This window comes from Camellia sinensis, chromosome 14, assembly GCF_055761805.1.
Source record: "Camellia sinensis isolate YWXY chromosome 14, ASM5576180v1, whole genome shotgun sequence".
Taxonomy (NCBI): domain Eukaryota; kingdom Viridiplantae; phylum Streptophyta; class Magnoliopsida; order Ericales; family Theaceae; genus Camellia; species Camellia sinensis.
In genome coordinates, this window is record NC_138974.1 from 23,596,751 (window position 1) to 23,668,839 (window position 72,089).

General features: G+C 37.0%; 1 protein-coding gene and 3 long non-coding RNA genes across 11 annotated transcripts in view; 1 reads left to right on the top strand and 3 right to left on the bottom strand.

The window, feature by feature from the left end:
* Positions 1-24,435: 24,435 nt before the first annotated feature.
* Positions 24,436-31,239, bottom strand: LOC145807417 (protein MOR1-like). 7 transcript variants are annotated; one of them, XR_014350481.1, is made up of 8 exons: positions 31,173-31,239; positions 30,957-31,049; positions 29,878-29,994; positions 29,053-29,125; positions 28,615-28,694; positions 28,422-28,471; positions 25,165-26,476; positions 24,436-24,613 (listed from the first exon to the last, which is right to left on the bottom strand). XR_014350481.1 is itself a non-coding variant. In XM_082905579.1 (7 exons), exons 5-7 carry the CDS (start codon positions 29,063-29,065, stop codon positions 24,443-24,445), a joined length of 234 nt encoding a protein of 77 aa, XP_082761705.1. In that variant the 5' UTR covers positions 29,066-29,125; positions 29,878-29,994; positions 30,166-30,218; positions 30,957-31,049; positions 31,173-31,239; the 3' UTR covers positions 24,436-24,442. The 7 variants fall into 7 exon arrangements, 2 of the variants coding, with proteins under 2 accessions (XP_082761705.1, XP_082761704.1); XR_014350484.1 differs by lacking the exon at positions 28,615-28,694; XR_014350482.1 differs by lacking the exon at positions 25,165-26,476.
* Positions 24,621-26,733, top strand: LOC145807418 (uncharacterized). The gene is made up of 2 exons (XR_014350485.1): positions 24,621-24,934; positions 25,673-26,733. It is a non-coding gene; the product is annotated as an uncharacterized LOC145807418 (long non-coding RNA).
* A 118-nt stretch (positions 31,240-31,357) lies between the features above and the next one.
* LOC114263626 (uncharacterized) lies at positions 31,358-34,607 on the bottom strand. 2 transcript variants are annotated; one of them, XR_014350487.1, is made up of 4 exons: positions 34,370-34,607; positions 33,713-33,787; positions 33,532-33,627; positions 31,358-31,489 (listed from the first exon to the last, which is right to left on the bottom strand). It is a non-coding gene; the product is annotated as an uncharacterized LOC114263626 (long non-coding RNA). The 2 variants fall into 2 exon arrangements; XR_014350486.1 differs by lacking the exon at positions 31,358-31,489 and adding an exon at positions 32,162-32,784.
* A 37,286-nt stretch (positions 34,608-71,893) lies between these two features.
* Positions 71,894-72,089, bottom strand: part of LOC114320866 (uncharacterized) — a 9,176-nt gene continuing 8,980 nt past the window's right edge. The window contains exon 8 of the long non-coding RNA XR_014350690.1: positions 71,894-72,089. This exon is cut by the window's right edge and continues 5 nt beyond it. This is a non-coding gene — a long non-coding RNA (uncharacterized LOC114320866).

Genomic DNA, 72,089 nt, shown 5'->3' on the forward strand with positions numbered 1-72,089 from the left:
ATGTGGCCCAAAAACCAAGGAGACCAACTTCCTATCAAGAAAATCGGCCGGCGAAAAGAAAGGTGGTCTCCAAGGAGAAAAGGTGGTCTCCCCTTGTACCACCTTCCAAACAATGAAAATCGGGCCCATGCCAAAAATGAACCAAGACGGATGCAAAATGAGGGTTTGGGGGCCAAAACGCGCAGCCGGGTGCCCCGAAAACTGACTGTTAAGCATCAAAAGTAGTGTGCGACCACGAAGGTGGTCTCTCGGGCCACAGTGTCCCTCTAGAGAGAGGAAACAAGGTGTGTGCCAAAAACGATGCCAAACGGAGAAAGTTAAGCGGTCCTGAGCTGAGGCGCACAGCCGACGGCTCTAAAAATTAGAAACTGGTCTCGAAACGGGAAAAGTGGCCTACGATCACGAAAAGTAGCCCACGACCACTGAGAGATGGTCTACGAGACCTCTCCCTCCCTTCGGAAAGAGAAAACAAGACCTGGTTCGCAAATCGAGACAAAGCATAAAAAGGTCACGAGGTTCGAAGGTAAGGCTCTCAACCGAATCTCCAAAACCTCAGAACGAGCACAACATGCACCATCACCGAGCGCTCAATCGATGACGTCTGAGTCTTAAGGTCGGTCAAAATTGGGGTGTCTACACCTGGCTCCTGACAAAATAGGACAGGGAAACCCTACCCCAACATAGGGGTGTTTTGGCTCTCTCTTGCTTGTTATGTGCTTTTAGAGTTGGCCTCTACAGAAATGCACGTATCAGTTTGCAAGTCTGGGTATCAGGCCTGAAAGCATCGGTATTTGGGAATCAGTTTTACCTGAGGGTATCAGTTTACAAGCAGAATTTTGGGCAGAATTCAGTAGAGAGTGCAGTCATTCAGCTATGCTCCTATCTATTCCGGTGAAATCAAGCTGAGATGCTGTCTGTTTTCTTCTTTTGCAAGGTAGTCGTGGAACTATAGCTTAAGAAGGCTCCAATATCCCCCAGGTGCATTGAACCTCTGTTGATAGACTTTGTTAGGTCAGTGATTCAGTTTAGAGCAGCTAGTGTTTTCCTTCGCTGAGGCAAGGCAGAGAAAGGCCAGTCAGGGCTCACCGGTTCATCTGATCCATCAGCCACCAGTCACATCACCTCTGTTTAATTCAGCAGACTCATGATGATGCAGAGTTTCGAAGAAATTATGGCCATGACAGCGACATTAAACCAAGGAATCCCCAGGCAGGGTCAGACCAATGCTAAAATGCAACGCCCATCTGGGGCATCTACCACACATCCAGCCTCGGGATCCCTAACGGACTTTGACCCACTCTCGCTAGCTGAAGATTCACATGGCCCGGATCCCCGAGAAGGGTTGGCTCAAGCCCGAGTTTTCAGACCCTCGGCGCAGCCTACTGAGAGGCTTTATTCCCTTGATACTACTGCTCTTGATCCAAGCTCGAAGAAAATTGTGAACTTTGAGGAGTAGGTCGAAATGGCACAGAGCTTTAACTCCATTCATGACATTGAGGATGGGTATACCGAGGTTGCCGTAAGGCTCCCAGATAGATTTAGAATGCCACATATTGACTGTTTCGACGGGTCTGGGGATCCTATGGTACATGTTCAGCTTTTTGTGGATATCTTGAAACTGATGGGTCTGACTAAGCCGCAGAAACTCTCTCTATATGCCAGAACCCTGTCGGGTGCAGCCGCCACTTGGTATGCCGAGTTGGGGGATACAGTTAAGCAGAACTGGGAGAAATTGGCTGAGGCCTTTGTTGATCAATATTCTTACAACACCTAGGTTGAAATGACCTTGCAAGAGCTTGAAGCAACCTGCCAGAACCCAACAGAGCCTTTTGTGGAATTTGTTGCAAGGTGGAGAGCAAAGGCAGCACAGATGACAGATCGCCCTTCTGAAAGGGATCGAGTGTAGATAGTGGTGCAAAATCTTGAGCCTGATATGCTGCAAAAGTTGATAGTCGTTCCACTATCAACTTTCAAGAGTTTACATGAACTGGGGATTCAGATCGAGAATGCGTTCAACAGAGGGATTATTCCCAGAACAAGTGAACCGGTACGGAGGGTGTTTTCCGGGAGTACCCATGGCGGTAGCACTATTCCCAAACCTGCTAAAATCAATACAGTCGTCATAGCCGACCCTTTTGCCAAGGCCAGTCTACAAACAGCCAGCCCGGCCCGAGCTCAGGGTAGAACTTTCACCCCCCTCTATATGAGCCTAACTAGCGCACTGAAAGTCCTGATAGAGAGAGGGTATCTCAAATCCCTTGATCCTCAACCTTTGCCTAACCCACTCCCTGCCGGGCATAACTCCACGAAATACTGCGTGTATCATCAGCAGTGCGGCCTTGGCATCGATGGTTGCTACCGTCTTCGTTATGAGATCCAGAATCTCATTGACAACCGGACAATAGTTCCACCTCAAAACCCCAAGGACCAAGTACCTCATCCACATCTCAACCTCGACCATACACTGCCACCCACCTAACACCCCAGTATATACACCCCGACCCATATACTCAAGCCCGAGGTGTTTGCCCCGGAAAGTATGGGCTTAAGCACGATGGATGCACTTGAACCTTGTAACAAGCCCGCGGGGGACCTCGCTACAGCTCGGACTCGATTTGTGTCACAGTTCTAAATCTTGAACCAAAGAGTCCAAATCCGGCAAATCGTTTTGAGAAAACAGATTTTGAAAGAAGTGCCAAACATGGACTGCTTTGCCAGATACAGAGTCGCCACCTAAATATTTTATTTTGGGAAATTTAGGAAACCCTGACTCGTTGCCTAAGGCCACGTGTCCGTCATCACCAAAGTTGCCTCGGCTCGGGAACTTGGGTACGATTGGGGAAGGTCACTTCGTGAGCACCCCCGCTCGCCCGGTCAGAGACCGGCCTCTACTAACCATGATATCTATTTTTGAAAACATTGTATGTTCTTACTCCGGTTATTAGCCTAGGTTACTATGTGATGCGCACAGCATACAAGTATAGACTGGATCGCCTGAATTGGAACAAAACATTTCATGTTTGTTTGTTTGAAAATGGTTTGATGGTGCTACTCGCAAGTAGGCTAAGACGTGGATTTGCCACCCTCAGGTGGGCTTAGAAAACATGATTTTGCCACTATCTAGTGGGCTTAAAAACACACATTTGATGATTTGTTCCAATCCAAATAACCCAACCTTCACCCACAGGCATTCAGGCAGTTATATCACATAAGCAAATAGCCTCATGGTAAGCATGCTATTCATGGCAGTCACTCACACGCATGCAAGGATGCTAAAGCATAAAACTTACCGAGTACTCCAAGCCAAAATAGAATTTACATTAGAAATCATGCATGATCCTAAGTATACAGAAATGCCTAATGCAACACATGCAAAATGCAACTATAGCAGGCTCGGCTATTCTAAACGTGGCATATGAAATGCTACAACTAACATGTATTCAATTTGAAATTGAAAATACAATGCAGTTAGTATGGTGCGCCGAGCCCGGTGCATGCAAAACAGATGAATGATGCAAACATGCTGTCATACTGTATGCTAATCGAAATATGCCCTAATCTAACCATCATAAGCGGATAAGTAAAAGGGAGAAAGACGTGGGGTTGGAAGACATACAACACACGCACACACACTTATTACAATTATGCCCTCGTGCAAAGGGTCTGAATAAATATACAGTCCCGAATAAAAGAATATTACAGTCCAAATATTATAGTCCGAATAATATACAAATTCCTAATTAATTAACAAATTAACTAAGAAAACTGTAAAACTAGCGTGCAAGCCAAGGACTGCCTTGCTTCTGATGAATGATGTATGTTTGGGCTGCCTTGCGCGGAAATCCACTGGGATGCCCCAATCAGCCTCTGTTTACACCTTTTCTTGAAATGCACGCCAAACTCCAAAAAGTTGCTGATTCTTCATTTTGCTGCAACAGAGAGCAGGAAAGGGGCATGGCAATGTATTTTCACGGATATATGCATGCCTCGATCCTCGTGCCACCAATCACGCATATCGATGTAGGATGGCAGAGGAGTCGAAATGTGCAACTTAATATAGAATGAATGCACGTGAAAACACAACAAGACCTAACTCCATCATGGATGATTCGGAGTGTCGGTGATTGGGAATTGAGACATGTTCCGTCACTCGGAGTACGAAACACACCTCGTTTCCTGTGCCCGGGCTAACTTCTATCCCAAACACGATGCACTATGCATGATATGCATGAATGCAGCTAAGATACAACCTAGTATGCACAATGCTATGAAAATGAGATGTCTCGAAATGCGTGCACACAGGCATGCAAACCGAAAAAATGATAGAATGCGATCTAAGATACAACCTAGTATGCACTATGCTGTAAAAAAGAGATGCCTTGAAATGCGTGCACACGGGCACGCAAACCGAGAAAATGACATACGCAATGCAAATGACATGGAAATGTGATATGGGCTTACACTAACATGAGAGAGCCTCAGCCACGCTCATATAAGAGGCCGATGGATGAAAATGAAGTGCCTCGAAATGCGTGCACACGGACACGCAAATCGAGGCAATGGCATATGCAATGCAATATGGCTAATATGGCATATAGAATGCAACATGGACTTATACTAACATGAGAGAGCCTCAGCCACACTCACATAAGAGGTCGATAGATGAAAATGAAGTGCCTCGAAACGCGTGCACACGGGCACGCAAACCGAAGCAATGGCATACGCAATGCAATATGGCTAAAATGGCATATAGAATGCAACATGGACTTATACTAACATAAGAGAGCCTCAGCCACACTCACATAAGAGGCCGATGGATGAAAATGAAGTGCCTCGAAACGCGTGCACACGGGCACGTAAATCGAGGCAATGCATATGCAATGCAATAATGGACTTACACCAACATGAGAGAGCCTCAGCCACACTCACATAGGAGGCCGTCAGATGGAAACAAGACAACTCGAAATACGTGCACGCGTGCATGCAAACCGAGGACCGACCCTCAGGCACCGAAATGCCACTCTAATGAGACATGGCAAAGACATAGAATATGATATGCAAACATGCAATTTTCAGTAGCAAAATGAGGGGAAAAACAGCCCCGAAACAAGGCGAAAGCATACCCGATGCAAGGAATAGTCCCGAAACATGGATTTTGGCACCTGAAATGGCCTATAGCTATACCAAACATGCACAATATGGACATGCAATGAATAGAAAGTAGCAAGGCAGCCCCAAAATAAGCATTTTTCCTGTTCAAAGCATGGCCAACCAGCAAACATAAATAGGGCAAAACTAGTATGCAAAAATGGCCCTAAATATGAGGTTATGAAGCAACTCACAGCTGCTGACCCAAAACAGGTTAGGGCCCTTCAACAACATTGAAGAGGGGCCCAAAATATTACATTTTACAGAACTATAAAAACCCCAAAAACAAACATAGGTATGGCTAAGCTCTTATACAAGAATTGGACCGAAAAATGGACAAAGAAGCAAGTGGTAGATGCAAAGCCCAAACTGAAAAATTCCCTTCTACAACACTGAATAGGGACCAAAAATATGCATGTTTACAGTTTATGGCAGCCCCGAAATCAGTATGCAAACATGCTAGAAATGCAATGCAAAATGAGACTCAAAAGTGGCTATAACATGAGGTATACAAAGTATTCACCAAACAAGCAAAGACCCTTAATAAAACATGTTAAGAAGGTCAAAATAAGGCCACTTTCAGTTCTGATCATGGTCCAAAAATAGAAAAATGATAGGCTAGTGAAGCATGCAAGAATATTGACATACAAAGAGATATTGAAACAAGTGTGAGATAGGGTTCTCAAAGAGGGTTGAGCCCTTCAACAAACATGTAGAAAGGCTCAAAATAGGCCTAGTTTCAGTTAGGGTCAGAGCCTAAAACTATAAGAAAGATGGCTAGAGGAATGGTGCAAAAATGAGCTAGAAAAGAGGGAAAGTGGACTTACCCTTGAAGGCCAATGCTTTTGTTGCTTCTTGGGCCAACTTTGATGACTCTAAGCTGCTGGAATTCCTCCCCTTGCTACTGGAATGGAGTGGTGGTGGTAGAGCTTGATGATGATGAAGAAATGGAGCCAAAACTTAGGAGTTTTCAAGGAAAATGAGAGAGATGGATGGAGATATGCATGTATATGCTTGAAGCAATTTTTCTAACCCCTAAAACCAATGTTGGCAGCTGGTTATATGGACCAAGGAGAGGGGGAGCATGGAGGGAAAGGGTAGGGGAAAAGGACCAAGTCCTCTCTCCAAAAGGTGTCCCCCGGATGTAGATATTTCTGAGGGACAACAGCTATACAGCTGTAAAGTGCAAATTGTGAGGAACATGACCGGCCACCTTCTGGAGCTGCAGGTGGCCGGCCGGCCACCCCCCCTAGCCGGCCGGCTAGGGGTCAAAAAGGTCAAGTTGATTTTTTGGCCGGCCACCACAAAAAGGTGTCCTCCCAGGTCCCCTCATCACAACCCTGTGGTTCGAATTTGGAAACTGTAAAACAGGAGAGAGAACAAGCCATTTTTAAGAGGGGTTCAAAAGGGTCAAATGGAATTTCTGGCCGGCCATATCATATTAGGATCCTCCCATGTGTGTACAACACAAATATGTGGTTTGGGGTTGAAGAAAGTGGCTCCAAGGTGTTCAACATTGGCTCGGAAGTGAGAAAAACAGGTGCCGGAGGGCGAAAATGGAATATAACTGGTTGCTAAGATAATTGCTGGCCTCCCACCCTCCAGTGACCTTCCTGGTGATAAAATAGAGGTACCTGCCAGAAATGAACGAAAACCGATGCAAAACGAATGCTCGGGGGCCAAAACACGCAGTTCGGGGTCCCGAAAACTACCTGTTAAGCACCGAAAATGGCATTCGACCCCAAAGTGGGTCTCTCAGACCTCAGTGTCCCTCAAAAGGGAGAAAATAAGATGTATGCCAAAATTCAGAGCGAATGGAGATGGTTAAGCGGTCCCGAACCGAGGCACACGGCCTGACGGCTCCGAAAATCGGAAACCGGGCTCCGAAATGGGCAAAATGGCCTACAGCCACAAAATGTAGCCCACAGCCACCGAGAGATGGTCTACGGGACCTCTCCCTCCCCTCAGGAAAAGAAACAGAGAAAACTGAGTCTGGTTCGCAAACCGAGGCAAGGCACATAAGAGGGTTCAGAAATCCGGAGGCAGGGCTCACGGCCGAGACTCTGAGACTTCTGAACGAGCGCGATATGCAACATCACCAAGCGCTCAATTGGTGACGTCTGAGTCTTAAGGTCGGTCAAAAATGGGGTGTCTACAAACCCCAATCATCTCAAACCCATGAACCCACTACTTCTGAGCTGGGAAGCATGATTGAAGATCTTCAGAGAACTATGGCAGATTTAGCCTTTGGAATTTTGGCTCCATTGTCGACTACATCACAGGCTAGAAGTTTCAATCCAAAAGGCTCCTTGATCTTGGGACAAGCTACAACTAAAAAGGGCCAACCTGAAGCCATCTCAAATCTGGGGGTTGGCGTGTCAACAACAACCAGGCTTCGCTCTGATATAGCGACCCAATCCTTTGGCCAAGCTGAGGCAAGTGGTAAGAACAAGGTAGGGGCAGACATTGATCCCCATGAACCCCTTCTGTGGGCCGTGGAGGCTTTAAAAGCGGAAGGGCTAAACAAACGGCAAGTTCTCGCAGTTGTTGAAAAGACTGTGGATGACACTTTCGCCACTCAAGTTGGGGACAGTTTGAATCAAAGGGCAAACCAGGAGAAGGGTCGTTGTACCAGAAACATTCCTTTCAGCTCTAATCCTGCACTCATAAGAGATCAGCAAACCCAGTCAGCGCCTATCAATCCCTTTGCTAGGGCATCTAGTAAAAATTCACAAACCTCGAAGTACCCACCCCGAGGCCAGAGGGTCTTCCATGCCCTCTATAAGCCTTTGTCCAAGGCTTTTCAAATCCTTGTTGAACAAGGCCATCTCAAACCCCTTGAGCCTCGGCCTCTTCCTGAACGTCTTCCAGCCAGTCATGATGCTGCCCAGTACTGTGCTTACCATCAACAAACCGGTCATGGCACTGGCCTTTGTTTTCGTCTTCGTCTTCGTCACGAAATACAAGATCTGATTGATAATAAGGTCATCATCCCGCCGGGTCCTGCAAAGTCTATCAGCATTGGATCAGTGAACTTAGGGAATAGTACGAGTATGTGATCAGGGGATGAACCACCTGCGGATGGCGCTTGATTTACTCCAAATGTGGGGATGACACACACTGTTTCAAGCATTTTGTGAATGCTGGTTATTTTACTTTCTGACTTGGGTATTGAGTCAGTTTTGTTTTGTTGTTTTGAGTCTGTCTCATTGTTTAGAGTCAGTCTTTTTGTACTAAGTCAGTCAGGTCTGTCTTGTTGTATCGAGTCAGTCCTGTTGCGTTGGAGTCGGGTGATTCTGGGGTGTTACCTCGGACATCACTATTTTTGTTTTGTGTTTTTATTTTCTTTTGAGTCTGTTTCTGCCTTGGAGCCAGTTACACCAGAAGATCTGAATAAAACAGCAGTGGTTTTCATATTTTTGTGCTTATTTCTGCTTTGAGCCTGTTATGCCAACAAGTTTGAATGAAACGGCAGTTCTTTCCACCTACTCTTCTGTGCCTTGAAATCATTGCATTGACCTAAGTTTTTCAAAACTTTTTGAACAATGTGTTGAAAACAAAGAGGAATGGATTCCTCGGGTTTTGCAAAAAATTGATCAACTGAGAGAAAGAGAGGCATGCTAAGCCCTTAATGAATGAAATCATGTTTGTTAATGTGAGTACTGAGAAGGATCCTAGCTTGATCCAGATTGGTTCTACATTGTCTTCAGCGCGAGTGACTAGTCGCTTTCTTAAAAGATTTCAAAAAATGTTTTGCACAGTCCTGCGAAGACCTGTGTGGAATTGCTCTTGAGATTGTGCAGCTCAGGATCGCTCTCAGCCTCAAGACTCAACCCCTTTCACACCTTGAACTTGGATTCAAAATGTTCAACGGTCAACCACAATGTGAGGCTTGCATGGCCAGATTTAAAGCAGCCCTCGCACTAGGGGCAAGAAAGGTCAGATCAAGAAGATCAAATGTTATCAAAAGAAAGCTTGCAAAGCTGGATGAGAAGCAACCCTTGAACTAGGGGCATAAAATGTCAGATGTGCTCGAAGAGTCAAAAAATTGGGGCATTGCTCAAGCTAGCGAAGATCAGCAAGAAGGCCAAATCCTAGAAGAGGGGAAAGAAGAAAGTATTGTTGAAGGACGATCGAGTTCTTATCCACAACACTAGGGGCAAATTCGCCCCCCCATTGGATGGACTTTTACATCATCAGCAAGTAGCAACCATTCTCTTGGATTCAGATGGATTCGAGATCCTACGACCATTCAACATGGACTCGTTACACTTTTTACCCTTGAGAGGGTCGCTGGGCCGAAAACCCGAAAGGGCGACCCAGGCAAAAGTTAGAGCAAGAACAAGAAGAAAAAATGTAAAGAATAAAGAAAAGATGAAAAAAAAAAAGGAAATGAAAAGAAAACAAATGAAAAGATGAAAAGAAATGAAAGGAAAAGAAAAACAAAGCTCGCAAGGTTGAAAACCCGGAAGGGCGGCCTTGGAAAAAGTTAGAGCGCAAAAGGAGAGGTTAATACATGAGTGTACCTTAACCCGGAACTACGTAAGGCTTGATTCCCATATTTGGGATACGTAGGCAACTTCATTCTGAAGTCCAGCAATAAACATTTCCAAATTGACTGTGTCCATGTAATGGTTCTGATCATCTTTGACTTCTCTGTATCCAAGAGTTCGGTTGTGATCTTCACTATGAGAACTGGTTACAGTGCGCTATGGTGCTATTCAAACAAGGCACAACTTTTCGTTGCCATACAGTGCGCTGTGGTGCTATTCAAACAAGGGGCAACTTTCCGTTGCCATACAGTGCGCTATGGTGCTATTCAAACAAGGGGCAACTTTCCGTTGCCATACAGTGCGCTGTGGTGCCATTCAAACAAGGGGCAACTTTTCGTCGCCATGCAGCGTCCTTCAGATAAGGGGCAGTTTTCCATTGTTATGAATCTGAGGTTGTGTATCTCAAGAGTAGGTTCCGTTCTTGTTATGTAGTGGACATTTTCAAAAATAGTTTTGAGAATTTTTACTAAGGTTGATTGATTTTCTCGAAAATTATTCCATTTTTCCAAAACTGGACCATTTCTTGGACCCAAAAAAGGAAAATTTTCAATACTCATAACCTAACTTGCATGATTTTAAATTAGAAAATTGAACAAGTATGTTAATCTAACTCTCATATTGGTCAAAATTATTTTAGTAGAAGCCAAAACAAAAAATGGTCAAAATGATGAACTAGGGGCACAGTTGAGTCAGGTGTTCTATCTTTCCCCCATTGTCAACATACTTGCCAGAAATGGCACTTTACTTGCCAGAAAGGGCACTCTACCTGCCAGAAAAGGGCACCACCGAAGCTGTCAGCAAATGGCCAAGAGCTCTCCCGTCTTCCAAGCAACGAGGTATCAAGCCAAGTGCGAAGCACGAAAAGGAATGGATCTAGATATCCCACTCCCTCATCTGGACAGATCTAATCACGTCCAAACTCCCCAGCAAAGCATCATCAACTGATGTCCGCTGCAGTTTTGCTACACACCCAGTTGTAACGCAACCCCTCTGTGGAAAAATTCGCTAGCTGTGTGCAGAAGAATGAGAATCTAGCAGAATGCTAGGGGGAAAAGCCCATAACTTCCTGTTTATCCATCAACCACCCAAGGGAGGGATAAAAAAGAAGAGAGATTGAAGAATAGAGAGATGCGCGCTGAGAGAAAAAGTGAGAAAAGGGCTTTTTTAGAAAAACAGAGCCTAAGGGCCGAGTGATATGAGAATCACAAATGAGGAAGGGTAGGAAACAATACCTGGAGAAACAGGCTCCCTGTGCACGTCTGAGTGTCGTGTCTTTTCCTTTGTCTCGATTCTTGTTTTGAGTTGTTTCGAGTGTTTCTCGATGTGTTTAGGTTGTTTACCTTTTGTCTTTCTTTATTGAGTCATTTTGTGCTGTGTTCAGTCGTAGGCTCAATACTCGGTTAAGAACTCATTTCTTAATTTCAAAAATAAAATCGTTTTGTGCTTAGAGTGCTGCGCCATTCTCCACATTTGCGCAAAACAGAATTTGTTCTTTCATAAAACTGTAGGGTTCAACCCAGGTCATGTGAGAATAGGAAAACTAGGACCTATCTGAAGCTATCTAGGTTCCAGACTGCAAAGCAAAAGAAAAGAGGGAAAATTTGGAGCATCTGAGCTTGTTTCACCTTCAAAAAGTCCCGAGATTGCATTCCGGGTGTACATCTTCAGGCCTGGTCAATGATCCGAAGTATGAGTGTGCCTCTATCTCAAGCCCAAGACCAAGTTTGCTTCAAGCCAAAATGGTGATCAGAAGTGCTCTCCCTGAGTACCTTTCCCTGCCAGAGGCATCTTGGCTGTGTTTGTAATGAGTTCCTAGAAGACCAACTGCGACGGTGGAAACTAGAGTTTGAATGGCTGATGCCTAGAACGCAAAGGTTCGGGATTTTCGAGACTAAAGTCTGGTTTAAATACCCAGGGGCGTGTCCCCGGCTTGAAATCTGTATGGAAGCCCCATAGGTTGAGATATCATGTATGCACCTCAATTCTGGATACTGAACCAACCTAGTCTGTCACCCCGTTGGAGAATAGGGAAAGTTGTGAATATGATCAGGAAGGAAAACGGCATCCGTGGCTTCTACATGCAGAGGTTACTCCTTGTCAGTATTTCCGAACCTTTGTACTGCGAGTTGAAGATAAGTGTTCGAGGAACACAAGGGGAGATCCCCATCAGAGTAGAGCGGTTCATCGCCACTCACCCCAGGAGGTGCTTTCTAAAGCGCCGCTTTGTTGGTTTATTGCATTCACTAGACATCATGCTCTATATTGCTTGTAACATGTATCATATCATCACACATATTGCATAAATGCATCTTGTACTATACTTATTCTTGTTGTCGCATAGAATATACACGTTACATTGGATGTACGTCATTGATCCTTTCGCATAAAGTATGTACATTGCATGGAGCACATTTTAACCTTGCTTGCATAGAATGTGCACTTGTCACCCTGGCACAAAATGTGCATCTTAATGTTGCATGGAGCATACATTTCTTGCACTTGCCTTGCTATGCATGTCTTACGTGCATTGCTATGCACACTCCACCTGCATTGTTATGCACCGTTCCACTTGCATTGCTATACACTCTCTTCATTCGCATTGTTATGCACACTTTACTTGCGTTGTCACGTACTTTACTTGCATTGTTATGCACACTTTACTTGCGTTGTCACGCACCTTCATTTGCATTGTTATGCACGTTTCAGTTGCATTGTTATACACACTCTAGTTGCATTGCTATGCACCGTTCTCTTTGCATTGTTATGCACCGTTCTCTTTGCATTATTATGCACACTTATGCACCCTCTCCACTTGCATTGTTATGCATCATTCTCTTTGCATTGTTATGCACACTCTGCTTGCATTGTTATGCACCCTTTCAGTAGCATTGTTATGCATACTCCACCTGCATTATTATTGCACGTTCCAGTTGCATTGTTATGCACCTTTTCACTTGCATTGTTATGCACTATTCCCTTGCATTGTTATGCACCGTCCCACCTGCATTATTATGCACCGTTTCACTTGCATTGTTATGCATATCTCCCATGCATTGTTATGCACCTTTCCATTAGCATCACATGTGCACGCGTTTATCTTGTATTGAAATTGTATCTTGATATAGCGCTGATCATGTGTTCCTATTATATTGTACTTGTCAAAATCTCTCTTTTGTGCAGGCACGATATTGTATGTACGGTTCATTCAAGAGGAGTTCTGGTTTAGTTTGACTATTATCTATCATACTCATTTACTTTGTGCATCTAGCGTACAATTTCGTTACAATTGTGTATTTGTGGTACAGTCTCGTACTTATTTGTTGTATCTCAGGATGCGTGAAGCGCGGCCCTAGGCAGGTTTTATCTCAGGACGCGTGAAGCGCGGCCCTGGGCTGGTCGTATCTCAAGACGCGTGAAGTGCGGCCCTGGGCGGGTTTTATCTCAGGACGCATGAAGCGCGGCCCTGGGCAGGTTTTATCTCAGAACGCGTGAAGCGCAGCAACGCGTGCATTGCGACCCTGGGCAGGGTTTATCTCAGGACGCGTGAAGCGTGGCCCTATGCGAGTTTTATCTCAGGGCGTGTGAAGCGCAACCTTGGGCGGGTTTTATCTCAGGATGCGTGAAATGCGACCCTAGGCGAGTTTTATCTCGGGATGTGTGAAGCGCAAGCTCGAGCGATTTTTGGACCTCTTCTCACGATTTCAGCGTGGTTAGATTGTCTCCTTCCTCACACGATTTCAGCGTGTTTGGAATTTATCTCAAGTTGCGTGGGACGCGCTCATGATTGGTTTTCTTTGTTCTTCCTCCTCTCATAATTCCAGCGTAGTCGGAGTGTGTTCCCCTTTTTGCAGCTACTGCTCTATCTTCTACATCGCATCTATTATCTATTGCATCACATTTGTTATGTCTATTGCATTACACATAGAATATATCGCATGCATCCATTGCATCATATCTGTTTTATCGCCTGGTCTAGGAGGAGTTAAATCCTCTAAAGGTGCAATTCCTTTGGTGTTTGTCATGCCCAAACGATTTCTGGTGGTCTGGTATAGCCACCTGCCTATGTTTGCGGTGAGTTCCTAAGAGATTAACTGAGACGGAAGAAACTAGAGTTCGAATGGCTCATGCCTAGAATGCAAAGGTTCAAGATTTCCGAGACTAAATTCTGGTTTAAATACCCAGGGGTGTACCCCCGGCTTGACATCTGTATGGAAGCCCCATAGGTTGAGATAGCATGTGTGCGCCTTAATTCTGGATACTGAACCAACCTAGTCTGTCACCCTGTTGGAGAATAGGGAAAGCTGTGACCATAGCTAGGGAGGAAAGTAGTACCTGTGGTTCAACCAAGAAGAAGCGAAAGATCCCCAGCAGCATGAGGTGAGTCATTGCGAATTACCCCTGTAAGGTACTTTCACTTCCCAACTACATTGCATTTTGTTATCTATTACATCTGTTGCATTGTATATAGCATCTATCGCATGCATCTATTGCATCTATCGCACGCATCCTTTCTATGTTAAGCTTAGTCTAGCTTGTACCCATCTATTTCCTTCATTGAAGCATGGTCCTGTGATTATGTGCACGCGCCTATTCCACTAAGAGAATTGTGGTCCGAGGATGTCGTCACCATTTCTGTGTTAGACGTGGTCTGTTTTGTGTTCATGCCTTTTCTAGGCAAGATATGGTTTGGCTGCACGCCTTATCCATTGCATCCATTGCATTGTAGTTTGTTGCATTCAGCATGTAGGATCATGATCTTTCCTCAGCAGATCATTCCTCACTTATATCATGCCACCCAATTACTTGTATTCTTTCTGCTAAACACATAGTTTTGTCTGTGCATGCACCTATTCCACTAAGAGAATTGTGGTTAGAGCACTCCGGCACCTTTTCTATGTTACACGTAGTTTGATTTTGCATCTCCATCCCTTTATGATATTTGTGTGGTTTTGCACTGCTTGTGGTTTGATTATCTCAATTACATTGTATATCATTTGTAGTTTCATTACATTGCATTGCATAAATCCTGAATTTTCAAACCGGCTTCGCGTAGCGTATAAGTCCAATTATCAAACTGGCTTCGCGTAGCATATAAGTCCAATTATCAAACCGGCTTCGCGCAGCGTATAAGTTCAATTTTCAAACCGGCTTCGCGCAGCGTATAAGTCCAATTTTCAAACCGACTTTGCACAGTGTATAAGTCCAATTATCAAAATCGGTTAACAACAGCGAGTGCGCCTGTCTGTTCACACCACCCAAATTGGCTTCGCGTAGCGTATAAGTCCAATTTTCAAACCGACTTCGCGCAGCGTATAAGTCCAATTATCAAACTAGCTTCGCGCAGCGTATAAGTCCAATTTTCAAATCGGCTTCACGTAGCGTATAAGTCCAATTATCAAACTGGCTTCGCGTAGCATATAAGTTCAATTTTCAAACCGGCTTTGCGTAGCGTATAAGTCCAATTAAAATCTTCCTGCATATCATTTGCATCTTGCCCCTGAACTACGCTGGCTTGATTTCTTGCAAAGGGATACGTAGGCAGCCTGCGGGCGCAACCATTTATGTATCTGTATTTTGTTTGTTTGTCCAAGTCTTCGGCCTTGTAAAAAATAGGTCGTTTCTGGGCTTTGACATTCACTCACGTCATGTCATGACTTACGAGCTCTGTCAAAGAGGGGCAACTGTAGACACCCCATTTTTTACCGACCTTTAGACTTGGGCGCTACTGATGGTTTACTTGGTGGTGAAAGATGTGCTGTGCAAAAGTTTGATTTCTTCGGCAAGAGGAGAGTCAAATCTAAACCTCACAAGCCATTTTGGACCAAAGCTATTTTGAATGGTTTTTAGACCTTAAAATCCTCTCTTTCAAAATATTTTTGAAATAACGTTTCTACAATGCTCTGAGGCTCGCATTTTGTTAAACGTTGCACTTTTTGGTAAACCGAGTGAGGGCAAAGTGGAAATGAATGAAAGGGAGCTGAAATCTTTGAAAAAAATCTTTCAAAACACCTTGTTTAGGGGTTTGAAGTTGAAGAAAAGAGGATAAGAGGGAAAAAATCTAGTTGAGGAAACAGTTGGGCATGAATCGCTAAGAGAGAGTCGAGCAGTCCTCACTAAATCAAGCCTACCCATTTGTACAATTGAATTTAAGCTATGAGGCCACCACCGTTGGAAATCTTACTTCCGGGGCTTCATTTTTCACTTAAGAATCTCCTAAAGCTGCGTCCGGATGGGGAAGATATGATTGGTTGAAGTTGGACATCATTCTGGATGGACCGTGTAACAACCCTCGTCACTGTTTACCGAATAACCACTGATTACCGTTAAACTGAAACTGATTATGACTGATAAGTGAACTGAATAAACTACTGAACTGACTAACTGAAATTGAAACTGAATTGACTGAGTATGCCTGTTTTATTGTAATTCTATCTGTTTGGTTATTTGATTACCTGTTCGTGTCTTTGTGTTTAAACTGCTAATTGAAGGCCTTATCGGCGGCCGAACCGGGAGTCGATTAGTGTTTTATGATCATCGTGATTTATGTGAATTTATAGCATATTTACCTGAAAACTGATTTGGTATGATTAAATTAGGTTAATTATTGGTAAATTGCACAGCTTAGACTTAATTACAACCTTGCCCTATTAGTGGCCACTACTTGGACTATTATTGAGCCTTATTACATTGAATCAACACAATTCATCAGCCTTCTCCTTGTTATTGCCGACCATAGAGAGAGAGAAACTAGAAGAGTTGATTTCAACTTGTTTCATTGTGAATTGGCTTGAATCTTAGTAGAATTGAAGGTTGATAGCAACATTGACCCATAATCCAAGACCTAAGGTAGATCATTAACCTTCCTTATTGTGTATTTGAACTTATTCTTGCATAATTCTTGGGTCTTTAGTGAGTTAAGTCAAGAATTGGTTCATTAATGTTGAATTGGAGCTCATTCCATGCATGCATGTTTGTATTGTTGAATTTTGAGTTGATTCCATGAAAAATTGTCACATGCATGCTCATGGTTATGTTAAGTCCATGTTTTCATCTTGTTTTTGTAAGAGTTAGCTCATTTGAGCTTGTATTTAAAGCTTTGAAATGGTTTAAATCCATGCATGTCATGTTTCTTGCATGTTCATGAAAATTGGTTTCAAATTGAGTTTGTTTGAAACACCCTTGGGCTTTGATTTTACAAATTGAGCTTTGAATCATGTTAAAGTATAAGTTTTGATGTGTTTTCTGGAAAATTGGCCCAAAAGGATCGAAATTTATGGTTTAAAACTTGGTTTTGAGCTTGAGGTTCAAATTTGGAATTTCCAGAATTTGGATTCACGCTCGAGCAGGGTGACTGGCGCTCGAGCGTGGAAATCGTGCTCCCAGCATTCTTGTTCTGTTTTGAAGTCCGCTCGAGCGGAATAATTGACGCTCGAGCGGGAGATTGTGTCTCATGCTCAAGCGGGTGTTAAGCGCCTAATCGAGCGTGATTTTCGCCTATCCAGCACTTTTAACTGTTTTGCAGAACGCTCGAGCGGGTAATTATACGCTCGAGCGGAAACCTTTGTCTGCATGTCCGCTCGAGCAGAGTAACCTACGCTCGAGCATGACCCCTGTTTTCTGTAAAGTCTGAAAATGCTTTTAAAGTGCATCTTTGCATCCTCATCTCATTCTAGGCATTCTCAGGCCTAGTTTAAGACATCTTAATAAGGATATAGATGTAGAACCACACCGAGGCAAATTAGGGATTAAGTTGTTATCTTTACCAACTGTGTAGCTTAGTGTGTGTTCAATCTGTAACTGTGTAGGGTTGGCGACTGGGGACGCGCTCTAGCTTTACTGTAGCCCAGAACTCTGTGAGTAACAACTGTGTAAAGATATGTTCAAAATGATTATCTTCTGAACAATTGAACTGTACTGCTTTCTGAACCGATACTGTTAATTGAATGAATGTATGTCCTATATTCTGAACTGTATTGTGTCATCCTTAGCACCTACTGTTTACTGTTACTGTTACAGAGATCTCTGTCGGTTCCCTTGTTGGAACCACTACTGTTTACTGATAGATGGCCATCATTTACTACTCAGTCTTTTAAGACCTACTGTTTACTGTACTGTTACGCTAATGGATGTACCACATATGACTGTATCGACTGAGCGACTGAAACACTGATTTAATGAACTGTTTTCATTACTGTAACAACATTCATTCTTAACCCCTTTACGCATTGTGTTATTCACTGGGCTTTAGCTCACTGCTCATATATATATGTAGGTGTTCAGGCACCAGACCGCAGCTAGAAGCGTCGGGGTAAACTCCAGTTTTGTCAAGCCAACCTATGTGCCTCAAAGCGAGGTTCCGAGCCTGTCAAGTTATGGCTTAGGGGTGTTTTAGTTCCCCCTTCTGTCTCTGTAATCGTTTTGTAGACTGTTACAGTACTGTTTATTAGGGATTAGGTCCCAGAACTGAATGATTGTATATACGTACATACTGTTTCTGTTCGACTGTATATATTTGAATGAAAAGTCTTTTTGCATATAGATTATCACAGCTCATTGGACATTGTTTATTTACTGTATTGGCTTCCACCAGCCCCTGTACTCTGTATTACTGTATTACTGTTAAGCAGGCCTTCGGTAATCTTGGATTACTGGCCAGTTACGGTGCTAAACCCATAGGGGCGGGTTTGGGTCGTGACAAACCGAAACTAAGCAGCCTTCACTAAAAGAGAGATATCTCTTAGCACACATGGAATTTTGACATGAGGCTTCCGAATTTGGAAAGAAGACTTCTGGGGCTACAGTTTAGGTTTAAGAATGACCAGAAAAGGCATCCAGATGAGGAGTTAGGCTTGCTTCAAGTCATGGACCAGGACTGATTTTTCCCATCGGCCTCTATGGCACTTCATCGGCCACAATTTGACCTCAACAGCTATATGTCGGCCAAAAGTGAACCTTATCGGCCACAAACGGTGGCTGGTCGGCACCAAAGATGGCCGGTCAGCCAAAAGTATCCAGAAAGCCCAGAATTGATAGATATTTATCCTCCAGCTGTTATACACTGCATTAGATATTTCCAATTGAGATATTTTGACCAAAAACTCTTGGATTGCTATATAATGAAGCTTATATCTCATTTTCAAAGGGTTAGAACTTCTTGAGCAAGTTTTGAGAGCCCCTCTCACTAAAACTCCCTCTCTCTCTAAAGCCTCTCCCTCTTGCCTTTTGTGCATGCAAGAAGAGAAATACCCCTCTTTTGGCTAGACATCCTTGGTGAAAGTGGTCCATCTTTGGGAGGAGGCTGCTTGAAGCTTACTTGGGACTTTGTTAGAGCTCCAAAAGGTGTTTTGGCTCAGATTTTGGGCTGGTTTTGCAGCTGTGCATCAAGGGTAACATCTCTCTCCCTTTAAGCTTGTTTTACACATTTGCTTGGCCATCTTTTCACACTACTTTGGGGCTGCTTTGGGGGTGGTGTTGAACTAAAAAAAAACCTCTATTTTTCCCTCTGTTTTTCAGTCTTAAAAGTGTTGCTTTGTGCCTTGTTTGGAAAGGGGGTGCTTCCTCCATTTTGCTCTTTGGCTTGTATGGCCTTTTGAGCTAACTTTCAAGCCTTTCAAACAACATCTTTTGGCCTTAAAACCACTGAATTTTAGAGGAATTTCAGTGGTAGAAAACTTGTTTTGAGGCTCAAAATAGGAGGCGGTTGTCGCCCCTCCTCTTCTCTTGTTTGCTTATATTGATGGCCTTCCAAAAGAGCATGTGTTTATACTTCTTGGAGGCTTTTTTTAGGCTCATTTTTGTGACTTTCCACACCTGCCATAACTCTATCCATGTCTTGTTTGATCACCTTATGCATGCTTTATACACTTGTAGTGTAATTCTTGCAAACTAGCCTTATATGCCTCATGAAGTAGCATGTTTGTTAAGCATGTATGGGCACCATTTCAGCTTGTTTTTGGACATTATTTAGCATGTCATGACTCTGTTTTAAGTTGGTTTGATAGCCTCTTGCATGCTTTATACACTTGTAGTGTAAACTTGCACACTAGCCCAACATGGATCATGCTTTAGACCATCATTCTAGTGTAATTTTGGCTTAACTCCAAGAAGCTTTTGGCCATGTTTTAGCATTCTTAAGGTCTAATTTATGTTGTTTTGGTCATGCATGCCATGCTTTGAATAGTCATAGTGCATTTTAGCTCACTAGCCTTGAGTTTCCAAGCCACTAGCATGCATTGCTTGGGCTATTTGCATGATTTAGCATTATTTGGAACGATATTTCAGAGCATATTTCATTGCCATGCCCTCATATTTGTCACTCTTTCAATGCTTTGAAGGGTTTGTTATTTATGCCTTCAGAATGAGCATATGTGTATGCCATCTTGCCTAGGCTTTTGGGTCACCATTTCAGTGTGTATTTGGTCCTATTTTGCCATGATCTAGCTCTATTTTTACTTGGTTAGAGCATCCCTCATTTGCTTCTTACACTTGTAGTGTAAGCCCTCTTTACTAGTCTTGCATGCCTAATGAGTGAGCTTATTATTCTAGCATGTGTTGACTTGGTATTAGCCCATTTTTGGTGTTAGTTTGACATGCCATAACTGTGATTTTTGTTGGTTAAGTCATGCCATGCTTGGTCTTGGTAGGTGTAGTGTAACCCTCCTTATTGGCCTTACATGCATCTTGTCTTATGCCCTTCATGTTGGTTTGTTTTAGCCTTAGTCCATGCATGTTTTAGACTCATTTTGGCATGATCTAGGGCTATTTTGGTTGTCCTTGGCCCTTTGGGGTTTGATTCATGTAGCCTTAGTACAAGCTCTACGGCTAGCCTTAAGCTTTGAACATCCTAACATGCTATGCTTGCATTGTTTGGTTGATTTGGCATCGATTCATATTAGATTTCAGAGCTTACTTCATTGCCATATTCTCATGATTGTCACCCCTCGCTCATGTTTGGGTGTTGTGACCTTATGCCTTAGCTCTTGGACCATTGCATGTGCATGCTCATTGTGCATTTCATTATATCACTTCATCATTTTGGCCACTGTTTTTGGTGTGGCTGAGGCCTATCCATTTTCAATGTAAGTCCATGGATCATGTGGTTTGTGTGTCGTTGCATGCTTATCGCATTGCATGTTGTCACATCCTTGTTATTGGTATTGTTGTCGCATGGCTATTACATTGCATGTTTGTACGTTTAGGTTGCATTTTGCATGCTTGCTAGTTTGCATTTTGTCACATGCTTGATTAGGTTGCATTGCATTTGGCTTGCTTGTTACCTTCGCCTTGTGCATGCTTAGGTTGCATAGCATTACATTTCCATGTTGCATTGTATTTGGCATACTCGCTTGCATTACATTGTGTTTGGTTTGGGGTGTCAAACCAAACACGAGGAGCGAGGAACGTTTGTACTCTAAGTGACGAAATGTGCCTCAATCCTTAGTCACCAATGCTCTTGATCCAATATGATAGAGTGTGAGGCCTTCATGTGTTTTGTGCATTCATTCCATATTCATTTGCACACTTGGCTCCTTCGGCCATCATGCGTTGAAATGCATGATTGATGGCCCGAGGGTCTAGAACCATACTCCTTTGAGTCCGTGACATGATAGGAAGGGTGGTTGTGCACAGATTGCTTTGAAAATGCATTGTCATGCTCTGTTTGTCCTCTGCTGCAGCAAAATAGCATTCTGCAAGAAGAGATGGCCGGTCGGCCATCTTCAGTGCCGGTCGGCTACAAATTTATGGCCCAGGGCTCCATTATTGGTCGATGACTAGTTCCCCTTGGTCGATGGCCTTTCCACTTGGTCGATGGCCTCTCACAACACCTAGAAGGTGATTCAGAAGCATCCTTGAGGCTTGCACAGTTTTCAGAGGTGCAGAGCAGTGTAAACAGAGGCAGCATGCGCATGGCGATAGATTTCCGAGCGGAGCCAAGCATGCATGCATTTGTCCCTCTTTCCGAGGCCTCTTTACCGCTTTAGTAGCTTAATTAATTTGTTTCATTAGTTGAGTGTTGTGAAATAATTAATTAGCTAGTTAGTTAGTTAATTAGTCAATTTGTGTTATTCATTCGGACCCTCCGTCGAGAGAGCGATTTTGTAATAAGTGTACGTGAGTGTGTGAATGTATTCCAACCCCACGTCTTTCTCCCTTTTACTTACCTGCTTTTGATGGTTAGTTTTAGGTCATGTTTCAATTAGCATCTTTATGCTCACATGTTTGCATCCATTTATTTGTATTGCATACACCGGGCTCAGCGCATCATACAAACCGCATTGTATTTCAGTACATTTACTTGGATACGTGTTCAAAAGCATGTTGTCAAGTTGCATTTCATATGCCATCTTAGAAGAGCAGAGCCTATTTTAGTTGCATTTTGCATGTGTTGCATTAGCCATCTTAACATAGCTAGGATCATGCATTGATTTCTAACTAGCTATTGTTTTGGTTCGGAGTACGAGGTAAGTGTTTATGCTTTAGCATCTTGCATGAGTGTAATTGTTGCCATGATAGCATGCTTGCCATGAGGCTAACTGCTTATGTGTATAACTGCCTGAATGCCTGTAGGTGAAGGTTAGATTACTTGAATTGGAACAATTCATTGAAATGCGAGTTTTAAGCCCACTTGATTGTGGCAAAATCATATTTTCTTAAGCCCACTTGAGGGTGGCAAATCCACGTCTTAGCCTACTTGTGAGTAGCACCTTCAAACCATTTTCAAACAGACACGAGATGTTTTGTTCCAACTTAGGCGATCTAGTCTATATTTGTGTGTTGTGCACATCACATAATAAATTCTAGCTAATAACCGGAATAAGAACACATTTGTTTTCAAAAACAAGATATCATGTTTAGTAGTGGCCGATCTTTGATCGGGCGAGCGGGGGTGCTCATAGATGACCTTCCCCAATCGTACTTATGTTCCCGAGCCGAGCTAACTTTGGTGATGACGGACAGGTGACCTTAGGCAACAAGTCAGGGTTTCCTAAATTCTTCCAAAATAAAATATTTAGGTGGCGACTCTGTATCTGGCAAAGCAGTCCATGTTTGACACTTCTTTCTCAAAAATCAGTTTTCCAAAACGATTTGCCCGATTGGACTTTTTGGTAATTTATCGGTCTCGCATTGCACTTTGCGGGATTAGATTCAGAACCGTGATATATGAGTCCGAACTGTAACAGCATGAAGCCCTCGGGGCGCGTCTACACTTATTTTCCGTATTTTTTTGTTTTTATTGAATTTTTTTAATATTTTAAGCAATTTTTTTACTTTTTAGACACACCTAACATAAATACACCTAAAAAGTAAAACAATTGTAAAAAAAATCTTTTAAAAATTCAATAAATACCAAAAATACAAAAAAGATACATGAATTCAGTACATTTTTTGTATTTTTATGTATTTATTAATTTTTTAAAATATTTTTTCACAAATTTTTTACTTTTTAGATACATCTAAGTAAGGTGCATTTAAAAAAGTAAAAAAAAATGTTTAAAATTTAAAAAATATTCACTAAAAATAAAAAAAACATGAAAACCAAAAAAGTCAATTTTCAAAAACTTAATCCAGAAAACTTAAACCAAACACACTGATCTGCTATTGAAATTGTTAACTAGAGTTGACATCTTATCAGAAAATAACTTATTTAAAAAACTGAAATTCTCTAATGAGATTCTACTTGAATAAGGCCATAAGGGCATGTTTGATTGGGTGGATTAGAGTATGGGATTGAGATTATTAATCCTTAGGCCCAATTATCTTATATTTGTTTTAATATTTTGATTTAGGATTATTAATCCAATGGATAATTAATTCAACAAATTTGTAGGATTATTAGTAATGGGGTAGGGGTGAGATTATTAATCCAATGGATATTAATCCAACTAGATAGTGAATACTACACTAATTTAATAGAATTATTAATATTTCACTATTAATCTTATAAATCAAGCATAACCTAAAAGTCTCTTTCCTCTTTTCTTTTTTCTTCATATCAAAAGTAGACTCGTGCAATCTTGCAAGTAATCACTACAAGAATTACCACTTTTGGCAACAAAAAAATTGGTCGCTAAAAGTCAATTTTTGGTCGGCAAAAGTAATTCGCGACGAAAATTGTGGTTGGTCGGCAAAAGTTGGATTTCGCGACTAAATTTTTGGTCGCTAAATATTTAATTACCGCGACTAATTTATTTTGTCGCCAAAACACTTTGGTCGCGAAAAGTGATATTTTCCCGACCAAAAAGTTTGGTCGCCAATTATCACATTCAACGACCAAAAAGTTTGGTCGCCAATTGTGACATTCCACGACCAAAAATTTTGGTCGCCAATCGTGACATTCCGCGACCAAAAAATTTTGGTCGCCAATCGTGACATTCCGCGACCAAAAAGTTTAGTCGTCAATTGTGACATTCCACGACCAAAAAAGGTTTTGGTCGCCATTTGTTACTTTTCGCGACCAAAACTTTTGGTCGGCAAAAGTGAGTTTCCACGACCAAGAGCTATTTTGGTCGGCAATAGATGTATTTTTTGCGACCAAAACTCTTGGTCGGCAATTGTCATTTTTTGCGAAAAAAAATAATTTATTTGTCGCGACTAATAAATTGGTCGCCAAAGCAGGAAAACAATACACCTGTAATTCCTAATAATTCATTCAATCCATAATAAACCTATGATTTTAAAGCATCATTCAAGTTAACTGAATCATTAACATTCGACACAATACAACTATTCTAAGTTTTCATTCACAAGTCACATCCATCTAGCATAACAAATTGAAACAATACATAATTCAGATTTACAGCATCAGGAAAATTGCTTAATCCACTAAGTTGCCTTGATAGCCAATCAAAAAGATCCTTGCGCCCTTCCGTGCCAAGCTTCGCATCCATCAAAGCAGTAGTGATATAATGCACCTAATAAAGAAATAGAATTGAAAAATTTATCAAAGAAGCATGATAGTGGCAGCAACACTGGATTGCAAACCCGTATCTTTGCAAAAATCAATGGCAAAACAGAAATATAACTTCACATTGAAAACATGTAGATATTATGATTTAAATAAATTAATAAATCTTATAAATATAAACTGCATCAAAAGCATCAGTGCCACAAAGCAAATTTTTAACCATTAAATATTAAAACATTTTAAATGGCTCCCATTCAAGGAATTCAAATCTAAATGTTGTGCCAAATCAAGTATAGCCCCTTCATGGCCTTAATCATGTTGCAAGCAAGTTAATTATATAAAGTCCATCTCCCTATGAAATTCCTTTAGAAATGGAAATAGCATGGCAAAGCAACTTTATTGGCCTACAATGAAAGTGGAAATATTATGATAACTGAAGCATCCACCATCCAAAAAACAAAGAAAAGAACAGAAAAAAGAAGAGGTGTGCAAGAATGAACAATCAAGTGTTCGTAACAAGGCAGAATGTAATAAACCAGTATTAGTTGGACTGCTTACTGCTCCCATGTTGCCAAATAAAACAGAACAACTATTATCACCCGGAACCAGAAAGTAGTCCCTCCAGACATAATAATACTCCCAAAGGCCAAGGACGCAAACTGATAAACATCATCAACAAAATATGAAAGAGATACACTTGCTATGGCCAACCAAAGACAATAACAGAAGTACATACCGCACAGGCAAGTGCATCACATCCTGCAGTAGTGTTTTATAACAAGAAAAAATTCAATCAATATTCTACATTATATATAAAAGAAAAAGCTCCCCCAGTGGACTAGAGGAACTCGTCCGTCCTGCTTGCTTCCCATCAACAGCATCAAAAGTCTGGCAGTGGTTTGAAGGTCAAAACAGAAATTTCTGAAAGGGAGTAAACTCCCCATCCAAAGACCAACTAATGGAAAGAAAATCCAACACAACAGTCACAGAAAAGAAGTAAATAATGTTTCTTTTCTCTTTCCCAAAACCAAAAGGTAAAAATGAAGTATGTCTCTATGGGAAACAGTTTGTCATATATAGAAAGATCACAAAAACATTTTCATTCTATTGGTTTTTCCAATGTAGCTGAGCAAATGAGGTTTAAAAGCAACATATATCTAACTAATTCTAGAATAGAATTGTATATGCAAATCAAGCAGCCATAGTACAAGTAAAATGTGAAAGCATATATATATACACGTTTATCTACACACATGGGCAAAGAGTTGTCTAATCATATCAAATTTAAAATTTTCAAATCTATTTAGAAATCAGAATCTGAAATAGCGCGAAGTAGGTCAGGGCTAATAAAATAGATGAAGAAGAGCAGGGCCCGATTGGCATTTAGCAGAACTTCTAAATATTCCCATAGTCCGTGACCAACGCACAATATTTTACCTGAATGTTGCCTCTAGCACGTGTAACTCACTAAGCATGAGATGTTTAAGAAGCAAAGGATGTTACTTCCTTTCATATAAGGCTCAGCCCTCCATTTTCTGTCCCTGGTGCGGTGTGGGATAAAAAATTGCAGAAATATGTTTACCACATTACAAAATGAAAACTCTATACCCAAGCTGAAGCCATTTACCATATCTAAGTTTGTCCTATGACTGAAATCACTAGTCCCACATCACAAAACTAATAAAACTAAGAGCCATATATAAGTTCCATTTACAAAAAGGTAGCCCTAAGCAGCAGATTGCATGGCTTCAATGAGTGCAGATCAAACTTTTGATGTCTGGTGAAATTACCCTGAAATTTGGTCAACTTGCCAATTACCATCCCTGTGTATGGGCTGGGAAAAAGTTTCTCCACAAACTACAATCATTTGCTGCACATTGCAAAAGTATTAAAACTAAGAAACATGTATAAATTCCACTCTCATGTAAGTTTCACTCTCAGAGATGGGAATTTTTTACAATCATTAGCTGGGAATAAGTTTCTCCAGCAACTACAATCATTTGCTGCACATTGCAAAAGTATTTACATAGAGCCAATCAGTTTATTAAAAACCATTAAAGTCTGGCAGGTTACCAGTAGATAGGTTCAAATTGCATTTTTATATATAGGCACGAAAACAATATCAGCGAGAGAAAGGACAACCTTTTTCATATTATTGAAAAGATACTTAGATCCATGCATCAAAAACATAAAAATAAAAATAAAATAACATAACTTTTGTTTAAACTCCATTGTATGAAAGTAAATCACATAACGTTCATGCCTTAGCTATTGAATTGCTACTTTCTACTAAAGACAATAAGAATGGTATTTTCCTTCCTAAGTTAAAACCTTCAAGGATACTTAGCACATTACAATTAATCGTGTAGAACTGTACAATTTCTATCTGCACCAAGTACAAATGACAGCAAAAGACGAAAGAGCAATCATTATAGGTGTCATACCATCACATTGAGGAGAAGGAAATTTTTTTAAAAGAAAAAAGGGCACAAGGAAATAAATGAGATAACACTAATGAAACCCAAAAGATATAATTCATCAAGCCATCCAAGACAAGCAAGTATGAACATAAACTGCAAGCACATAGCAGGACAGAAGCATATGATAACACTGCTTGTGGGAAATTTAAGCAGACTTGATATAGGAAGAGAAGCAACCCATGTGCAAAAAGGACCCATCTAGGAGGAATTGAATCCAGGCGAGATGAATATATCTGCAACACTTACATGTGAAAATATATCTTAAAGTAACAACTAAATAATTACCATAAAATAAATAAATAAAAAGAAACAAGATCCATTCATTTTACTATAACAATGCAGAACACTAATATTACACACCCAAAATTTATATCCAGAATTTTACCCAAAAACATTAAAATCCAGATTCATTCCATGCATGGACCCTACAATACACCAACTAAATCTCAAACACAATTTTCCTTTCTGGGGAGATTTCTTGACAAAAAAATTTGGGTGAGTAGATTTCTCAAATGTAAAATAAGGAGAAAACCAAATTCATATAGAATGATATGATAATGAGCCTCCTAAAAGGAACTAGTAAATTCATTGAATTGTACCAAAAATAAAAAGGTCATTTAATTCAATGGAATTTCTTGGTTGTTCTCTGTAAAATACTCCTCCCAATATGATCCATAGTGATGATTTTTTGATTTCCAATAAATAGGTGTAAATAAGATATATTATTTTTTATATATAAATTATATTTATAACATATCTCTTTTTTGATACAATGAAGGAAAATAAGAGGTCCAAGTCATAACTTCTAATGAAGCACATAAAACTTTGGTCTCTACACTAATCTCAATAATTAACTTGTAAGAATTTCAATATCACATATCTTTCAAGTTGCATCAGCAATTATAGAGTCATCCAATAATTCTCTATATACAAACCTAAACAACAAAAACTAATTAATAATGTAATGTATGGTTTCATCATCAATAAAGATTTTCTTTGCTGATTAAAAAAAAAAAGATGTGAGCCATTTAGTTTTCACATTATTTTTACAAATATATATACATATATAGGTTAATTATTCAATCAAATAATATTGACCACTTATTTATCATGTTAATTTATGCTTCTTTTTTTTTTTTTTTTTGTAACCTAATTTTATGTTTGTAAACTTATACAAATGGACAGTACAAAAAAATAAAATAGGATCCCATTGTACCAACATGCGTATTTAATTTTTTTTTTTTTGATTTAATTTTATATACATAAACTTATACAAATGGACAAGTAAATATATATATTAAGTTGTCTGCGTGATAAGAGTCCTTGATCAATTACCATTAACTGTAGAAACAGCAAGAACACTATCTGATATGTCTTCCAATACCCTAAAATTTAAGATGAGAAACAGTTAATCTAGGTTATAGGTACAAAGATTAGTGTGTTAAGTAAAACATTAAAAACAAATATATATATATATATATATTGACTAAAGAAAACAAACAAAAATCAAAATGCATATTTTGTTTACCCTCCACTGCTGTAAGGATCTCTCAAGCCATTGGAGAAAATGATATTGCTAGCAAACCTCTGGAGAACCAATTTTATATCCTGTATTTTGGTGTAAAAGATGTGCTTATAAGTTTCAAGTTGGTTTTTTATTTTTGCTAGAGCACCATGAGTCCCAAAAGCTTAAGATGTCAGGAAAAGAGCCCAACAATGCATATCAAGCTTTCCAACACCAAACATCCAAACAAGTAAAAAAATATGATGCAAACGGAAAAACAAATGCAAATGGAGAGACTTGAATCCAAGACCTCTCTTAACCTAAGCTCTGTTACCATGTTATCACTAGTCCCAAAAGCCTAGGAAAGGGGGCCAACAATGCATATCAATCTTTCCAACACCTATGAATGTTGATTACAGCAAAGAAAATTTTAATGCAGCCATTCAAAGGTAGTAGTCATACCTGTCAAATTCATCTATGCAACAAAGACCACCATCTGCTAATACAAGGGCCCCAGCTTCCAACATCCATTCCCCTGAAAGTTCAATCAATGCGTTTAGTGTTTTCTTTTTCTTGTTCTATAAGTAAATACATTCAGTATTTTGTTGAACTGAAGTTTCCATATATGTTATCTTTTAGTGAAAGGCAGGTCCAAGGAAAAACTTTCCAGGGATTTCAAAAAGAAAATTCTCAAACAAATTGACTTTCTCATGTGATGCCAAAAAGATCTATAGTACAACAAGAGAACTATAGTTTAGTGGAATATCCTATGTAGTTTGATACGGGGAGATATGTTCTCACTTTCCAAAGTCATCCAACCACAACAACAGGTTTCACCAAACACACACGCAGAGGAGGGAGGGAGATGGATGATAGTTATGACAATTTTACACCCCACCAGTAGTCATTCCTGGCTTATTCCCACAACAATGCAAGTTGCAAACCATTTGCCATAGCTCAGTCAAGAAAAAGAATGTATTCCAGCACCAAACAAGTGACTAAATCTTACACTGACCACTGAGAATCTTAATGAAAACTCCTTTCATGTCAAGCTCCCTTCATGGGATCAATCAAAGGGAGAAACACATTCTAAATTAGGGAAGTATAAATTTTTCAGTTGCCTCACTAAACAGCTACATAACTTCTGCTGAAATAAAACTACAAAGCACATTATCTGATGAAAGAAACAAAGAAAGCAAATAAAGAGACACCTAAAACAACAAATATGTTGCAAACTTGACCCAAGTTCAAACATAACTATTAAGCCAGAAGGTCAACAAAGGTTACCTCCATCCTTGACTGCAGTAACTGTCAATCCAGCACTAGTGCTTCCCAAACCAGTAGTAATAACTGATCTATTGCTCAATTTAGCAGCAAACTTCAAGAATTGAGACTTTCCAGTACCTGGTAGAGTTATAGAATTACATAGAAGCTTTAATGCATCAGTTTTTGTACCATTTTAGCAGTTGAAACAAATTATGAAATAAAAATTTTAGATTGGTATTTATTCAAGACCAACACTAAAAAAACAACGCCCAATTAGTATGTTTAGGAGGGGAAAGATTGGGTACACACCTAACCTTTGGCATAGTGCACAAAGATTAGGTTACTTGTTTTCATCTAGATGTCTGTGAACAGAAAATAGCCTTTGCTCAAGTTAGTCATCCGATTTAAATATATATGTACTGTAGCCCAAAAGCAGACATAATTTTACAGTACTTTGCACAAGATAACTTAGCAGTATTACTCCCTCTAGCATATTGTACTTCTAATAAGTAATCATAATACCAAAACCAGGAGGTATTAAGAAAGTATTTCAGGTTCAATGTTCTAACTACAGGAATGCATATTAAAATTACATGCTACAATTTTCAATCTAGCTCATGAAGCAAAAATGACATATATTTGTGATATGAGACTAGTGTAAATGTATGGTAGTGTAAGATCAGTATTTAGAATTGTAACAGCATCCTCAGTGCCATGCCAGGTCTAGTCAATCATGAATGGACTAGATCAACAAAATGTCATGATTGATTATAGGGTGGAGTGAGGATTTATTTTTTTAGTCCAGTTTTAATTATAGTAACGCCAAAAGTAGAATAATTTCCAAAGGTTTAAGAGAGTTTATCAAGTGAAAACTTAATACTGAATTAAAATTTACAAAATCAAAGCAAAACTCTAGTCAGTCTAGAAGTGTAAACAAGTTTAAGGAAGCAATGACCATGGGTGGGGCAGTGTAGTTAATAATGATCGACTATATTCACGATTTCTTTGCTTTTGAATTGTTCAAATTTATGCCACAGGAAGCACGCAAGAATTTACTTATAAAATATGAAGTATATTATATATGAAAAGAAAAAGGTCACCTGGATCACCAACCAGAAGCAAATGAGACTCTCCTCGAACTTTCGTCCCAGAAGCATCAGGATGTTGCACACCTCCAATAAGTGTTAATGCAACTGGATTGATGGAAAATCATCACTAAATATAGTTATTTTTATGTCCAAAACTGAAGCACACAATGTAATGGCAACCTTAGAAGTTATGTGAAAAGGGACAAATTAAAATGGGATGATAAACACCTGCAAGCTTTACAGTAAAGAGTCCAAAAATCTATGGGCATATACCTCGCAGAATGGCATTCCTCCCCGTGGTGACGTTGACGTGTTAGGCAAAACTAGAAAAGTAGAACAGCAACCTAAACAACTTGGTGCAGAAGCAAATAGAATCCAAACATATATATATGTATGTATATAAATATATATAACCAGTACTTCTTGAATTTTATAAGATGTTTTTACCTTTTAAAGGTGTATCTTTGAAATTCAACCAGAAGTTCTTGAATTGATTAATAACGTCATCAGGAACATCAATGTCTGTCTTCAACTCCTTAATTCTCCTAAAAATGAAAATAATTCATTTAAAAGCAAATATTGGGGAAAGGACAAATCACTTATTTCAAGTATTCAACCTGATTAGAATTATGAACCTATGACTGCAATTCACAAAGTAAGCTTGCAATAGGGTGAAGGCAGCGAAGTACGCTTCAAGCTTTTAAAGCAAAGTATTAAGAAATAAAATGCAATCGAGTTACTTCTGGCCAGAACCAAGAACACATATCATTATGAAACATGAATAAAGGGATTAAATTATCAATAATAAAATAGCAAATATTCATCATTATCAAGATTATTGAGAGGCTCAGACTCCAGTAGATAATTATGGGTGCCATATACCTGCCTTAGTTCTGGAATAAAAATGTAAAAGCAGGTTTAAGTTATTGCTGCCCACATAATCCTGTGCCATGCCAATGATGGTACTGGCAAGACTCTGCTCACCATGATGGTAAGCTGAGTGCTCAGATACATAACCAGAGAATTGAGCAACTTTTGCTTCCTTCACAAAGTTGCGCTTGAAAGAACAGAAAAGGATCTTCCTTTGACCTGGTTTCAGGCCATCAACCATTGAAGGAATTGACCAAGAAGATAGAACACTAATTGGCAGTATGATCTCTATCAATAACATGAATGAAGTACATTAACAAACAGACAATCCAGAAAATCCAAGTAAATTGCTTTGAAAATCCAAGTAAATTGCTTTCAATAAAAATAAATAAATTACATGGAAGGACAATATCTCATCAAGAGCAATGAAGAGTTGATCACTATTTCAAATGTACAATCACCAAAGTATGTGGATTACAATTTCAACCACTGGCTTAGATGATGACAGCCAGAGACATACAGATTCAAAATCGTGACTGTTAATTGTTTCCAGATAAAAGGACCAAGACCCACTATAGGTGATAAACAAGAAGGGTTGTGTGAGTATGTGTGTGCACGCTAGATATATCTGCATTACAATTCTAAAAGTCCAAGTATCAGGGTTGATACAACATATAAATGACATTTGAAGATTAGAACCAATTGCTAGTTCTGAGTTAGTGAAAAAAAAAATAACAATTTTAAACCCCTTAGAACCATATATGTGGGTGGTGGAAGTTAGAAAAAGCACTTTTATGGAGTTTTACATAAATTCTAAAATTGCCTTTTCTAAAAAGCAAAAACTGCCAATGTTTGAGTCAAGTTGAGTGGGGAGATAGCCCCAGAAAAAGGAAGACTGAATGAGACCAGCTGTTGCACCGTTCCAGTTAAACTCTTGTGAAAATGGAAGCATTGCAATGCTCATATTCACCTAACAAGAAAAATTTAGAGCAGTTAGAATTTGAAAATATGATTTCATCTTGGTTAAGAATTGTTCAATATAATAGAACTGCCTTCCAGGTTGCAACTACTTAGGAGGAGAAGAAATATTCACAGTGAAAGCTAAAAATTATTTCAGAAAATATAGAAGAAAAAAAAGATTCAAGATTTGGTTTTTATAGACTATCCTCTGTTTCCCAATTACCAAATAAAGTAGCTGAGGAAAATACTCACTTTTTAATGATTCCTCATTTTGATATTTGCTCAAATTTAGGTCATTTGGAAAGAATGAAGTAAAATCTCACTGGTATTGCCTAATGCGAACAACTAATTGGCTTCGGTTGGTGAATTTTTTTTTTTTTTTGGGGTGAATAAGACATAAAATAGAACAAAAAAATTTACAAGTTTATAGGGGACATGCCCTAGGCCCTACCCACACAACACAACAGCTAAGAAGCCACATGTAACGAAACCACTGAAGCAAAGCCACACAACAACAACAGCCACCCAACACTCTCTTCCTTCCGAAACAAAAATGCATACTGCTATAAAAACCATACTGAATACAGAAAAATCTAGCATGCAATAAAACTTGTACATCAGATTAGAGTAGAACACAGGGGCAAGAAACAATAAAAGAATTGTCAAGGTGCAACATAACTGAAATTTATAAATTCAGAATGCAATTTTAGAACTCAAACCATCCACTTAAATCTTGGGATTGTAATGCCATGCATACCTAGCTGATGTGGCCAAGATATTTGGTTTCCCAGAATTAAATCGAACAGATATAACTGTGTCTTTTCCCCACTCAAAGCTATTCACAGGCTGGGACCTATTTACAATGAGAAAAAATAGCATGTAAAGGTAGAAAAAATTCAGGAAGTTAAAAAGAATCAAAACAAGTAGAGTTTCAAAACCTATTATGATCCCATATATCTACTTGAGCTCCAGCTGTGGCAAAGATATTACCCTCATATTGGTGATCAACAGCCCTAAAAAACATATTCATCACAGATTGAATGTGTTAAATCAAAAATTAACTCCAAAAACAGATTTAATTTTAATTTTCATAACAGATTGATTCAAAATTCCTGAAAATATAAAACAACTAAGAGTAGTAGTTACAGATTCAAACCATTCCTTAAGCACAAACCATTCAATTCCAAAACACTCAGACCTTGATTTTCAATTTAAATTTAATTTAATTCCAAAACACACAAACCACACAAACATTCAAATTTAATTTTCAATTTTTACAGATTTAAATCCTAATCATTTAAAAAATCACTCTAAAGAATCTAGAATCATAACTCAGACCTTGATTTTTAGATAACAGACATATACTCTTACCTTTGATCTAAGATCAAACAGATTCAGATCACAGAGAACACACAGAACACAGATTCAGATCACAGATTCAGACCAAAACAGATTCAGACCAAAACAAACACACAGAACACAAATTTAGATCTGTTGGTCTAACAAACACACAGAACACAGATTCACATTCGATCGGGGCAAGAGAGAGAGAGACAGAGATTGTGAGAGAGAGAGAGAGAGAGAGAGAGGCTTACCCGTGAATAGATCGGTGCGATGAGAGAGTGAGACGATCGGTGCGATGATATGAACAACGAGAGAGTGAGAGAGACAGTGATGAGATGAGAGTGATCACCGATCGGTGCAGAAGATGAAGATGAACAACGAAACGAGAGAGTGAGAGAGACAATGATGAGATGAGATGAGACTGAGAGTGAGGTATAGACAGCGATTAGGGTTTTTTCTTTTGTTTGTTATAGATGAGGTGAGAGATGGACGGTTAGATTTGAAAGAGGGAAAAAAAAAGTAATTTTGGCGACTAAAATATTAGTCGCTAAAAATATAATTTGGCGACTAATTTTTTTTTGTTGCTGAAAATAAGTTTTTGGCGACTAAATTTTTGGTCGCTAAAAAATATGTGACCTTCCGCGACCAAATTTGTAGTTGGTCAGTAAAAGCATACCACTTTTTGCGACCAACTCATTTTTTGGTCGCCAAAATATAACCTTCTGCGACCAATAATATTTGGTCGCCAAAATTAATGATCATTCGCGACTAATTGATATTTGGTCGCCAAATGTCATTTTTTGGCGACCAAAATTTTTTTGGTCGGCAAAAGTGGTCGCAAAATGTGTAAATTCTTGTAGTGAATATTGAATAATGCATGCACGTTACAATTTTCACCACTTATCCAACAAAATGAACCACGTACCAATATTAACATAAACATCATCATTGGCCTTAGCATAGAACTAGCATTCCAACACGCTCCACCACATGAATAAAAAAGCAACTTTGTCTTTTTTGGTTGCTCCTCAGGAGCCTCTATGTGATCATTCTAAACAGAGAAAAGAGAGAGGTCATATATTTTCTCCATTGAACATTCTAACTAACTACCAACTTAGTGTATCACCAATGAGATATAAATTTATAGCATGGCATTTATATTATTATTATTATTATTATTATTTTGACATTTTAATTTTATTCATATATAAATGCAAGAATGCACATGCATGTGAGTGCGTGAGAGCACACACTAAGGACGAAAGGGACCTCGTCGGTCGTCGCCTCCCCCCGCCTCACTTACCAGAGTCGTCTATCGAAGTCACATCAGAGCACACTGATCATGAGAACTTGTTGAGAAGAGACTCATTAGGTAGGAGTTAAGAAACATAATGTGTATTATTTTCAAAGTGTTTTTGGGAATTAAAAATCACAGAAGCAACTAAACTGGACAAAGAAGAATATGCAGTAGCAGCAATGGCTGATTACTTTTCAATTTACACCCAATAGTAAACGAGGAACTAAAATCCATCCTAAATTGGGTCTTGTCATTGATGACAAAAAGTAAAAATTAGCTAACACTAATGTGTTTCACTCTACATTAAAGACAATGAAAGGGTTAAATGGCCATTGGAAACAAACCATTTCCCCCAATTCCACCCAACTACAAGACAAATTTTTTAAGAACAATTGAAGATTATCACCATCCAAAATGATAATTCGAGCATTGAATCTCAAAACCCAAATCAAAATCTTCAAGAATTGTTAGAACGCATCAAAATGAATCACACCCATCATATAAAAATCACAAATTTCAACAAATCACAAACCATTCAATTGACATAAATATATAAATTTATATACATGAGCATTACACCATACCTAAACCACCTACCAGTGATAGCAAACAAACAAACGAACACCCACAAATTGAAAATCAATTCAAAACAGATAAATTAGGAACAGGAAGGGGAAAAAAACACCCACAAACTCGATTAGTCATTAAGGCCATCTCCAACGGTTCACAAAATCCAACATCAAATTCAAATTTGATGAAAAAAAGCTACTTTTTGTGCTCCAACGGTTGCACCAAAACAGTATCAAATTGAGAAAATATCAAACGTTGCACCAAACTGAGGACGGGTTGCTCTTTTTACTAATTCACTGTGCATAGCCGTTAAAGCAAAAATTTGTGAAAATTTTACACATGGTGGTTGACCACCTAGTTGACCCCCTGGTCGAGCACCCGGTTGACCAACCGGTCGACCAGCTCATGCAAATGGTTCAAAAATTGGCCTGCGAACTGATTCAAATGGTTCAAATTACTGGTTCAAATGGTTCAAAAAAATTTGAACCAACGATTAGGTAGGTTCAAACAGTTCAAAAAGGTAAATATATATATATATATATATATTTGCCTTACCGGTCGACCAACCGGTCGACCAACCGGTTGACCCACGGGATGATTCTTCTTTTTGATGCACCGTTGGAGCAACTGATATCAGATTGAGAAAATGAGCCATTTTTTACTCAAATTTGGTGAAAAAAATACTGAACCGTTAGAGATGCTCTAACAAAGATGAAAAAGAGAAAAATAAAGAAAACCCAAGAAAGAATGTGAGGGAATATAGAAAAAAAATCACCTGGGATTTGGGTTGGAGAAACAAGTGAAGGAATCGGCTCAACCTCTCGCCGCCTCTCTCTGTTCGTCTGTCACCGCCTCTCCTCACTTCCGTCGCCTCATTGGGAAATTGGCTCGGCCCTCTCTGTTCATCACCTCTCTTGTCCAGATCGTTGCCTCTCTATTCATCTATTTCAGAGGCTAGGGCTCAAAAACAAAAAGTGGCTAAAAAGGAAAATAAGAAAGGAAAAAATATAGTGAAAACGACGTCATTTTGGCGGGCGGCAGGAAGTGCCACAGGAATTGGCGGCAGATGATTCGAACTCACCTCCAACCCTAACCCAACCTTAACCTTATCATGTTTCCATTTTTCCCTGCTTCCCTGTCGCAACTTCTATGAGAGAGTGAGATTGTGCAAAAGAGAGATGAGAGAGAGAGAGAGAGAGAGAGAGAGAAGATGATAGAAGAGGTTTCAACAGATTTGATTCATAGTAAGAGTATAGACGTCAAGGTCAGTGTTGGGCCTGCAAAATGCGGAGAGATAAATAAGAAAATAGTGGAGAGTAAGAGAAAAATAATGTCTTGAAAGGAGACTTAGGAGGTCAAGGAATTGGTTGGTGGCGGTGGGGAAGGTGGGAAAAGAGGAAGCTGATGCTGAAAGGGTTAGGATTTGCTAAGGGTGTGGAGAATGAGTAGAAAAGAGAAAAGATGAAGGGAAGAGTGAAAGGGGTAGGATGAGGAAGAGAAGGACGAGAGAGGCTGTGAGCGTGGTTAGTGATGGTATGGGAGGTAGGAAAGGGCATACTAACACTGGAAGGGTTGGCCAACACCAGATTAAGGTTTATAGTGAGCAGAGAATGCACAGAAAGAGAGAAGAGAGAGAGGGATGAGTGAAAGGAACTGGAGGGGCAAAAGTGTAATTGTAACCATGTTTTTTTAAAATTTCCATGCAAGGTGCAAATATTTTAGATTCTCACATCTTTTTTTTTTTTTAATAATGATTTGTTCTTCATTCTTTTCTTCTTCTTTTTTTCAATTTTTTCATTTGTTAAATATTTTTGTCAATGCCGAATTACACTAATAGTTCCTGTAGTTTGAGGACACTTTATCTTTCAATCATGTTATATTTAATCCTAAATTTTGAATCTTGTTCTAAATAAGGACAATAAAATATGTCATTTCCTTTTCAAATGGAAAATTTTCCATTTCAAGGGTAAATTCGTTATGTAACTTATTTTGTGTTGATTAACTTGTATGTTATTTGAAATATAATGGCTCTTTTTTTTTATGAATAATGCAGTATTTTGTTGGTTATAAAGTTTTGTTTAGTTTGAACAAAATTAAATTGCGAGAAATTGAATATGTATAGAACAGAAATGAAAGATCTTAAAGATTTTTCACATATTCTATTACCTTTTTTACAAGGTACTCACTTTATTTTAAATAGGCTCATTAGAGAAAAATTGGAGTATGATAGTGCTTAATTAAAGTTTTGGTTTGAATATTGATCAATTATTCAGTTCATTACATTTTGGTTTGAATATTGATCAATTAAAAGTTTATGATACCATAATAGATGCATACAATTGAAAATAAGGGGGTTATTTTTCAAATATGGGAGTGTTGGAGTAGGAAAAACATATTTGTGGAGAACATTAATAAATAAATAAAAATTCAAATCAAAAAGAAAAATTTCCCTCTCAATTGCATCGTCAACCATTGTTACTTTGTTATTACTAAGAGGTAGGATGGTGCATTCACGTTTTAAAATCCCAATTAACCTAGATGAGTACTCGAGTTGTAATATTAGCCAACAAATAAATTTAGCTAAATCGATTCAAAAGGAATCGTTGATTATATAGGATGATGCCCAATGCAACATCGTCATGCATTCAAATTGTTGATCATACTTTTAGGGTTATATTGAAGGGCACAAAATTTTGTTCCAATGATTAAGTATTTGGTGAAAAATTGTTTATATTTGGTGGGGCCTTAGGTAAATTTTAGCTGCAGTACCAAAAGTTAGACGAGAAACCACTGTTAGCATCATTGAAGGAATTGAATATTTGGAATCATTTTTAAGGACCAACATGCGTATTATGACTTATAACACATCTATTCAAATACATTAGCAACTTAGTGATTTTGCTAATTGGATATTGATGATTGGTGATGGGAAGATACTTGTAACTTCTTTGACTAAAGGTGGTAAAAAAAACTGGATTCAAATTCCAAATGAATTCCATATTAGAAATGGACAACGTGTTTTACTAAGTTGATTAATGCAATATATCCAAAATTGACTATTAGATACAATGATAGCTCTTATCTAAAGGTACCAGAGAATACCAATGTTGATGAATTGAATGCCATCATGTTGTCTATGTTGCCTGGAGAATCGCAAAAATATGAAATTGCAAATACATTATGTCCAATAGAGAGCGGTAACATTGAACAACATATGAATCCACTAGAATTGTTACACTCATTGAACTTCTCAAGAATTCCAAACTACTATCTTGAACTTAAAAAAAAGAGAAGTTATTGGTTGGTCTTGAGGCACTGCCACATGGTGCCCTAACAGTATTGTGATTGGTGGAGGGGATGGGGTCAACGAATTTTTGTTGGGTGATTGAGGAAAATGGGGGGTATGGTAAATTGTAATTGGTGAAGGGCATGACCACGTGGCATCCTTACACTAACCAATAATTTTTCCAAAAAAGAAGCACTTATAATGATTCTAAGAAATCTCAATTACTCTCAAGGTCTATGTAATGGATCCTATCTCATAGTTGAAAAAATGAGAGATAAAATAATTGAGGCATGATTGATTTCGGGTTCTAATGTCGATGACTCAGTGTTGATTGTTGGGTCGTGTAGATCATGATAATTACTGTTCACTGAACCCTAGGTTCAATGGGGGGTTTGGAGGGGCTTACTTCCAAGAGAAGAGGGGTCAGGGAAAAAGGAGGTTTAGGGTGGCCTCCCTTGAATTTTTCGGGTAGTTTAGTAATTTCCATGTTGCTTCCGCGTTGGGCATATGGTTATCCGAACCGCTCAACTCGCCCAACTCGAACCGATCCGCATACAAATGGGTAGTTTCACAGACATAATACGGACGGATGCAATTTGGAATATGACATGATTGCGAGTTGTGGGTTTAACCTTTACCCACAAGAACCTGCCCGTACTTAGACTTTTTTTTTTTTTCTTTTTAAAAAAAAACTTGGACCGTTGTTATTTCATTATTTCATTTTGGATGAATGTAAAAGTTAATGAAGAATTAGTTTTAGGTAAGCTTAGGATTTTGAATGATTTTACTTTAATTGTATTGTTGGATAATAGATAGTGAATGAGATTGATGATCTAGTTTAGGATTTTGAAAGATGTGCTTGTGTTAGTTTATGATTTGATTTAAAATTTTAGGATTTTGAATGATTTGTTTGTGTTGAGAATTGATTTTGTTGTGTTTTTATTTTATAAGTTTTAATTCATTAATTATTAATGTTGGAGTATTTTAGAAAATGGGGGGGAAAAGGCCCAAAATAATTATTTACAAAATGGAAAAAAAAAAGACTCCAAAATAAATTTTTAAAGAAGAAAGTCTAATCCGCAAAGCCTATTCGCACAAACTGTAACCCGCACTATAGGCGGTTACGGCTTAAATTTTCCCCAAACTGCACACATGCAGGTGGGTCCAAATCGATCCGCAAACCATCCAAAACTGAACCGCGACCACCCCTACCTAATTCTATACTTATAAATAGATGAGGGGAACACCTCTTTTCTATAAGAGAGTCCATTATTTTTTTTGTTATAGTGAATATCGCAACAACCGTGGACATAACCTTATTTTGGGGTGAACCACATAAATCCTAGTGTTCTTATGTATGTATGATTTCTTTAATTCGTTTATCTTTATTGTTTGTTATTTCGTGTCCCACGATCCTAATTAGGAAGGGTCAATCCCTAATAGATTCCACGTATCATTCTCTCACCTTCCAGGACTCATTCATCTTTCCTAATTAGAAGAAGACAATTTGTAGTGATCCCGATTTCAATCATTCTTTCATGTTTTGCAACTTTGACTGGGCCGGTTGGGGATCGAGTTGCCCGGTCAGCTCGCGGGAGTCGAGGAGGCAGTGCCCCTTGGTGAGTCCGAGGGCAGTGCCTTGGCGGGGTCAAGGGGCAGCACCCCCGAAGCAAAAATACAAAATGCATTCGAAGTTGCTTGTCCGCTCGAGCGAAGAATGTTTGGTTTCAAAAGTTTGACATGTCTTCAAAAGTACTGGGTTAGTGTATTTGACGCTTGAGCGGACCATGTTATATTAGTTCGTGAATCTGATATTTCAGATCGCTTTTTCAGTCCTCTCTCTTTCTAAAACTCTCTAGAATTCCAGATCGGGAGCTTCTCTCTCTAGAAGTCATCTTTTCTCCTTGATTTCTCCAAATCCATTGGGATTTAGACCTAAGTTCTTCACCAAAGTTTGTTATCATCTCGAGGGCTTCATTGTGTGCGATGAAGATTGAGTTTCGACACTATTGATTTGGGGGTTTCATCTCATTTCTTCTTCAAAAATTGAGTTAAGGATTTTCTTAGAGTTATATATATATTTTTGCAAGATCTAAATGATTTTCGAAATCATCCTTCTATAGCTTTGAAAATTAATTGTTAATTCAAGAAGTTAAGCGATTTTGAAAGTGGGTTTGTCTCTTGTTCTTTTAAAATGATCTTATGAGTTTTGATCTTCGTTGATTGAAGAAGAGATGATTTTGGAAAGTTTTTTTTCAAAAGATTTGAGTTGTATAGTTTTGGTGAGAAAACCTAAAACTTGGGGATTTTTTTTAAAGAGACTGAAAATCCATGAATGATATTGTTATGTTTATTTTGTGTGTCAAAATAAATGGATGTTTGGAAAATCTCTTTTTTATATTTATATAAATGATGAATTTCAAGGAATATGAAAATTGTTGTTCATTTTGGAAATTGTTGTTCAAAACGTTGAAATAGTCTTAAAATGACTAATTGTTTAGGCTACTTGATAAGAGGGAATTGTGTTATTGCTTCGATGATGAATTGGAATAAAAGTATTTTTATTCATCTTGTGTTATTGTCATATCAATTCATTTCATCACATTAAACTTTGAAAGTTGATTTGAAAACTTGCATTGAGAAAAGAATGTTGAGAAACAAGTTTTCATGAATTGGTTTTGGGGTAAATACGGTGGTAAGTCTTGACAAGTGGTGTAGATAAAATTGAATAGGTGTCGAGCCTTTCAGTTAATACTGGTAAAAATGACTGATTATAGGTGTCGAGCCTTCCAGTCAATGCTGGTAAAAATGACAAATTGATAGTACTTGTATAGTTTACTTACAGACACCAACCTAGGGATTACCAGAGTCATATTTACCGCCCTTGAAATAAATTGTTAAGTTTTGAACAATTGAAATTGCATGATATCATTGAGCATGATAGTTTTCAAAAGATGAAAATGTGATTTATCTTCAAAAAGGGCATAGCATGGCATGTGCATTTCATCTCTTGAGACTTGTATAAAATGTATATACTTTGTTAAGAATTTCCTACTGGGCTTTATGTTCACTCTACGGGATTTTTGTGCAAGAAAAGATGTGGTGATCCTACCCAACTAGGGGCGTGGAAGTATATGTTTTGGGAGTACAATACTCTCATTTTGCTGTGACTTTGTGTGTAAGCCAAGGGTTGTGTTTGTGTAGATTTGAATAACCGTTTTGTGTAACTAGGCTCTAGCCTTGGAAACTTGTAAACCCTTGGGGGTATTTATTTGTTTATTTACTTGTTGTTGGATTAATGTATTGTTGCATGAAGAACTATTGTGTCATGTAATGTAAGTTTGGAGATTTTTATTTCCTTGAAAGAGCCATGATTGTTGTGTTATCATTTGTGCTAGAAGTTTGGGACATTACACAATTTCCAATCCAATTGGCCTTTGCAATTAGGGATGAGCATGGTTCAGTTTGGTTCAATTTAGGAGTAAACCAAGATCAAACCATCACTTACGGTTCCAAGAAATTGGGAAACAAGCCAAACTATGAAAATCTTGGAATCAAACTAAACCGGAGCAGTATATGGTTTGGTTCAGTTTGAAACCATGATTTTTAGCAATCTTGTCATTATTTATAATATGATCACAGAATATTACTCACGCATAACATGCTCAAATATCAAACAATATGGTATTATTTTATAAAATAAAAATGGTTTAAATAATTGTTTAGAATTAGTTATACTACTATACAAGAAACACTTGAAAAAATAGAGAGTTGACAATTTATGTATAAAAATAGAATATTAATTAATAACTTAATTTTATCCTCAATAATTATTTACATAACACTATTAGAAAAAGTACTTTTTTGTGACCGCTACAAGCCGTTGCAGATAATAAAAATACAGTCGCAAAAGATCTTTTGCGATGGCAAAGCAATGGTCACAAGTTATTTGTGACTGCCAAAACTACTTTTTGCGACAGCTATTTTACAGTCGCAAAAAAAAAAAATAGCGACTTTTTTTAACCATCACAAATAAACATTTATATAAAAATCATATATACGATTGCTACAACAAAAAAACCAATTGCAAGCATCTAACAATTTTTTTTAATGAAAAATGACAAAATTAACAAATTAATTAAATTTATAATAGAAATATTAACCTATATTCACACACACACACACACACACACACACATACATATGTATATATATAAGTGTGCAAACAAATTATAAACTTTCATACATGCAAAACAAATATCCATCAATCATCCTTAAAATCCATCGTACTAAAAGATTCAAGTCTTCAAAAAAAGAAAGAAATGAAGGAAAAAAGAAAAAGAAAAAAAAGAGTAATATAATCTTGGTTTGGCTCCCAACGTCTTGCTCAATCATATCAACTACTCCTTCAACAAAACCTACAAAAACATATATCAAACTTGACTTGAAAATTTAATGCACTTTAATGTGTTAGTTTAACTTGAAATAATCAAATAAAACTATTTCAAAAGAAATTGTCAAAAGAAAAAAAGAGATCATTCTCTAAATTCTATTGCTTGGAGTAAAATAGGCTTGTAAACACCCCATTTTGACCACCCTTAAGACTTAAGTGTTTCGTTCCGAACACTCGATGATGAAATGTTACACTGTGCAATCTTTCGAATCTTCAGCAAAAGAATTCGGTTTTGAGCTTTAGAACCTAACCTTTGCACCCCATTTTGACCAAAAGCTGTTTTTTTCTGGCCTGACTACTCAAAGAAGAGCAGACCAACAAATAGCTAGCAGGCCAATTTCATTGGGCCGGCCGGCCATGTTCAGCGTAGCAAATATTTTGCAGCAGCAGGTTGCTTCCATGCACGGGATTTAGACTAGCTGTCTTCTTTGGAGATATTTCCGACGTGAGAAGCTAAAATTCTACAAATACAGCACCTCCCCTTAGAGTTTGGGGTTAGAAAAAATTGCTAAAGACTTAAAAGCTTGTCTAACACACTTCTCTATCCTCTTGAATATAGACATACTATAGATACGCCATTAAAACTTAAACTTAAAGTTTTTTGCTGAAGTTTTGAACACTTTTTTAGATACTTGAGGGTGTTTAGATTGAGGTTTGTTAACTAAGAAGATCTTCCTCTCTTTCAAGATGTGAACTTTGAACTTTTTAATCACCTTTTCTCTCTCTCTTTTCTTGTCTTTACATATTGATTTCAAAGTTATTTTGAGCTTAAAATGTGATTAAAACTTTATTAAAAGTGAGAGGGTTAGCCACCCTTCCATTGGCTAGCTTACTAGTTGTGCACCCTTTTTTTTCATTTTTTTTATATTTTCTTTTCTTTTCATTTCATCTAGTTAAATTTCAGCACTTTTGGCATTGTTTTAGATTAGTTTTGTGTGATATGAATTGAATATGAGCTTCTAATAGGGTCTTCATCCTCCCCGATACATGTGCTCTTACTTCCTACGCTTTGAATATGATATTTGTATTATTGTAATTGTCCTCACGGATTTGGCGTATTTAGGATATAGCAGCCAATTCATTTGAGTTGATTGTTTTACTTTGTTATAGTTTTCATTATGTGTCTTGGAACCTTATGGTCATGGGAGGATTAGAGCTTAGGCTTAGCCACCCCGCCACAAGTTTACTTAACTAGCAATAAATTTCTTACTTTCATACTATTGTTGTTGTCCACCCTGAAGCTAGGTAATAGCTTCCGTGTCAAAAGTGTTGAAAAACTCTCTTTTCGATTATTTTCAAAACATAAAAATGGATGTCTCATCCTTATTCCATGACTAAAAGAGGAGTTAACGACAATTTTTGGCGAGTTGTGTGTTTAAAGCTTTAAATAGATAGCTTGATTCTTGATTCTCTCTTTTCCTTAAAGTTGTTGTAAGCTCTCTTCTAGTTTCACTTTTGATCCATGGAAATGGATGTCTTATCCTTATTCCATGAGTAGGAAGATGAGCATACACTAACTTTTTCATAGTTTTCTTTCATTTACTTAGTCTTATTTTGATTTTGCTTGGAAGCCATATGACAGCTCTTGCATCGGAGGTGTTAGAAACTGTCTTCTAGTTCCTTTTGAAGCATGGAAATGGATTTTAATCCATTTATGTTTGTAATAATTAGTTAATTAAGACATTCGAACCCTCTTGTGCGAGGGCAAATTTGTAACATTTGATATATGTCTTCTAACTCCCATTTATTTCTTCTTTTTATTTAAATGAATACCGTAATTATATAGCATCATATTTGCTTTTATCATTCTCATGCTTTGTATCTATTTTTGCATGCATTAAGGTTCGACTCATCATCTTGATATCACTAATTATTTCTTAGTTGAATACGTACGTTACCAGATGCTTTGAGTGGATTCATATGTCATATTCATAGCCAAATTTATTAGTTACATTTTATATGTGTTGCATTAGTCATTTGCATTTCTTTAGGATCAGGCATGTTTCTAACTATTTTCTTTTCTTCGGTTTGCCTCGTTTGAGTACTAAGTGAGCAATTTTGCTTTAGCATATCATATATGTGCTTGTGTTGCCATATTGAGCATTCTACCATGAGGCTACTCGCTTACTTGAAATATCTCTATGAATGCCTGCGGATAGAAGCTATTTTGCTTAGATTGGAATGACTTTGATTATTGTACACATGAGCTCGTTTTTCCCTTGAGTTGCACATATTCAAAAACTCTTTCAAAGAAGCATGAAATCGAAGCATTTCAAAGTAAGCGATGTGGTCTATACTTGTTTGCTTCACATAGTAATGTTAGTATATTAAATAATCAGAACATGAGCATATAATGTCCATAACATTCACATCATGATTTAGTAGAGGATGATCTTTGATCGAGTGAGTAGGGTGCTCAATTTATAACCTTCTTCTCTCATACCTAAGTTTTCGAACCGAGACACTTTGGTTATGATGGACAAATGGCCTTTGACACGAGTCACGGGTTTCCTAAATTTTTCAAAAATATTTAGATAGTGACTCTGAAATCTAACAATACAATCCATATTTGGCTTCTCTAATGATTAATGATTTTTTTAGGATTTTTTGGATTTGGACTCTCATTCATTTTTGCTGTTTCACATTGCACTTGGAAAACCAAATTCAAAACCACAGGAGTCCGAACTGTAGGGTAATTGCATTCGATGAGACTAAACCCCTCCAAGGAGCGCGAAAAACCAACTATAAGGCCTTTTGCCACTGCTCATTTTCGCCTCAAGTTCGTCGTTACAAAAATTTTTCTTTTTACAACGGCTAAATAATGGGTCGCAAAAAGATTAAACACAAAAAGTCACTTTTTTAGTAATGATATATATATATATATATATCTAAACTGTCTGATTTAGTTCCATACGATTCTACAGTTATAAAAACATCGGACCAAACCATTAAGTATGGTTTGCCTATTTCAAGAACAAAGACTAAATCGTGCATTGAGAAAATCAAACCATGCGGTTTGATCTGGATCGGGCTAGTTTGCGATTTTGTGATGTTTTTGCTCAGCCCTATTTGCAATGATTATAATCAAAAGTCAATGACAGACTTTAAAATTTTTTTTGCATATATCTCTGTAATCCGGTATTCTCATATGGTCAATTTTATATTACTTTGTCTCGTGTTACTACACTATTAGGCCTAAAGATACTAGTTGTAAATAAGGATGATTAGTGTCACGACCCAAACCCCCTCCCCCAATAGGTTTAGTATCATGACCGACCAGTAATCCTAAGATTACCGAAGGCCTCTTAAACAGATATATAATATTAGGGGTTTAACGGAAGAAAAATACAAACATACATCGTCCATTGAGCTGTGCAGACTTACATGAGATAAATAACAAAATTTCCATCAATAAATTCATATTCAAATTGGGCACCTCATAAGTAAATTTAATTCAGAATAACCACAATTCACAATTCTCATAATTTAATTAACTCCAACTCGGATTCAATTAACCAAATCTTAATTTTACTCAACTGAATTGAATATTTAATTAAAGTCCTATATGGTCCAATACTCAAAATTAAATTGATTTAACTCATCAATTTCATCTTCTTAAGCCATTTAGGCTTTCAATTTCTAATTCCAAAATAATTCTTTTATATACGAATCAGACCTAATGATGTTCATCATCCACAATTCAATCAGAATAATAAATAATTAAAATCCAAATCACCCTGATTAACTAAATATAAAATATTATACGTGGCAGGATCGTCACACTTAACCGTGGTATTTCATGAAGAGTGTTGTCTATCGCGATATTCTTGATGGCATTTAAAGATGTAATAAAATGTTCAAAAGCATCTCTATTCATTGATAATATATCTATTAATTTCTTTTCATGTCATTTCTTATTTTATGCCCTTCTCAATAAAATTATTTTGTTATTTTATAAAGATGTTTTCATATTATCCAATAATTGTATGTGCTATTTGTCAACTTTCAACTAATATATCATATTTCTAACTATTATTGTTCTTTTCTATATTATTTATTTTTTCATTTTCAGAAATATCTTTGTTATTTTATATTCATAGGTCTTATGATTACCCATTATCTTTATTTTGCTCATCTTATTAATACGAATTGAAAGATTAGAGCACAGTTAGTCAGATTGATATAAGTGCCCAATTATGTTAGAGGCAACATCACAATGAGCTTGACTTATCTTGATGAAAATATATTTTTATATTATCATTAATATATGTCCTAGGCTTTTTTTGGAAAGGTCAAAAAAAATAATAATAATAAATAAAAATTAATTTATTGACTTAAATAAGTGTACTTATTGACTTAAATATTATACTTTTTGACTTTTTATAAAAAGATGTATAGAAAAGTAGAGAGAACATGTTAATTGATGTGACCCAAATAAGTGCACTTATGCAAAAAGTGCACTTATATAGTTTAACCAAAAAAAAAAAAAAAAAACTTTTTCCAAACTATACTTTAATATGAATTACTTAAAAAAAAGTATTGTTTAACAAATGTGTACTTAATTTTTCTTGAGGATTATGTTATGGTAGGAGCTGTTTGTTATGAAGAAGTTGATTTTTTGAAAGAACATCTTATTGAAGGCAAAGTTTACTGCTTTAGAGGAGTCCAAGTTATACCAGTAGATGAAAAGTTCAAGTTAAGTGTCATACTATTATAAAATGTACTTCAATGATGATATACAACTATTGAACATATGATTGATCATTGCGACACTACGGCCATTTTATTACATGATTATCGGATTTTGATCAATTTTTTCATCAAGATGTACAACTAATAGGGACGTTATTATAAACTATTTAAATAACTCATAAACAATGTAAATAACTAAAACCAAATCAAACCAAGCCTTAAGTCCTATCAAATAGGATCGGTTACATGAATTCTTTTTCTTCACGCGGCTCTATCAAATGCCATTTTATTAGTCAAATTAAGTAGTTTCACATCTCTATTTACTATGCTAGCTAACGTCAATCTAGGTCTACCCGTCCCATAACACTTCCATCTACCGTCACTGCGCTCTTCACTACTGCCTCTGGTGGTCTACGTTGAATATGACTGTAGACACCCCATTTTGACCGACCCTAAGACTTGGGCGCTTTCTTTTGATTATCCGATGATGAAAATAAGAATATGCCATCTCACAAAATTCTCAGCGAAAAAAATGAAATTTAAGCTTTAATCCCGACCTACACCTGTTTTAACCAAATTATTTTAGACCATATATTTAATTAATATTGTACATATTTTAAATACTTTATATTTTTATAATCAAATTTCAGTGGTGCATGCCACCACCATGCACTCGTTATATATATATATATATATATATATATATTATATTATATTATAGTAATAAAAAAATAATAATAATAAAAAATGATTGATATGTTTCTAACTTTCGGTGGTGCATGCTAGCACCATCCCACCATTATATATTATATTATATTATATTATATTATATTATATTTTGTTTGTTTGCTATGTCCATTCTCTATAAAGTGGGAGAAGAATCAGGGGTTCAAGGGCTGGGGGAGAGGGGATGGAAAAAGAGAGAATCAGAGAGAAAAAAAAGAAGTGGTGTGAGAGAGATTGAAAGGAAGAGAATCAGAAAGAAGGAAAATTAGTTTTTTTTAGAAAGAGGGGGGAAATAAACTATTTTCTTCAACATTTTATTTTTCTGAACCAAACTTTTATTCGCATTTCATCAATATACCATTCCAAAACCAATCACCAAGGCTGTAATTCCAAATTTTGAACTAAGAATTAAGAACACATTCCACAGACTTGAGGGTGATCAAAAGAAACTTTGTGAATCAGAAAATTCATCATTTCTCCAAAAGGTGAGTTTTCACAAACTTTCATTTAATTTAAAAATGTGATATAACTTGCTTAAATATTTCATTTACTGCTTTTCATAACTGTTTTTTATCGCTTTAATAGGAAGGCTGCACCACCCACATATCTGTTGTAATTTATCTTTTTATTGTTTTAATGGGAAGGCTGCATCACCCACATATCTGTTGTAATTTATTTATTTTATTGTTTTAACCGGGAAGGCCGCGCCACCCACATATCGGCTGTAATTTACTGTTATATATAAACTGTTGTAATTTACATAAAATGTTGTAGTTTACTATTTATGAATTGTTGTAATTTTACCACTTTAAATGGTCGGTCAAACCACCTAATTTATTAAAAGATGTGACCCCACCGGATGAATAGTGATCGGTGGTGAATAATAACCTCCGGCGGAAAATAGTAACTTCCGGCGGTGAATAGTAACCCCGACGATGAATAGTAGCCCTGTCGATGAATAGTACCTCCGGCGATGAATAGTAACTACGAATAAAAAAATGCCCGGTAAGATGAATAACGATCAAGAAAGGTGAATAATAATTGCCATGGTGAATAGTAACTTCTGATAGTGAATAATATCTCAGGATGAATAGTGCTCCTGCAAAATAAGTTTCCCCGGACAGAACAGAGCAGTCTTCCTACGTCAAGCAGAATATTTTCCGACGCACATGAAGTTTCTTTATTTTATTTTTTATTTTGAGAGTTTGTGAGGATTTTTTATAGTTTGTTGTACTATTTGTTTTCCTCCTCCTCCTTTATTTGGATATGTAATAATTCAAGTGTTGTAATAATATCTCATCCCCGCTTCTTTCTATCCCATTCTTTTACTTGCTTTCCTTATTTGCACATAAACATCATATTTATTTTTCATCATATTCATGCTTTGCATCCATATTTCATGCATCTTGATTCGACTAAGTTTGCATTTGTGGATTTAATCAATTCCTATATGATTATGTGCGCTACCTCATGTTCTTGAGATGATTCACATGTCATATCTTAAAAGCCGAATCTTTAGTTGCATCTCATGAGTGAATTGCATTAGAATTTTGTATATAAGATCATGCATTTTTTACTAACTTTGTTTTGTAGCTTGTTCGCGGGTCATCAAACATGTAAGTTTTTATACTTTAGCATCCCGTTTGTGTGCGTTTTTTTTTCTTACTATGTTTAGCATTATACCATGAGGCTATTTGCTTACGTGATATAACTCTATGAATGCCAGTGGATGAAGGCTGTATCGCTTAATTTGGAATGATGTTGATTTTCATGTTTGTAAACTCAATTTATTTGGGTTGTACATTTTCAAAACTCTTTCAAAGCTACATGAAATCAAGTTGTTCCAAAGTAGATGACATAGTCTATACTTGTATGTTTCACATAGTAAATTTTAGAATTTATTAAATAATCAAAACATGAACATATAAAGAAAATAAAAGTCATATCGTGGTTTAGTAGAGGCTGATCTTCTGATCGGGTGAGCGGGGGTGCTCAATTAATGACATTCCCCCTTCATACCTAATGTTCCGAGCCAAGCATCCTTGGTTACGACGAACAGTGGCCTTGGCACGAGTCATGGGTTTCCTAATTTCCCAAAAATATTAGGTGGCGACTCTGAGATCTGATGACACAGTCCATTTTTTTTGACAAAATTGCAATAAAATGAATTTTCAATAAAAGTTACCAAATCTGGACTCTTATCTACGTTCCACATTGCACTCGTGAGACTAGATCAAAGAGATCTCAGGAGTCCGAACTGTTTAACGCGCACAGGTTTCCCCCCGGGCATGTTACAGTTTCTGGCGACTCTGCTGAGGATTTTATGAAACCTTGACTCGAACTCCATGATATGACTTTTATTTTCAATTACATATTTATTGCATTGCATGCATTGGTGCACTTAAAGTCCCTGTGTTGCCCAAATGCTGTTAGGAGCACAGACACACTTTTTGTGACACTACACCTATCACTACGTTACTTTGGAGGCCTTGTGTTATAATCTTTTGAGATCTAAAGGTTCTCAAACTTTGAAGAGAGACTATATTGACTCTTCTGATTTCCTAAGATCTTCATTGGTTATGACCCAAAGGACTCTTTAGTAACGTCACATTGGCTTCAACCCTTAAAGTAGAGCCAACCTTGTACATATAGTGAGGTCTAGTACCTTTCAAATTAGGACATGATGCTTTCTCATTTCTAGGATGTATGATACCGCTTGTTTGAATAGTGAAACCCTAGATCATTTCAAGCTAGGACACGATAACCTTACCCTCCTTAGGGGTGTTTGTTCTCTTTCCTGCTTTATGTGCAATGTATTGGGTTGATATAAGGGTTCTCACATTCGAATGAGTGGTTCAGGCTGTTCAGTTTAGCACCATTACTTCAAAAAACAAAAAATAAATAAATATAACAAAAACATAAAAAAAATTAAAAAAAAATCCGATATTCCACAAAGTCGACCATTGTAAATAAATAGAATTTGTAGGGTATCCGACCATCTCTGTGATTGGGGAGTGACCACTGGTTGATTGCACGGGCTTTATTTTGCATATTATGGATGGCCCACACGTTGACCGATAATTTGAGAATGGTTTTATTCTGAGTTCTGGATTGAGTATTGAGTCTAAGTTTGATTCCACCAAGTTTGTAGAGTTGGGATCAGACTGTCATTCTAGTGAGTCAGAGTCTATTGATTTCGATAGTGCTAACCTAGACATTTATGTCCTGTTTAGGTCTTCTTTGTCATTTTCTTTTTCCTTTGTCGAAAGTCTGTTGACATTGCTGAATCATAATCTCTTTCAATAAACAACAAAAATAAAAAATAACAAAAATGTCATAGAGTCTGCCTACTTTTCTGTGCCTTTAAATCATTGCATTGACCAAAGTGTTTCAAAACTTTTTCCAAAACTTTAATAAAAACAAAGAGGAAGAATTTTCTCAGGATTTGCAAATTTGATCAACTGAGAGGAAGAGAGGTGTGCTAAGCCTTTGATGAATAAAATCATTTTTGTTAATGTGGGTAATGAGAAGGATCCTGGCTTGGTCCAAATTGGTTCTATCTTGTCTTCGTAAGAGTACGAGTGATTAGTCACTTTGTGAAAAGATTTCAAAAACTGTTTTTGCGTGATCCTACGAAGACATGCCTAGAATTGATTATACAGCATAGGATCCCTCTTGACTCAAGGTTCGACCTCCTTAGCTCCTTAGCTTTCAAACCTTGATTCGAAGTCTTCAATGATCATTTAAAGTGTAAGGCTTGCGTAGCCGAATTGGAAATATCCCTTGAACTGGGGGCCATGATGTGATTCAAATGGAGGTAGCCCTTCAACTATGGGCAATAAAGTCAAATGTGATTCAGATTTGAAACAGCCTTTGAACTAGGGGCAAAAGTGTAAGGCTTGCATAGTTGAAATGGAGGTAGCCCTTGAACTAGGGGCAATAAAGTATCACCCTTGAGAGGCTCGCTGGGCCGAAAACCCAGAAGGGCGACCCAGGCAAAAATTAGAGCACAAAAAAAAAATAAAAAGGAAAAATAAAAAGAAAAATGGAAAGCTCGCAAGGTTGAAAACCCGAAAGGGCGGCTTTGGCAAAAGTTAGAGCGTAAAAGGAGAGTGTCAATACCCGAGTGAACCTTAGCCAAAACTATGTGGGGCCTGTGATTCAGATTGGAAACAGCCCTTGAACTAGGGGCAAGAAGGTCGGATGTGATTTAGATTTGAAGCAGCCCTTGAACTAGGGGCAAAAGGTTAGATGTGATCAAAGAGTTAAAATTGAATCGTTTCCCAATGAAGACCGCCTAGAAAGGCAAAACCCAGAATTTGAGAGAATGAATTTTATTATTGAAGGACGGTCGAGTTCCTATCCACTACACTAGGGGCAACACTAGGGGCAAATTCGGACCCAATTAGCCTAGTCCCTACATCATCATATCTACTGGTCAAGTGTAGTAGTCGTTCTCATAGATGGCCTAGAGATTTCACACCCAATCAACTTGGACAAGTTAAACTGAAAATAACCCTTGAGAGGCTCGCTAGGCTAAAAACCTGGAAGGGTGACTTAGGCAAAAGTTAGAGTAGAAAAACAAAAAATATAAATTCAAAAGAAAAAAAAAATAAAATGAACAAAATAAAAAAAAAAATAGAAAAATCAAAAAATCAAAAGCTCGCAAGGTTGAAAACCCGAAAGGGCGGCTTTGGCAAAAGTTAGAGCACAAAAGGAGAGTGTCAATACCCGAGTGACCCTCAACCTGAACTACGATGGCCTGATTCCTATCTTGAGGATACGTAGGTAGCTTCATCTTGAAGTTCGGCCCCAATAATTTTTGTTAACTCATTCATTTCGTCCATGTTTGATTGGTGTATCTTTAGTCAACCTGGTTGTTTTATCCGTATTTGATTGGTGTATCTTCATTCTGCTCAGTTCAGTTGGTTCAATTCAACTTGGTTCAGTTCGGCGGTTCGGTTCGGTCCAGTTCTGCTCGGTTTCATTCTATTCGGATCGGCTCGGTTCGGTTATCATCGTTGCTACAAAACCAATTCGGGGTTATCTGGCTTGGGGCTATGCACCTCAATGATTGATTCCATGTTAGTTGAGTAGTGGCCATTTGCAAAAATAGGTTTTGATTAATTTGAATGAAGCTGACTAATTTTTCTCGAAAATTATTCCATTTTTGCAAAACTTGGACCATTCTTTGGATTTGAAAAGGGAAAATTTTCAGTGCTCACAGTTTAGCTTACATGATTTGAAACAAAAAATGGAATAAGTATCCTAATCTAACTCTCATGTTGATTAAAACATTTTTACAAAAAAAAATCAAGAGACAAAAAAAAGGGTCAAGGCAATGAGCTAGGGGCATAGTCGAGTTAGAGATTTTTTCTTCTCCACCGCTTGAGTCAACTATTCAGTGTATGTAAGTATGTATTCATACCAGTCAAGGTATTCATACCAGTCAGTGTATATAAGTGTGTTCCTTTTATACCAGTCAGTATATTTATACCAGTCGATGTATTTATACTAGTCAGTGTATATAAGTATGCTTGGATCGTTTTGCTTCGTTCTTCTTTCGTTAAGTCATTCTTTGATTCAGGTCAGTATAGAATCAATGTTCAATTTAGAGTTCAAAATTCAATCACTCTCAAATTCAATCAAACAAAAATGTTTTCAAGTTCAAAGTTATATGCCAGTCACGCCATTGATGTGCAAAAACTAAACTGATTTTATTGAAGTCAAGGGAGGACATCCCCAATTACAGAGACTTAAAAAAAAACAAAAAACAAAAAACAAAAAAACAAAAAACAAAAACAAAGAGAGAGAGAGAGAGGGATCTTTTTCTTCTTTCTTCTCAGGCCGCAGCCCAGTGGTGAAGATTACAACCGGCTTCATTTGCACACAACTTCGTTGCCCGATTTTACCATCAGCTGCCTCGCTTCATCTTTACTCCTTTGGAACTCTTGAAGACTCTGCCTCGGCCTTGGCAAAGCTTCCGAAGGAGATTATTCCTCGCTGACCATCAAATTGGTTGTGCGAAGAAACTCTGAATTGAGTCATGGAGGTCGTCAGTCGTTTCAGCTCTTTGTTCTACTTTTTCAACGTACTAATTTCTACTCGAGCGTCTTTGTACATACGTTGAAGGAAGAAGGGTTGTGCATGTAATTGATGTACTTCATACGTCTTGTTCTGCAGTCGACGGGACAAGTTGGAGACCGTTGTCACGGTCTCCACACATGACCTCAATGTATACGAGTTTTCTTCGATGTCAGATTATGTCGCCATGATTTGTTCAACTGACATCGCTGGAAAGTTGAAAACAGAGGAAGGAGGAGGAGCTCGTGGTTGAGGTTCAACGGAGTCAGAATCGGTCATCTCTATCGTGGACTCATTCAGGTTTGGAAAAAGAGTGAGAGAACCATATGAAGAGGCCATGACAGAGGAGAGTAATGCAAAAGAAAGAGGTTGTAGAGTGGTGGTAGAGAAAGTTTGCAGGCTTTTGCTCTACCTCTCTCTCGCAGGCCTCAACTTAAGAAGAAAACGAAGGAGAAGACAAAGAGGGAAGAAGGCTGAGACAATCATTGACAATCGGGGCAGGATTGGATAGCCTGTCGGTCAGGCGCCGCGATTGTTGAAATCTCGCGCCAGACACGACGCTCGAAGAAGATGAGGGAAGAGAGAGTGAGACAAAAATAGAGAGAGAGGCGGGAGAGTTGTATATGTATATATGTATATCTGTATATATGAATATATGTATACCGTATGTACATATCTGTGTGTATTTTGTCTGTATATGTATATAGATATATATCGTATGTACATATCTGTATGTATTCTGTCTATATATGTATATGTGTGTATCCGTATATGTATATAGTTTGTCTGTGTGTAAACGAATACGTATGTAATACGTATTTTACATATCATCGCGTCCCACCTTTTCACCTTTCACGAAAGACATGTTAGGATTTGATGTTTACTTGGTTAAAACCTTCCCTTTCCATATGAGATACGGTTAGGTACTGTAGACGTCCCCAAACGCCCCGGGAGGGTGAGTCCCATTCTGTTCATATTGGGTTCACTACAGTTCAGGACTCTCAAATTGTCACAGTTCTTAATCTGAACCAAAGAGTCCAAATCTGGCAAATCGTTTTGGAAAACAGATTTTTAGAAAAGAAGTGCCAAACATGGACTGCTTTGCCAAATACAGAGTCGCCACCTAAATATTTTATTTTGGGAAATTTAGGAAACCCTGACTCGGTGCCAAAGGCCACGTGTCCATCATCACCAAAGTTGCCTCGGCTCGGGAACTTGGGTACGATTAGCGAAGGTCAACTATGAGCACCCTCTCTCGCCCGATCAAAGATCGGCCTCTACTAACCGTGATATCTTGTTTTGGGAGCATTATATGTTCTTATTCCGGCTATTAGCCTAGAATTACTATGTTATACGCACAAATGTTATACACACAACAAACAAGTATAGACCAAATCGCCTAATTTGGAACAAATCATTGCATGCTTGTTTTGAAAATGGTTTGCTACTCATAAGTAGGCTAAAATGCAGGTTTTGCCATCATCTAGTGGGCTTAAAACTCACAGTTTTAATGCATTATTCTAATTTAGGTAATTTAACCTCCATCCATAGGCATTGAAGCAGTTATATCACATAAGCAAATAGCCTCATGGTAAGCATACTGTCATGGCAACACTCGCACGCATGCAAAGATGCCAAAGCATAAGAACTTACCGAGTACTCCGAGCCAAAACGGAAACTAGTTAGTAATCACATGCATGATCCTAGTTCATGTTAAGACGGCTAATGCAACACATGCGAAATGCAACTAAGATAGGCTCAGCTAATCTACAATGACATGTGAAATGCTACAATTAGCACGTATTCAATTTGGATTTGAAATACAAATGCAGATAGAATGATGGGCCGAGCCTGGTGTATGCAAAACGAATGAATGGATGCAAACATGCTATCATACTGTATGCTAATTAAAACATGCCCCAGACTAACCAACGAAAGCTAGTAAATAAAAGGGAAGAAATACGTGGGGTTAGGAGACATACACACACTCACGCACACTTATTACACAATTGCCCTCACTCGGAGGGTCTGAATAAATATTACACAACCAAATTAATTATTACAGAATTCCTAACTAATTAACAAATTAAATGCAGAAGAAAGGTGGCCGCAGCCCTACCTCGGAATGTGTGAATGATGCATGCTTGACTCGCCTCACCCGGAAACTCGTTGCCATAGCACTGCTGCCTCTGTTTTCACTGCATTGCTCCTCTGAAAATTCTGAAAGTCTCTAGACCCCTTTTAGATCATCCTCTGAGTGCTCTGGGATGTCACCGGCCAGAATTAAAGTTCACTGGCCTTGGTAATGGGATTATCGGCCAACTTTTGTACCACCGGCCAGCCACTGATGGTCGGTCAGCACTGTAGGTGGCTGGTCGGCCATTGTTTCTTGCAGAATCCTGCAATTGACAGCAGCAGAGGGTAAGCAGTGTATGGCATGGAATTTTCAAGCAAATATGAGCATGGCCACACTCCCTATCATGCAATGGACTCAAGGGAGCATGGCCCTTGACCCTCGGGCCATCAACTACGCAATTCGAGGCATGATGGCCTAAGAAGCCAAGTTAACAACTTAATGTAGATGCATGCAACAAACAAATGAGTGCTAACACCCTATCATGTTGAGATCAAGGGTATTAGCGACCGAGGGTTGAGACGTGTTTCGTCACTTCGGGTACGAACACACCTCTCCCCTCATGCTTAGTTTGACACCCCAAACTAAGCGATGCAATGCATGTATGCCATATACAATGCAAATTGATGCAACTCATGCAAGGCTACACTAATGCAATATGAACATGTCAAGCATACAACAAGACTATATAATGTAATTCAGCTAAGTAACGCGCAAACATGCGAACATGATGCAATGTAAGCATGCAACCAATGCAATGCAACATGTCAAACATGCAAAGTGTGCAAGGATGGGCTCATACTGAAATGAGAAGGCCTCAGCCCACCCTAAAACAGTGGCCAAAAGAGTCAAAAAAAGGCACAACTTATGCATGCAAGCATATACACACCAAGGCCTATCACCTAAACATGAAAGGGGATAACTCTAAGCATACTTAAGGGCAATATGTTTGGACATTAAACACTCATGTTAAACTCTGAGAAGTATGCAAAAGATGACACCAAGATATGCTAGGGAATGGATGCAAAATAGAAGGTATTCAAGGCCACAAAAGAGAGCATTGCTCAACACCTACCCCAAGCAAATATGGTATGAGCTAAGCAACCCAAAACAAAGTTTTTATGTATCAAAATATGCCCCAAAACCCACTGATATGGCAGCCCAAATGACTTAAACAAAGAGGCATGCGCACAAGCCCAAAATGGAGCATAAGACCACAACTCTTCAAGGCATTAAAAGGGTAACAAATGCAAGCATGTAGGCATAAAACATGAACTGAAATGGCATGACAAATGATTCCAAATCACTGAAATAGACCAAATGAAGCATGCTAGCAACTCACACACCCGAAGCCAACAAGTTAGAATACAAAGAGGCTATATAAAGCATGGAAAGCATGGCTCCAAAGACTTAAGACAGAACTTTAGCATGTTAGAACATGACCAAAAACTTCACAAAGCTAAGCCAAAGCATGCAAACATGATGGTCCAAAGTCAAGATGTATTTCTAGGCAAAATGGAGGAATACAAGGCAAGTGTATTATGCATGCAAGAGGTCAACAAACCGACATGGGACAGAGGTAAAACATGCTAAATAAACACCAAATAACCTCTGAAATGAAGCCAAAAAAAGTTAGGCATACATGCTACCCTTATGAGCCAAGAATGCAAACAAAAGAGAGACAAAGGGAGAGGGGTGTCCCTCCCCTATGCAAGACCTCAAACCCTCTTCATCACCACTGAAAATCCACTGGATTTCAGTGGTGAGAAGGCCAAAGCACAATAGTATTCAAAGCTTAACAAAGAGAGCACAAAAAGAGCCAAACAAGGCCTAAGAGGAGGAGGTCGACCCCAAACAACAAAACAACCTTAATGAAGTATCTTAAGCATGAAAATACAAGACCTTTTTTAGTTATATACAAAGTCTAAATCAATAAGCAAGATAGGTCAAAAGCTACTGCAAGATTGGGGAATCTAAAGCAAAAGTGTTACCCTTGAAGAACACCTCAAGAACAGCAAGTCCAGCCACCTTCTTCTGATCAAAACTAGCTCAAAACCTCAAGAATAAACCCTCAAGACCTTCCAAGTCGAAGTATGGTGTAATGGTGTGTGTCTTAATGCAAAACTAAGAAGAAAATACACCTTTAGGCTCTCAAACACACACAAATGAGGAGAGAGAGGGAGATATAGAGAGAGAAAGTGTATATCAGATATATATATGTATTTTTCTCTGGTTTTTGCTCAACCTCACAAAGGAGAGGGTTCACTACTACAAATATAGATAAAGATCACACTTTTTTGGTGTGATGTATGTTTTTTAATCACACCTTTTAAGTTTTATTAAAGTGTGGTCTTTAGGAGTGTGATTAAAAATGACCACACTTTAATTAAAATGTGTGATTAAAAAATATATATATAATCACACTTATTTAAAAAGTGTGATTAAAAAGTAGTAGTATATATATAATCACACTTTAATTAGAAGGTGTGATTAAAAAATATATAAATAATCACACTTTAATTAGAATGTGTGGTTAAAAAATATCTATATAATCACACCTATTTAAAAAGTGTGATTAAAAAGTAGTAGTGTATATATAATCACACTTTAATTAGAAGGTGTGATTAAAAAATATATAAATAATCACACTTTAATTAGAATGTGTGGTTAAAAAATATCTATATAATCACACCTATTTAAAAAGTGTGATTAAAAAGTAGTAGTGTATATATAATCACACTTTAATTAGAAGGTGTGATTAAAAAATATATAAATAATCACACTTTAATTAGAATGTGTGATTAAAAAATATCTATATAATCACACATATTTAAAAAGTGTGATTAAAGAGTAGTAGTATATATATAATCACACTTTAATTAGAATGTGTGATTAAAAAATATATAAATAATCACACTTTAATTGGAATGTGTGATTAAAAAATATATATATAATCACACTTGTTTAAAAAGTGTGATTAAAAAGTAGTAGTGTATATATAATCACACTTTAATTAGAAGGTGTGATTAAAAATATATATATATAATCACACTTAATTGAAAAGTGACATAAAAAATAAATATTATCACACTCAATCAAATTAAGTGTGATTAAAATATCAATCTAATTTTTTTTATCACACTTCCAATAAAAGTGAGATCTTTTTTTTTGTCAAAGTGTGATCTTTAACTATTTTTGTAGTAGTGGTTGGGGCTCTTATATAGACAATGCAAAGACTAAGCTTCCAAGGGAAGCTATTCAAAAAGGGTCAAGTCTTCCTAAAGAAGCCAAGGCAAAAGGGCCAAGGCTTCCTTAGGAAGCTGGGACAGGTGTCCAAGCTTCTTGAGGAAGCTAAGACAAAGGTCCAAGCTTCCTCAAGAAGCTAGACCAAAAAGGTACAAAAGGGGCAAAACAACCACACTCGTGCATGGGGAGGAGGGTCCGTGCATTCCAGCTGGCACAGCTGGCATGCATTATGCCTGTAAAAGACAAAAAGGTGGTACCGGCCAGAAAAGGAGGCCATCAGCCAAACAGGTGGTCGGCCGGCCACACAAAATGCCGACCGGCCAATGGACTATTTCACCAATGGCCGGTAGCCTCAAAACACGGCCGGTGGCCTTAAGCCATGGCCGGCGGGTATCAGGGGTAGCTAGCAAGCTACTCTTTACCCTCAGGTGCAAAAACAAACAAGTCCTTGGGGTAAAACCAAGCACAGAACAAGCAAGTCGAGAGATCCTGAGGCAAGGCGCGTAGCCAAGACCTCCGGGAACTCAAAACAAACACGAACATGGATGATCACCGAGTGTTCAAGCGGTGACGTCCAAGTCTTGAGGACGGCCAAAAATGTGGTGTCTACAGGTACGTCTGTTGGTTACACCACCTTTATTTTTTTCACATGAAACGTGTTAGGATTTGATGTTTACCTGGTTAAAACCTTCCCCCTTTCTGTATGAGATACGGTTAGGTACGTCTGTTGGTTATATCCCCTTTGTTCCTTTCACGTGAAACGTGTTAGGATTTGATGTATACCTGGTTAAAACCTTCCCCCTTTCCTTATGAGATACGGTTAGGTACGTCTGTTGGTTACACCACCTTTGTTCCTTTCACGTGAAACGTGTTAGGATTTGATGTTTACCTGGTTAAAACCTTCCCCCTTTCCATTGAGATACGGTTAGGTACGTCTGTTGGTTACACCACCTTTATTCCTTTCACGTGAAACATGTTAGGATTTAATGTTTACCTAGTTAAAACCTTCTCCCTTTCCGTATGAGATATGGCTAGGTACATCTGTTGGTTACACCACCACTACAACAAGTTGGGTCTTAAATGACAAAAAAATTTTGTCTCAAAAGAGCTAATTTCGTCACTATAGATATTTGTGAGGAAATATTTTCGTCACCAGTTTCGTCATTGAATGTTTGTCACTAAAAACCACCGTGACGAAAAATAATTTCGTCACTAATGAAATTACTTCAATGACGAAATTTTTTGTTACCAATAAAACAAGATTTTGTCACCAAAAATTCTCATTTTCGTCACCAAATAATTATTCAGTACCCTATTTATAATTTTAGTTGACGAATAAATTTGTCACAAATGTTAATCATTGATGAGGAAATAATTTTGTCACAGTAAGATGTAAAGGTGACGAAATGTTTCGTCTCCAAAAGTCATACATGGGTGACGAAATATATTTCGTCGCAAATATATATATATATACATGACAAAATATATTTTGTCACCAAACAACAAAATCAATGAAAACTTTCATATATAAGTTGCAATAAATTTTGTCACAAAAAATGTTTGTTAACGACGAATAATTACTTTGTCATAATAATAGGTACAAATGACGAAACAAATTCGTCACTAAACTTCCATATTTTATATTTCAATTTCAATTATTATTTCACTCATATCCCTACTCATATCCCAATAGTCTTTTAATTGTACTAAAAAATCCACTAGCTATTATACATCACTCCACAAAAAAATTCACTAAACAATTTATATTATAAATCAAAATATATTCATCAAACAACTTTAATAATATAGACCATTAAGTATAACAAAAAAAAACTATCAAAACAGATCCCAAAATGAACTAACGCTGAATCCACAAAAAAAAAAAATCAACACTCAATCTTGATTTGCAACTACAACTAAGTATCAACCCAGGAAACAAAATTCAACAGTTGATCTTCATTTGCAAAGTATGCTTCTAAACGTCATCAAAAACCAATCTGCAAAGAAAATAAACAAAGAAAACATTAATATATTATCAATTACATCTAAACTCATATATAAATCATTTTATTTTATAAACCAATTTAGTAGAAATGCATATAACAATTCAAAACTTCAAAGAGTTTAGGTGATCCTTGATTATAAAGCAACACAGATAACATAAGATGTCAAAAGATTGCAAGAATACCATATATCACTATCACTAATGGAAGAATATATATATAATAATTTCAAAATATAACGTAGCATTGAGGTACATTTGATTCACGACAATGGGCCGTTGACTTCTTCAATGACGTAAATTTAATCAGTGAAATTCAACACAAGAACCTTATAAGATAACACAACAACCTTGTAAGGCTTTTGGATTGTACCATTGAAGCCCCTCAATGCCTTTTTGTTTATGAATTTGTACCCAACAAAAGCCTTGATCAAATCATCTTTGGTAAGGAATCATTGTGATTTTTCAATTTTTATTTATAAACATGCTCATGATTTTTTTGGCTCTTTAGTTTTTAATTTTGGCTACTTTTGGCTAATATTATTTATATATTTCTTTGTATACATTTTAAAGAACATGAATCTCACACAAATGAGGTGCAAATAAATTTATCTGAGGCAAAATGACAACAGCAAGTCCTGGAAACTGAATTACAAAGATTAGTTCTTCTCTGATAGAGTGGGTCCTAACAGGGACTTGAATTATGCACCTCCCTTTTTGTGGGTGTCAGGAGATGCAACTCAAGCTAACACCAGGTAAAAATAAGGTTTGTTAAATATTCCTCATTTGCTTCTTATATAGTCCAATCGAGCACAATGAAGACAATATATGATTCGTTGGCTAACACGAATTGAATGTTTGTGTCAAATAACAAGGACAACACCACTAAGAGGGAGAAGTTGAAGCCTCGAGAACAAGAGATAGACCAACAGATATGAATGTAAGTTGTGAGAAAGCACATGATCTCAAGAAAAGACTTCTTTAGCTAGGACAAAGTGGTTAAAATGTGCCTTAACTAAGTTGAGTATAGGGAAAACCTTCAAATGGATCAATCTATTAAAAATCCTTATTATGATAAACCATCCTAATGATATATACAAAACAGCAGCAATCATAAAGTGATATACAAACCTGACCAACCCATTGCTTGAGACTCAATAAATGTTCCTTCATTTCTTCTACTGTGAAAAACTCAATCAAAGACACACCCATTATTAATCACATCACTAACTTAGAGCAACTCCAACACTGCCTAGCAAAAATACACAAAAAAATAAACACATAGTTTTGTCTTTACTTTGGTTAGTGTGTATTTTAACTAGGGTCATGCTAAGTAAGAATTTTGATAATGAATCTATTTTCATTAAATAGATCTTCAAACTTGTTAAATCTTAGTTAGTAAGTAGTCAAACTGCTGTACTTTAACTAGTATATACTAACCAACATGAGAAAAATAAAAAGATAAAACAAGCGAGACTTACCGAAAAAGCGATGTACAAGTTCATGAGATACCTCCTCCTCTAAATTGTCCTTTGAAACCTTGCTTCTTAAGAAACTCCATGATGCTTGACGTCATCTCAAAATTCTCATCAATCGACCCAGTTCAATTAATATATATGTCTGACAAAGAAAAACTTGATACATCTACATGGAAAATAAAAAGAGAGAAAATTCACTCTCAAATTACAAATATGTAAACATACTTGGGGAAAGAAGGTTTTAGAAAGACGTTCTGTTTTCCCATCAGCATATATTGCTTGGATAAGGTATGATATGCCATAGTTTAAATAATATATATGTTTGATGAAAAACTTGATATATCTTCAAGTAAAAAATAAGGAGAAAAAAAACACTCAAACTACAAATATGTAAACATACTGGGGAAAGAAGGTATCATTAGCAAAAGACACAGAAAGTCATAATATATTACCCAGACGTTCCCTTTCCATCAGCATATCTTACTTGGATAGGACGCACTCCCTGAAAAACACAAGAATGATCAAACTATTAAATAAAAGCTAGTCAACTCACATGACAGACCATGCATAGCAGCAAAAGACCTCACCCCAGGCAAAGTGTGTTGGTTGTGTAAAGCACTCATTGCCCTGTCAGCTTCTTCAGAAGTAGTGTATTTTACAAAATAACATCCTACATAAGTAAAAAGTTCGTACCCTAATTTCATTTACTTCTACCTTTTCTAGTGTGAGACAAGTAGATGTGAACGCTCGTACCAGTTGACTATGCTTATGTGATAAAAAGATACATAAAAATTATTGAACAGTAAACATCAAGAAAAGTAATACTGATACTACATCAAGGATTACATATCAAAATTCACAAATCCAAGACATATCAAGCCACGTTGTTCGAAAGTAGCAGCGCTGTGTTGCTATCATTAAATAAGATATATATAGTTTTTTTTTTTTTTTAAAAAAAAAAAACACACCGAAACTTCTGGACAGACATAAACAACAACCAAAATTAATGTGCAAGAGCTACATATTGTGTATATATTCGTCAAAACAATAGGTGCTAACAAATTTAAATATGGCGTTCGCTATAATCAACAAAAAAGTTCACTTCAGGCTTCTCAAATTAATAACATTGGTGATTTGAGTGGGATTGGTTGAGTAGGATTTGGGTGATTTGAGTGAATTTTCTCAACTACTAGAATAAAAGAACAGGCATGAATTGTACAGAGAGAACAAATGCACCCACACAAATTCCAACATCCAATACACCTTTAAAAAGGAGAAATTAGTTTATATATAATTGTCAGGAAATTAAAAATCAAAACATCCAGAGGAAGCCAACACATAGACCATCATCTTTAGGATAAAATTTAGTCACTCTAAAAATAGAACCATGTTGAAAATTACTCGAATATTAACAGGCACAAAAAAATGCATTAGAAAATAATAACCAAACCAAAATAAGCTTTGTGTCCCAATCAAGTAGGGAAGGCTATGTGAATCCTTTTTCTCCATTCTACTCCAAAAAACAAAAAACAAAAAAAAAACTAGGAAAAGAATATCAAGCCACATTGCATTCACCACAGTAGTCATTCAAAATTGATTCCCATTCAGAATAAAAAGATGAATGGCTATTAAGTCTGCACCACCTGATTCACTTGTCTAATTGTTATCTCATTCTTTTCCTCCATTTATTTAGATCTAAATGAACACAATCATAGAAGGAGAACATAATGAAATCTGACAAATATATGCATCAACTGATATACAGAATCTAAGTGATTCAATATCTGAAAGGAGAAGGTCAATTTAATACTCAGCAATTCAACATCACTAAAACATGTTGGTGAATAAAACTAAGCTATACAATATCAATTTTCAGTCCTAAACAAAATATACATTATTGCAAGGAGGGAGGCCAAGGCCAATCCACTTGGTTGGCAAACTAACCAGCCATGAGAAGGACAAGTCCTAGTTTCTGTTGGCTTCACATTAATAGCTTTAATCAATCTCCATGTTCTGCAATCCATCAAAGATGAAGATGGATACCCTTGTCCCATTCACAAGTTTCATAATTCATAAATAAAAACTCAAAGCTACACTAGGCCATTCGAAAACATGCAATGACTAAAGTTGCTTCAAAAGTCGCTCTCAATTTTGCCTTGTCGACATGATGATTGACTGAAACACCAGTCACAACACCAAAGAAAATATTGTTGCATCATGCCAATTCAAACATTATCAGTAACATATTAAATTATTGACATGTTTTGGTGAAATTTTGCTTACTTATTATCAGCAGCATATTAAATCATTGACATGTTTTGGTGAATTTTTGCTTGCTTACAAGCTTTCCCATGTATTTTCCATCATAGGAATGTCTGGCTAATGTAGTTTACCATGTATTGAACAGAATTTTTCATCTCATACATTTCTAAATAACAAACTAAATGTCTATCAACGGTTGTTTATCATTTGATCAAGTCATTACAAGAGAAAACAACAAAATAAATTTGGGCCACGTTCAACTTTTCTAAACCAGGGACTTATGATATGCAGTATAGTTTTGAGATGATAGTTTTCTGTAAGGAATCTGATGTAATATATTAGATTGTCTCAATTGACTAATAGATGTTAGTGGATATATGCACAAAGGATATCTCTCAGACCTCTCTCATCTTTTTAATATGGAAGAAACTATGAATACTTAAATAATAATATGTGTGATATTACACTAGATTAGATTCTCTCTGCTGTACTTAAACTAAGGATACATTGTTTTACCCCTAACCAATAAAACCCCCTGGCTTTGGCATTTTTTTTTTTTTTTTAAATTTCAGGTAACATTAGCTATACCCTAAACTGATAAAATCTACATGTGCTAACTGTGAGACCAAAAAGCATCCTAGGGAACAAAAGTGAAAAAATGGAAGCTTTACCTGCAACATGTAGGTGACTATTCAACCCTGTCAAATACAAAACAGAAACACAGATTCAATCCAATGTCAATCTCTTAACAAGCAGATAATCTTTTCTCAAGAAATATACATAGTATTTTGGAGGGAAAAATAAAATAAAACAGTCAAGAATCAAACCTGTGTGAATGATTAGAAAAAAAAAATAAACAGACAATTTAAGTGCTAACATTGGTTCAGGGATTGTTTTGCATTTTCGCCCAAAAAGCCAAATCACAAGGATGCTGCCTGTGACAGCCATACATTGGTTCAGGGATTGTTTTGCATTTTTGCCCCCTGTGACAGCCAAATTTCCTTTTTCTAGAAAAGTAAGAGGGGGCCAGACATAAAAAAGTTAAAAGTGTACAATGTTTGATTGCTACTAAACAAAAGAACAACCAACATGATTATGTCCAAGAAAAAGTTATCTGTTATGACCAACTAGAAATTAACAAACAGTAAACAATAAGCAAACTTCGACCATATGAAAGTTTGCACAAACATTAAATATAAACAATAAATAAATAAAAAAAAATAAACCTATACAAATATACTTGATATATTATTAAAATAAACATTAATTTATATATCTTTGTGTCTACGAAACCATTCAAACCAAGCTCTCTACTCAAACTTGACTCGATTATTAAACAAGCCAAGCATCAAAACAATGCGTAATTTTTGTCTCAATTTTTGGTGAAATTTGAAATTTCAAATCCGATAACTACTCTATTCATTACCTTGCCACCCAAGAGCCTTCTAAGTCATGCCTAGTTGATTTAAGTTCTTCAGACTAATGCAAGTGATTATTTCTGACACTTACAACTTCAATAACAATGAACCAAATCAGCACCCCAAACATGATTTAGCAAATAAAACCAAAAATATTAGTTGAAGTTCCATGCATGATAGATTGTATATATACCAACAGTAATAGCCATTTCATCATAAGCCACAATCAAGATGAGCCAAAAACAAAAATTACATGAAAGATGACAAAAGAAATAGTGTAGAATCAAACCAGGTGTAACGCATTTTAATTGTCCTTTTTAATTGTCCTAGTGGTTATTGCTCCTACAGTGAGCATTTATTACACAGGCAGGGTTGAGCCACATTAAAACCATAAAAGCATAATTTTTGTGAGGATGAAATGGTCTGAAACCAAAGAGGACCAAAATAAAGTTAAAGCTATCATATTTCTGCCCCAAAAAGCACAACATAAAAGATTAAAATCTATTAAGTCCAGTCCAAGCCCTCCATTCTTGAAGCCTACACTACTGCACTTGAAATTAACTACCACATATGGTTTATTATGCAAGATACTGAAAACAATCTAAATTTTACAACATCCATGAAATAGAAAAAGATGAAACTACAAAATACTCATAGACTACCTAGGCTTACTCAACTAACGTATTTCTAGAAGCAATGCTCACAACACACAGACGCAACATATGCACATTGACAGAACAAATGTGAAAAAGCAAACATTAAAGGTTAAGTTCTATTATTAAAGCCAAAACACTCATTTCCTCAAATCATAATACTACACTGAAACTAACCATACATAAAATTTACCTAAGATACCAGAAGGTAAGGCATTAAAAAAAAAAACAAAAGACTATCAAAGTATCCAAAGATTACTGACCGGTGCATAAAGGACTTTTGTGCCTCGCTTTCCATATTGGCTATTTTATCCAACAATGTCTTTGCAGTACCTTGGCCATCACCAGCATCCTTTTCAGGAAAACAATGCCTAATCAATATATCTGAAAAATGTTGTGGGATGACAAATAAGAAAAAGAAACCTATAACTGAAAGCAACCTTTTGCTCCTGCTTGTATCCAGTATCAAATTTAACATAGAAGTCTAAACCATCATTCTTTATCCACTTCCCACCTGACACAAGGACAAATGGCATGCCCACATAACTGCCATCTTCAATTTCTATTTCTAAGGAGTGAACCTAAACATTTAATTGAGGATGAGCTTGTTGCCTATAAATCACATTGTCTATTAATTCAGAGGCATATGATCAAATCAAATGCATCTTGGCACACCTTGTCAATTGAAACATAGTTAATTTTTTTTTCAAACAAATTTCACCAAATTAACAACAAAATTCTTTAAACAAATTTTTTTTTTGGATCTGTTTTAAACAGATTCATACAAACTTTTTTTATTTAAAAAAAAAAAACAAATTCACCGAAAACAACAGCATTAATCAATTTCAAAAAAATTATTGGTAATCTCAAACAAATTTTAACAAATCTCAACCAAACAACAACAATCTCAACCAAAGATTCCAAAATCTAAAGTAAATTTTAAACAAGAAATACTTATATTTCAATATGCTTGCGAGTTTGGGCCTGTAATATGTGATCTATGAATAGGGCTTCGATTTGCGATGTGGGTTTGTGATCTTTGATCTTGTCGACTGATGTTCATCGAAGAGGGGTTTGTGATGTTAGATCCTCGTCAACTGTTGTTCACCAAAGAGAGATGAAAGAGATAGAGAGAAAGAGGGGGGTAGGATGTCGACTATGAGAGACCGATCGACAACGAGAAGAAAAGGTTCTGGATTGGGAGAAAGACTCTCACAATCGTTGATGAGATAGAGTGAGGGGGTCGGTGATGAGAAGGTTCTGGGTTGGGAGAGCACAAATGAAAGAGAGATGAGAGAATGAAAAGGATGGAAAGAGAGATAGACCAAGTGGTCTGATGAACTCAAAAAAAAATATTTTTTAGAGAATTATTTTTTTCAAACAATAATCTCAAGTAAATTTTATTTTTCAATGGTGGAGTGAATTATATATGTATATATATTTTAAATTTTAAATTTTTGTTTAGTCAGATATAATATATATATTTAATTTTTTTTAATTTTTAAATTTTATTTTTCGAATAAGCAACATCGGCGGCGCTAATGATTGCTCGGAAGAGAACGTGGGTGACGTCGGTGGTGGCACTGAAGGATAACGAGTGATGTCGGTGGTGACGCTGAAGGAGGAGAAAAAGTTGAAGGAGGAGAAGGGGGGCTGATGGCAAAGACCGTGTGTTTTGCAAGAGAAGAATGAGAGGAAAACTGAAACACCAAAACAAAGGGAGGGGGGGAAATTAGTAGGTTTTTTTTTTTCATTACCGCTAATATCACAAACTTCTTCCTCCAATATTAGTGATAAAATAATTTTCTCCCCAAAAATTTTAAAATGTTAAAATATTGACGACAAAAATATTCATCAAATAGTTTCAAAATATTTAAAATCAAAATTTTCAAAAAAAAATATTTAAAATTATTGGTGGCGAAATTCCTCACTAATAATTTTATTATTGGTGATAAATATTTTTCTCACCAAAAGTCTCAAAATTTTGGCGCCACCCAAAAAAATTAGAAAGAGAACCTTTGGTAACGAAATTTAATTTTTCTTCACCTAAAAAGAAGTATTTATTGACGAAAATAAATTTCGTCACCTATTATTTTCACTTTTTTATTATATGTAGCAAAATTTTATAATTCGTCATGGAATATTTCTATTTAGTGACGAAATTTATTTTCTTCACTACTTTTCGTCACCATAGGTTACTTAAAGGGCTAATTAACTTGTGTTTTGTTTTGAGAGAGAGAGAGAGAGAGAGAGAGAGAGAGAGAAAGAGGGGAGAGGAAAACTGATAAAAAAAAAAAAAGGGAGAGGGGGAAGTTAGTAGTCTATTTTTTTCATTACCGCCCAATATGTCAAAATTTTCCCTCCAAAATTAGTGACAAAATAATTTCCTCACTAAAAAGTCTCAAAATATTAAAAATTATTAATGACAAAAATATATTTCTCACCAAATGGTCTTAAAATATTTAAAATCAAGTTTCTCAAAAAATATATAAAAAAAATTATTGGTGACGAAAATATATTCCTCAATAATAATTTTACAATTGGTGACAAATTTTTTTCTCACCAAAAGTCTCAAAATTTTGGCGTTACCAAAAAAAAATTAGCGGGAAAACCTTCGGTGACGAAACTTAATTTTTCCTCACCTAAAAAGAAGTATTTGTTGACGAAAATAAATTTCGTCACCTATTATTTTTATCTTTTTGTTATATGTGACAAAATTTTATAATTCGTCACGAATTATTCTTATTTAGTGACCAAATTTATTTTCTTCACTACTTTTCGTCACCATAGGTTACTTTTGTTGTAGTGCACCTTTATTCCTTTCACGTGAAACGTGTTAGGATTTGATGTTTACCTGATTAAAACCTTTCCCCTTTCCGTACACTACTACAAATATAGATAAAGATCACACTTTTTTGGTGTGATGTATGTTTTTTAATCACACCTTTTAAGTTTTATTAAAGTGTGGTCTTTAGGAGTGTGATTAAAAATGACCATTTTTAATCACACTTTTTAAGTGTCATTAAAAAATGCTTTCATCACATCTTTTAAGTGTGATTAAAAACATTTAGATCACACCTTTTAAGTGTGATTAAAAATATTTAGATCACACTTTTTAAGTGTGATTAAAAACTTTAGTTCACACCTTTTAAGTGTGATTAAAAACTTTAAATCACACCTTTTAAGTGTGATTAAAAATATTTAGATCACACCTTTTAAGTGTGATTAAAAACATTTAGATCACACCTTTTAAGTGTGATTAAAAACTTTAGTTCACACCTTTTAAGTGTGATTAAAAACTTTAGATCACACCTTTTAAGTGTGATTAAAAACATTTAGATCACACCTTTTAAGTGTGATTAATAACTAATAAAACCTGTGATAAAAAAAAAAAATTGACATATTTAAAGAATAATCAATATTATTTTTGCACGCACATTTGAATAATGTAATACACACTATATACTATATTTTGAATCACAACCATATATTGAATGAAATAATATCATATATTTCATAAATGAAAGTTAAATGTTTAAAAGTATATACAAAGAAATTAATAAAAAAAAATTAACTGTGATTACATACATTAAAAAATAAAAAATAAAAAACTAGAAAAAAGTAAGTTCTTGAATTCTTTGACCATATTTTGCATCTCTCCAAGAAATTT

Bases quoted from the DNA above. Each gene is read 5' to 3' on its own strand.
- LOC145807417 (XM_082905578.1), bottom strand. The intron at 24,614-28,421 runs GTAATTGATCAA...TTTCTTTATTAG, and splicing joins TGCTGTTTCTACAGTTAATG to GTGCATTATATCACTACTGC.